The following is a 72,089-nucleotide window of genomic DNA, read 5'->3' as shown; positions in this document are numbered from 1 at the left end:
TGCTGTTTCATAGGATTTTAATCTTGAGATATTTTTCAACCATTTGTCTAGCAAACTGATTTTTATTGCATTTGTATCTTTTGTTAATCTGTCTATCAGCTAATCATATTAGAATTTCTTTTGGTGTCAACATTTCCTTGTGGTTGTACTCCTATGGGCCTCACTAAAAATGACAATACCTCTCGATTTTATTTATATTCAACAAAAACAGTGCATAAATTAGAATTAAGATTGTTCATGGGTGGGGGCTTCAGCAGAGTGACAAAGGGTGGTACAATGGTGAAAAAACATTTGCTGTAATACATTATATCCATAGAGATGCATGCTGACCTCCTTGCCCAGGGAATACAAAAATGAATATTCTAACATTCTTATTTTGTACCAGAATTAAACAAAAATCTTTCTTTTTTATAAAGTGGAACTTCAAACTATCACAACTTTGTTTCAGAGCTGAGGCCCTTTCTAGGGAAGACCACCTGTATATGCTACACAAGATCACTGGCTCAGGATCTGACAACCAGAAAGCATTTATTGCTCCATATTATAAATGCCATCTGAGTGGCTCATAATTCTACATATTCTAATTCAGTATACAAGACAACTTTTTCTGTCAGTTTTGAAATCACTTTTTTAATGCATTTATTATTCGCTTTGAGCGAACTTGCTGCAGATGTAATATCCAATATCCATGCCTAGGATTTATTTTTACTAAATTCCCCCACTGTAAATCCCAGAGTACATTGCTCACATTCTGCTCCTCCTCCTTAAGGCTGTAAGAAATTATCAGAATTTGAACTTCAGTGTGAGGTGACATCCATGAAAGATCCCAGTTGCAAAATGTTTTATACACATCCCTGTTCAGTCACAAGCTGCTTTAGGGCCTCCATTTTGTCATCTGATTCGGTTCCGTCTGAAGTAGTTCAGTCATCAGACTACTTAATAAGAATATGGCAGGGGAGGGGCTAGCTACAAGAAACCTTGGTGAAGGCATTAGGGAACCAGCAGCTTATATTAGAAAAATGTCTTCAGGGTCAAACAGCTCACAAGGACACATTGCACACAAGTAGCTGACAAAGTCAGATCTAAACAGCAGTAACACTTGCTTCAAATGCCAGTACTGACAAAAACGGTCATTTTCAACAATATATTTTAGCTATTGTGATTTAATATATTATATTTTAAAAGGGCAGCATTATTTATTAAAATTTGCCATTCATTTGTTTTCCTTATTTTAACTTTTTTAAATTAGTTTCTCTTAATCTCTTCTATCTCTGTAAGAATTGTTAAAATATTATAAATTCAAATAATGTACCTTTTCTCATAGTGAAAGAATATTATACACACATACCAATATTTACATGAGCACAAAGTTTTCCCTGGCCTGATAGCACAGTGGTCAAGGCACAAGATTACCAACTGGCAGACCTGCGGTTGAAACATAGTTGGGGAACAACTGGGCAGCAGTACCTGTGCAGAACAAAGGCCTGGCAATCTACTTCCATAATATGCAATGGAAATCCTATGGGGTCTTCCAATGGAGTCACCATGAGTCGATTCTGACTTGGCATTTGGGGGCAATTACTTGCTTTACAACAACAGTCATCTACAAATCAAACAACATAGTAGTGTAAAACCAACAGCACTGTAATGAGAAAGCAACATTCATAATTCTGAAGTCTTACGTAGAAAGCTAAAAGTCCTGACTTGGTTACATCCCTTACACCAAGTATTCTAAAATGATTCTAATGTGATTAGAATTAAATTCAAACATTCAGTCTTAAACATGAATATACAAAGTGAACTCTATGTATTTATTTTACCACATCCAATATATAGGGACACCACATTAATCTTCTGTCCATAGCAAGATAAATTCAGTATACATTTCTTTAACTGCATGAAATAGAATAAATTAAGCAGACATGACTCACTACTGTAGTATTTTTGGTGGCTTCGCTGCATGCAACATTTGATCTGAGTCACTTTGCAGTACAGAAAAAAATACTTTTTTCCTGATTGTAGCAACTGTAGAAAATGAATATAAATTCATGTTATGTTCCATTTTACATGGCATCAGTCTCCTTCAGAGGAAACTATATCAATAGACTGGCTTTAATTCTGAAAACCATTGCAGTTAGTCAGTGGAACTGCTTATCTCCGATCTTGTAGCCCAGGTAGGTATGATCCTAGCCCTGAGTAGCATCCTGCCTTTGCCCAGAATGATACCGCAGTACAAGGACAAAATGATTGACTTCAACAATTGGCTAAGCTTCTGGTGTCATTCTAAGGGGATCCAGTATCTATCTGCCTGGGACGACATGGTTGAGACACCACGATGCTTTGCCAGAGATGGCCTGCACCTGTCACCTCTGGGATTCTGGATACTGGCTAAGGGTCTTGCCACTCCTATAGTGCCTTTTTTAAGCAAGGTTCAAATGACAAATTCACCACCATAACAGGAACAGGCAAGCAAAAACTGAGGGTAATGCTACTTAATGCTAGATGTCTAAATTTCAAAATGCACTCACTCGAGGCACTTCTTAAAATGGAGAACATCGACATCTGTGCAGTGACTGAGACCTGGTTCAACGCTCTAGAGAGCACCCCTGCATTACCAGGCTATAACTCATACCACATTTTTTGGCCATCTAACCTTACAGAACACCAAAGGTGGAGGTGTGTTCATATTCATTAAGGATATCCATACATCCAGGCTAGTTGGGCAGCATAATGCATCCAAGGTTATCCAAGTGCAACTAACTCTGGGCAAAACTGCAATCCAAATTGTAGCTTGCTACAGATCCCCCACCATGCCCCAGGATTTCCACTCCTCCTTTTCTTTATATACTGGAAAATATTAGGGTTCAACCAAACACCCTAAGAATGGGCGAGTTCAACTACCCCACCATTAACTGGGAAAACTACTTATGTACCAACTCTTTTGCTCAACACTTACTAAAATTTATAAATTCCAATGCCCTGGATTACCTTATCCACACTGCCACCAGAGGCAACAATATCCTAGACCAAGTCATTACCAACATGAGTGACTGGTGTTCCACACCTGAAGTCAACTCCTCGTTGGTCAGATCTAACCATACGCTAATCACCCTAGATATCCACATCCCACCCCCACCCACCATAAAAAATTTCTCCAAAGCCAACTTCATGCTTCTTAAAACAGAAGTGGCAAACTTCATGAAATTCATGCAGATGGACAATACAGATATGACTGCTGAATCCTACACAAATGCCCTCTATAAGCACTTGCACAAGTGCATGGCTCGTGCTATCCCAAACAGAACCAATACGTTATCCTTCAAAAAAAGAAGCCAATCTGGTGGTCCCCTGCCATAAACAAACTCTACAACAGAAGGAATAAACTGTTGCAAAAGAGAGTAAAATATCCATTAGTGGAGAAGCTCCCTGGTTAGCCTCAGTAAGAAGCTGTGATCCCTTATAAGATCCTCCAAAGCTAGCTATGAAAACAAAATCAACACTGATTCTAAGGACAACCACAAAGCATTCTATAAGCTATGTCAAGAATCTCAACAGCAACACCCATATCTGCACTGAGTTACAGCACAACGGCACAAAAATTACAGAACCAACTGATATTGCCAACATCCTGGCAGATACTCACCCCCCTAAAGGGCCCATATCTATACAGGAAGAATGCGGAGTCCCTGTAATCACATCTATGCAGGTAAAAGCTGCACTCTCTAAAACCAAAAACACAGCATCCATGGGACCAGACAACATCCCAGGCTGCATTTTACACAAACTTCATAATGAACTGGCTCCCCCACCTAAGCACCATGTTCAATCATAGTCTCACGTCAGGCTTTGTGCCCACTGAATGGCGCACAGCAACAGTTATCCCACTCCACCAAGGGGGAGCTACCACTGATCCTGGGAACTATCACTCTATTAGCCTGATGAGCCTTGTCTGCAAGGCCATGGAACATATCATCATGGAAATCATAAACAAAGACATTGGTAACCTCCAAACTCTGGACCCCACCCTGTTCGGGTTTGTGAAAGGCAGATCATGCCTTCGGGACATGATCGACTTCTTTGAGGCAGTCACCAAAGCCGTAGACGAGGGTAAGGTGGTTCACACAGCCTATCTTGACCTCGCCAAGGCTTTTGACAACATCCCCCATTCTGGAATTATAGCTAAACTCATTAAACTATGTATAAATCCCTACATCACAAGATGGGTTGCCAACTGGCACTGTAAAAGTTCCAGACTCAAAATCTGACTTCAAACCAATGACAAGTGTAGTACCACAGGGTTCAGTTCTGGGATGTCTCCTGTTTGGTATCTACTTCTCTGAAGTACAGGCTAACACAGAAGGCCTCTGGCTAACAAAGTTTGCAGATGACTGCAAACTAGGAGCCATAGTTGAGTCCCCAAATGATGTGGACATCCTACAGAAGGGCCTCACTGAGACAGATGCCTGGTGTCAGAGGCATGGCCACAAGCTCAGTGCCAAAAAGTGCACTGTCACCCCCTTTGGTAAAAACTCTGTACCCATGAACTACCACATAAACGGCAGCCTACTTAATGCTGAATGTGTGATAAGAGACCTTGGGACCCAGGTGGACAGTAGTCTCTCCTTTGACAATCACATTGCCACAGTAGTCAGGAAATCCTTCTATGTGACACACCACATCAAAAAAGGGTTCTCATCCAGGAAAAAAAAGTGGTCATTGTTCCCCTCTACTCAGCACTCATTAGACCCATTATAGAGTACAATGCCCCTTTTGGAATGTACCTCACAAGACATCTGCAGCAGCTGGAAAGGCCATAGAAGTACCTCACAAAGAGGACTATTGGCCTAAAATAGATGCCCTACAAGGACCGTCTCAAAAAAACTCCAGCTTTACTCCGAGGTGATCTCTGCCTAACTTATGAAGCTACATTAAACCCAGAGCTGTTGGACATGCTACACCCAAAGAAATCCCAATCCCTTCGAGCTACATGCTCTAGAGACCTAAACCTTGTCACCACAATAAGCAGGACATGCTGTAGGGATAGATTCCTGTCCCTGAGACTTCCTATATTCTTGAACAAGCTACCCATCTATGTCAAGCAAAGTTCCTCATTAGCACTCTTCAAGAAAAATATTGATGAGTGGATGAGAAATAGGAAATACACCCCGGGGATCACTTCTGTGGCTCTGCTCGACAGGGGCACAGGAAATTAACTTTCTTGAATGGTGTAAGCCAGGGAACCTTGTTGGCTACGTAAAATGTCATCATTGAAGTTTCCATTAGAAAAGATCCAAGAAAGAGGATGTGAGCTTCAGTGAAGTCATTCCATTTATTACCAGGTATAAAGACAAGTTACTGATTCAACATACCATATTGTGAATGAGACAAATATAAGGACACATTACAATGGTCTTGGGAGCAACTGACTTAGACTGCCTCAGTTATTCTAGGTATAAATGCCTTCCTTAGATAATTTTCACATTTGTTTTTGTTAAAAAATACAGGCCACTACTGTTGTAATTGGCTTGCTTCATCAAACTGATGTGGCCATATTTTTATGGCCCATAACAGAAAATTCCTGACTCTCCACAGATAATTTATTTGATCTCTTAAATACACTCAGTTATGCAACTGCTAACCTGTCCTTGGCAAACATGGCCTCATCATTATAATGAATGGGACTACACGTCATTAACAATATCAATAAAACATTTAAAGCAACGTGCCTTAAAATGTTTTAAATATTGACCCCTACCCCCCGAAAAGAAAAAAAGAAACGGGCTTGAAGTTGCTAAACATCTCTACTGGCTTGCATAGAATGACAACAGAGGGAACATATTTTCCCCCAATACACTAGCGTGACTCACAGATCAAAGGCTAAAGCACTGTACCCCCCTACCCCCTTTACAATGTTGCATGGACACTTGGGTGAGGCTAAATAAAGGTATAAGCAAATGCACTGCATTGCCTGGTAACTTTCTTTAAACAGCAAAGTATGTTTTTTAACTCCAAACTGCAGCAGGACTGTTATTTTCCATGGTAACTTGCCTACAGTGTCACAGAGTAACGAAAGGCTGTTGTAGGATATACCACTCAAAGTAGTGAAGTTTCATGCTGACACTAAAATTTCTTAATGACTGACAAGCTTTCAGTTTCCTGAATACTCATATCAAAGCACTCTGTACATCTCTATTCCTTGGTCCACTTACATTATTGGAATTATAAATTCTTATCCACATTCCCTGCATGTACGCTTACAACCCTAAAGAATAGCTTGCATCTTAAACACAGTTGCCTTCAGCTACTTAAGTCCATCTACTGAGATTTTTTTTGTCTGACCATGTATTTAATTGTTGCTGTTTCATCACTATTTCTTCTAGCAATGTGTTTTCCTCACAACAGCTTGTGTTTTTCCTGTTTCTGTGGTTATACTAACTCAGATAAAAAAGCCAGGCAGATTTTCATTCATTATTTATGCATTTGATGCTCTCTCTCCAAACTGGAAAGACCTCGGAGTAAGAATAATAAAGTAAATGGGTTGTGAGAGTAAAAGGTAGGCTTGTCTCCTACGAAAACAAGTGTCTTACTGCATGTGTGGTCAGATTACTGAAAAAGGCCATTATCATGTGCCTACATATATTCAGATATGATGTGCACTCAATGGAATAGTTTCATGGATGTAGGGAGGAACATTTGTGTTTTGATGAGCTGCAGCTCAAACATCATTGGTGAAGCCTTAAGTACATGTTCACTACGTAACTGCTGACTTCTCAGGTACTTGTCACCATCCATGAAATGGCTTCCTGAAGTCTCTTTCACATTTCAGATTTCAGCTTTTAGATATTACAAATGAACATATTTTTTTTCTGTTGACAGAAAGCACCACCTTGCTTCATTTAGACAGCCCACTGCATAAATTATTGGCCTTAACCCAAGTCTACATCCTCATCTTCCTCACTAGAGCTGTTTTATGTCACTGCTATGCATGCTTGCAATATCTGAAATGTTTTAAGGATGTTATCTTCAAAGGGAAGAGATTCATATCATATTTTGCTCTTTCTTTAAGTGATTGTAAGTTCATTGTGCTATACTTCGCACATGGGAGGTTGGCATGATGGTTAAGGTGTTTACCTTACAAACCCAAGGTGCAGGGTTTGATTCTCACAGGAGGTAATTAGCTAGGCTTAAAATGGTCTGTAAGGACAGTTAGCCTAGTACTAATCTATGAACTTATGAACATTACTAACAATGCCATCTACTTCAAATTACAAACTATTTTTCTTATACAGCACGTCTTCTTCATCAGCTAACATTTCTGATTCTAAATTCCAAGTCTTAACTGACACCAAACTCTTTCCCAAATGTCTTTATTCTCTGCTGTCAAATTTGATAAGTGTTCTACCCTGGTAAGCAAAATTAAATAAATGAATTAACTAATTAAATAAAATGTGACTACCAATTTGTTAGTATTATTTCTGTGATCTGAACTGCAATTTTACAGGTTCATCTCTCATTCTTTGGGAGCCCACTTCCCAGCATGATGCAACTAAACATTTGTGCAAACCACTTGTACCAAATGCTCTGCACCTAGAGTTTCAACTTTTGATTTTGAAGAAGGCATTGTGAGTTAGGACTCAGCTACATGGGTGATGGAGAACACGACAGGATGGGGGCACCAAAAAGGATGTTGCTTTGCATCTGGCAGAAGGGAAACTGTCTTTTCTTAAGGGTGTAGGTCAAAAATTCTCAAATATTTGAAGAAAACAAATCAGGAAGGCAGAAATTATCCATTCTGTGGCTGAAATAATGTACAGGTTAAATCTCAGAAAAAGAAATCTGCCTAGTGTAAAAAGGAAAGGAAGGTTTTACAGTGATAGGGCATGGGTGATATAAGCGGATTATAATGGGGGGGTAAATGGTTTTACAGTGATAGGGCATGGGTGATATAAGCGGATTATAATGGGGGGGTAAATGGTTTTACACTGATAGGGCATGGGTAATATAAGCGGATTATAACGGGTGGGGGGTAAATGAGGAAAAGGAAAATGCTGCAAATAACAGAGCAAGCAGAAATGTCTTGAAGTGTATGCGTATGAATGACAGGCACGTAGCAGAAAAGAATGGTGTAGTAGATGGCCTTGTAAACAAGCCAGTAGTCTGGAATTCTTAGGCATACTTTTCTAATTTGTTTTTACTTCTCTACCCTCCTTTAGCATGGTACATGATAAGCTATGTCATAAGTGATCAAAATGCATGCTACGTGATCAAAATGCATGCTACAGGATCAGAATGCATGATGTAGGATCAGAATGCATGATGTAGGATCAGAATGCATGATGTAGTATCAGAATGCATGATGTAGTATCAGAATGCATGATGTAGGATCAGAATGCATGATGTAGGATCAGAATGCATGATCTAGGATCAGAATGCATGACGTGTGCATAGGCTTTCCTCTTCCATCTAGTACACAGGTTCAGTGAAGCTGTAGTGAGACCAGCACTAGTAGTAGCCAGGCAATAGCTATTGATGTGACTCGCCTCTTTTCATCATTCTCAGCAAACTTAAGTTTTTTTTTCAGCAAGTATTGCTTGATTTTTTTTCTAACTTCAGAGTATCCAGCTAAATACTTTATCCATAAATCATCAGGGTCTACTTATCAGTTTACCCTCAAGTGTTTGGCGGTGCCCTGTATAGTCACAGACAACTTGAGTGACATTTTTCCTGAAAAAGCACACTGAAATTGCACCAATACCTATTTGCACACAGGGCAACTAGTCTGCAGTAACAAGCATTGCCCCCAGAATCACAAACCAGATACGCCTGACACTGCTTTATATTATCACTCCAACTGTCTAATCAATAAAAAATGGTCTGTTGCCATGGATATGAACTTTGCCACTCTCTCCATTACCAGCTTGGTGGATATGGGCATCCGGAGGCTATGTAGAAATTGCTTTGTGTTTACCGACAACCAGTTAATTCTCCAACAAACTGATATGGTATGTGAGAGATGTATTTAGACTATGTCACTGGAGGCAAAGGTCTCACATAAAAGTACTCCTAATGTCAATAGGTTGTCAGTACTACACACGCTGCACAAATCACACACAGTTCAAAGCAGACATATAAACCAACACATGCCGATGTGCTTAAATGTAACCTTCCTAAACCCCAAAGACCTCCTAGATGAAGTACATATAACAAATACCATCAGCAGCCCCAAATACACTCTTTCAAAACAACACCCTCAACACAGAGTTGCATCTCATGGAGACTTTACGTCTGAGCCCATAAGGTAAGATGTCACACAGTCCAACATTCTAGGGGCTAGGATCTGCCACATTACACATACACTCATGGTCACTGGACCACAAGTACCAGTATGACTCAGTCATAGTTTATGTGGGTATAAACGACATGGGACAGACCTCCCTACACTACATTAAGAAAGGCATCATGGAGCTATTGGAATATGTATCCCAGGCTAGTATAAGCCTAGCACTGAACAGTATTTTACCTTTTCTATGGATGATGCTGCAATAGAAAAAAAATGATGGACTAATAACTGGCTTAGTTTCTGGTGTCATTCTAAGGGCTTGCAATAATTGTCATCATGATAGGAAATGGTCAACAGACCATGCTGCTTTGCTTTCAAATATTAGCTAAAACATTGTCTTCCCCCCTAGTTCGTTTTTTAGACAACAGCAAACAAAGTACTTCTGACATTGCAAATCAAGAAAATTTAAAGGTATTAATGATCAATGCTAGGAATCTAACACAAAAAAATCCACTCCCTAGAACGTCTGTTCACCATAGAGAATGCTGACATCTGTGTTATCACTGAGACATAGTATAAAGCCACTGAGAGTACACAGGCAGTGCAAGGTTATAATGCCGTCCACAGATTTAGACTAGTTGCTACACAGACAGGGACTAAAGGTGGAGGTGTCTCGATTTACATCAAAAATAAATATACCTTAAGACTGATCAAACAGGACAATGCACTTGAGCTTTGTCATGTTCAAATCACCATACACAAAATCCAATACCACTTCCTTGTAAGATAGAGGTCTATGACCCAGGAAACCCATATCATGTATTTAAACTTATTGGAAACTCACCATCCAACCCAATACCATATTCATGGGCAACCTTAATTACCCCAGTATTAACTGGGAATCCTATACGACACCAAACATATGGGCACAGAGATTCCTGAATATTGTAAACAAACTCCCTGGACCAGACTGTCACTACATCAACCAGGGGTGCAACCATACTGGATCTGGTCGTAACTAATATGGGAGATTGCTGCGCATCCCCTAGTTAATGTTTTCCCTGGTAAGGTCAGGCCACAAAATGGTCTCCATTGAAGTAAAATAAAACCTGGACCTCCAGGGTAACCCTAGAATATTCAGGAACTACTCTAAGGCTAACGTCTTGCTATTAAGTGGTAACCTGACAAAACCCCATGCCCCCATTAACCCTAAGAGCACTGTTGCCTAGGCAGAACAGTTCAAAGAAACCCTATACAAGCATCTTAACAGAACTAACAAAAAAAAGCCACCTTGGTGGAATCACAAAATGAATAGGCTGTATAACAGAAGAAGAAAATCATGGGGACATTAGAAGGTGCAGCACCCAGCATGATAAAAGCAGCCTTATGACACAGACAGTGGTTAATGGGAGGTGTTAGGCTTTGAAGATGAGGCAGCATTTTAGTGAAAATGGAGCAGGCAGAGTCTGAGGTTGGGGCCTGGTAGAAATCAGGCCATTTAATGGTACTGAGGTAATTTCTACAGACATATATTAATGTTCTGTTCCTACTAATATACTAAGTAGTTGTTTTTCTTTCTCAGGTAAAAATGATGGTACAGTGGTTGCCGAAATTGAGAAAGGATAGGACAATACAGAATTTTGGATGATTTTTTTTAGGATGAGTTTAAGGAAAGAGTTGTTGGCATGGTTGGACCTAGTGGCATCTTGGAATAACTGGGAAATACAAATGAGGTGTGTTTGAAACAAGAAACTATACTGAGAAATACCCACAGATTAATATTTTTCTAAGATGCATATATAATAATAAAAATGGGGAGGTCATAGGTAGAGGATAATAAACTAAGACTAATATTTTTGAGAGCCAGTTGAGCCACAAGTTGGTTATGACCTAGTTGAGAGAGAATTTCTATTTAAGGAAGAAGCAATTATTGAACTTGCAGGGCAGTTTAGTTGGAAAAGGAAGTCTCAACCTCTATGTCTGAGTGAAACTTTGCAAAAAGATAATTTAGTTTGGGAAGTGGAAAACTGGGAAATTTAAATTGGGTTTGAATGGGTTCCATAGCTAACACTAACATTTGAGATAGCTTTCACAGTCAGGCATGAATGTGGACTAGTTTATTGTTAATATCGCCTACATTTAGTGTCCCATGTTTGGTTTTATATAGTCGTGATGTGTAAGTGGTGTGTGATGACTAAAAGGCTGAGCTAAAGGGGGCAGAGTAGTGCCAATGCCCTCAGCTAGCAGAAGAGGGATCAGCAGAGTTTTTGGATTGGCTTCATGGTGAAGTATGAGGAGATGATGAGTTTGTCTTGGGTAGAGGTTTGTGGAATAACAAAGTGAGAGAGTTCAAAGGGGCTTGGTATGTGAGTGAGGAGAGAGCTATGAGACAGTGAGTTCAAAGGAGTTGGCATAGAACTGGGAGAAGAGGTGTGAAAGGTATAGTGAAGGGTCTGAAACATGAAGTGGATGCCAAGTAGAAGACTGATTGGTGAGTTTAACATGGAGTATACTGTTATACCTGATAAGGATAATGTTTTGTATGTAGAGAGATTTATTTTTGGGGGGCAGATGAGATAATAGAACAACAGAGGCAAGAAAAAATGTCATTCTAAAATGGGAATAAAAGTGAAGCGATGCTTTCTGTCTTCCTAAGGAGGAAGTCTTGAGCTGCCATTGCAATCCTTAAAGCAGCCAGTAGACTCATTAAAATGGGGAGATCTGTGTTCAAGTCCAAACTGTTACCATGGAACATGAGTAGAACCAATTTTTTTGGAATGCAGTATGCCTAATATATGTGCATGTTGTTACTGAGGAATTTAGTTAGTGTTTTCAATGTACAACTCCTTTGTAATTGAAATCATTTACAAATGCCACCACAGTAGTGCACAATAATAAAATGTGTCGTGCTTATTGTATGTGAAGAGTCGTGTCTGATTTGGACTGCTCAGTGGCTAAAGAAAAATGCCAATTTTTAGGTGCAGTAAGTCACGTGGGGTCTGCACTATGACGCAGGGTTGTTAGACTGTCACGGTCATTGTTGGTGCTCCTCCCTCACAATGCTCCTGGGTATATGGTAATATGAATACTACACTTGCTCCTGCTACATCCTTATTGTTTACATAATTTGTAATCATTCTGTACACCTGGAGGAAGGAAGCTCTTCCTGGTAGCTGAAGACCTAAGTTGTCCTCTCATCAATAAGAAGTTTATATTTTCCTGTTGAGAATGCAAGTAAAAAGGAACTTATTTGGCTCTTAAGACTTAATGCGTTGGAACCTCCAGGTCTGAATGTATCTTGTTCATTAGCATCAATTTTAAAATTAAAAAACCTAGAAGGCTGATTTATAGGTTATTAGTTTTTTTTATTATTATACATTTTTGATCAGTTTTATTAATATTGTGCATGGTTAGATGAAATGATTAATATTGTGCATGGTTAGGTGAAATTAATATTGTGCTATTTAGGTGAAGTTATTAATATTGTGCATGGTTAGGTGAAATTATTAAGTGTTTTAAATGGCAAGGTTTCATGCCTAATTAGTTTGAATATTTCATTGGTTGAATGAATCATGTGATGTGATACTGCTATGGTATTTAATTGTGGAAATTGATGTATAAAGCAGTTCTAAAGTCCTTTTTTGGAAGATGAAAGCAATTGACTGCTGATTTTACCAATAAAGTGGTCCTTGTTGGTGTTTTTGCCTGGTTCCCTTGGTTCTTGGTTTGTGTTTTTCACTTTGGTTGAGAATGTAAAGTTGTAAGGCTACTTTCCTACAGCGTGCTAAGAAACAATTGCAATAAGATGTATGAACACTAATTATCCTAATGTATTTATCCAAAAAGAAGTGTTGGATAAATACAGAAACATTTCAGTTTTCAAGTGGCTTAGATGTAATTATAGGGTAGCTGAAATTTATGATGGGGGCTATGTTCACTTGCGGGAACAAAGATTGAATACGGTTTTGGAAAATGACTGATTTTGGTTTTATTTGATGATGTGCATTAAAACCAATATCAATGCATAACCATGTTGCATGGTTTCTCTTTCCAGAATGTTTTGTCAAGTAAAGACACTTTAATCACAAATATAGCCTAATAATTATGTCTGGACTCACTTCCCCATACTTCCTAATAATAATGGCTGGACTCACTTTTCCATACTTGTTGACTTTAATCTTGATTTTAATTTCCACATGTACCTCACTGTACGCCTGCTAGGTTTGCAGTCTGTATTGCAGTGTCAGCTATTCAAAACTTAAATCTAGGTGGTGCATTAGGTTTCTGAGCTGTTTAAGTTGTCAGCATTAGAATCCAAGCTGATTTTGCACCCCCCCCCCATTTTTGTCCCTGCTACAGTTGGCACCCAGAAGTTTCTAAACAATTAAACTATGCATATTTTCATGTATTATCTTGTGGTATCCATCTCTTATTAAAGCTTTTACATCACTTAAGTGTTAAGACTTCATCCTGGGTAATGCCATATGCTCACCTAGCTTTGGATGTGGAGCTATAGCTCATTCTTATCACCCTTCTAATCTGGTTTAGGATATGGATGTAGAATTGTGCTAGCTTAAGATCACTTTTAAGAAGTGCCTGCCTTTGTGATTTAATGCCTTTTCCTACCACCTTTCTTATATCAGGCATACAGCATTGAACATCACCCAAAATATGGCAGCAGATAATAATTGAGGCTCATAATGTTTATGAATATCATAAAGGAATACCACAAACAGTTCAACTAATTGCAACTTCCTCAGTCCTCCTTTAATTTTATGCAGTATCTTTCCTAATGTCCTAGGAGATTAACCAGTTTCTCACTTTTACAGCTGTCCTGGAAAGCTTTTGTACTATGTCTCGAAACTTAACATTTGACTCATATTTCTCTTTTAACAGATTACTACAGCATCCTGCATCTATTCTGACATCTGACCGTTCTGGTGTCTGGCCACTTCTCTTGGGAATACTGTAGAATGTAGTGTACACTGTAACTTTTATGAAATGATGCCACTCCATTATGGATACATCATATGCTTCCTGACTACTAATAACTGTAGTACAACTTACTTCAGTGCATTTAACTTGAACCCTCTGGAGTTGTGCAGCCAAATGTTATCTTTCACATTCTTCAGAATAATGTGTGAAGGGACTGACTTGCTTGGCCTAGTCTGCCCATATCCTTAAATATGGATAAGCTGCATGTCCTACTTAACAACACATTGGCTTTATTCCCAAGCACATAGGAGTTGTATTATGTATATCGTTTGCAGTCTTTTCATTCGTATTAGCACAGGAAGGGTGCTATAATAATCTACCACTCTCTCTGTTTAATAAAACATTTCATTATGTCTCCATGACCCAGCCACTTTGTAACTTTGAATTGTGACCTCTTGTTTTGCAGTATCTGTTTTATAAAATGGTTCATTCCACTTATTTTTAATCTTTACAATATCAAGTTTATCTTGCCTGGTTGTGTAACAGCTTTTGATGCAGACTGTTGCACTGAACTTTCTCTACTTGATCTATGTCTCCTTGGATGATTCATCTAGCACTGCATATTGTACTCAAGTCCTAACTACTTGGTTGAGGGATAACAGTGTATGAAGGTATTTGTCTCCTTTAGTATGGACGATCAATAGAAAGGAGTAGCTTAACAGAGGAGGGGGGAGGTGAGATTCAACTTCATTATGGAAGACTTCTCCTGTATAGACAAAACACATTAGCATTGTCCACATTTAAACCTAGGGTACAGAACAGCTGTAGCTTTGCTAAACTTGCCACCCACTCAAGTTACTTGCATCTTTCCTTGCACCCAGGAATGGACTGCCAACAAAATATATTTTGAACTAGCCACATTTAGTTTGAAAATCCACTGGGGAGGCATGGTCACTCCAGGAAAATAACCTGTATAGTTTTGTCATCTGAGTTCTGTGGTAGCAACAGTTAACAAAAGGAAAAGGAGCAGACAAAATGTCAGTCACTCCTAATAACTTCCGGGTGTTATGATGGGCAATCATACTGAACATTCAGTGATACTTGGGCCTGCTGTCAACCTTTAGCACACCTTTTGGGTCTGACTCAAATGTTATGTCTAGCCAGAAGGTGTGGCTGTTTAGTTAAATGTTTTAAAGAAATGAGAGACTGAGCATTAATAACTTGCGACTCTGCACAAGATTGATATATACCAATTTTTGTTTATTTCAAGTGTTGTGATCTCAGATTTGTGGGTAATACAACCCAGAAATGAAGAAGCAATGGAGAACCAATGTTGTGGCTGTCAGATAGAATCTCTGGGATTTCAGCATTGCATGCAGTGCTTTATAAAGTATGTTTTTTTGAAAGTTGCCAATTTTGTGAAACAGATGTTGCTGTAGTAATATCCAGTGCACATAAACTTAAAACTCCAACTCTGCCTATATGCCTGGGTGATCTGGGAGTGGTACACTCATCATAATGGCAATGTGACGTCCTGCTCTTGGGGCAGTGGTACACACTAAACCATAGCTACTAAGCCACCTCATGGTTCAGCCAAACGTACTGAACTTAAAGTATACTTTGTGTTTGGTATGATGAAGGTTAAGGTGCATCCAGTATTGGAAATCGAGGCTTCATCATTTTAAGTGAGAGGATAGCATTCTGGGTAATACATGCTCAGAACTGAGCAAGCCCAGCTTCATCAAAGTAGTTGTATGAGGCATGTGTTTATAGCACAGAACAGTAGGTAGGCTTAGTTTCTTTAAATTAATTGCTGCAATTCTTTCCAATTCTTTACCCTGCAAAGCTACTCATTACTGTATGTGAATCCCTAATTAGTGTGCAAGACAAGTTAGGGTCAAGTGATCAAGTTTTCATAATTATTAACCTGAAAAAAATCCAGTTCTGGAACCACTAGTAAGAAAAAACATGAAAAATTGTTTCCAAGAAAAGGCAGTTATTCAAAACAGTATACAGCGAACCATCAGTGCCTGGTAGAGCTAGTCACTTTAATATCAAGTTTCAATAAACTGAACCAATATAATTGCAGGCAGATTCCAGATGATGATGAGCTAAGAGGCTATAAAACTAGGAAGAGTATGTCTTTTAAGTAAACATGTTTTTCAGTTGGGTGTGAATTTTAAAAAAGACCCACAGAGCCATTTATTGGCTGCATATTGTGCAATACTGACACCAGTCTGTAACAATTACTTTATACTGCCTTTTTTCCTGAAAAATTAATACTTTAATACCAACTCAGATAAACAGAACACCTGAGATTACTGATATATATTTTTTGTTCTTTTCACTCACCTTGCACTCTGCCATTATTGGGTCAGCCCGCTCCATTCACCCTTGCTATGCTTGGGCTCACTCTGCTCCCCTAGACTACTCCATTTCCCATATACACCCCCATTGTCATTTGATTTATACTCTATACCCTGTGACCACTCCCCTCTCCTCCAACTTCCTTTAACATCCTCCAATCATCAGTCACTTCCTTCATACTTCTAACAACTAATCCCACTCAAGACTATATCTCATAATCCCCCACCACTAGTCCTAATTACTTAACCTTAGATCCTACTCAAACCCAAAGCCTTCTGCAACACTGTTTACCTTAAAGGCATATTTCTCCAGCAGCTTACTTCTTATCTTCTCCACCTACAGCCTCTACTTTACCTACACTGCCACCTCTCATCAGTCCATCCTCCCACCCAAAACATTGTACACCTACTTCTACCTACCCCCCCATCCACTCTGCCACCCATACCTTCCCTATAACCTCATCCATATTTTCACATTCTAATACTATCTTGTACACGATTAAGGTATATTTCCTGCCTACAATCCCCCTAAAAATGAAATCAAAAAACTACCACCAGCAAAATTGCCTTATCTCTGACTACCCATCTTAAATCTATTACTGTCAGGTTACATTCATCCAAACCTAAGGCCTAATCCTAGCTCTTCTCTCCCCTTGCATCCGCAATTCTCTACCCCTCATTCTTAAACTCACACATGTTCACCCAGCAAAAGCCTATCTATTCTATGAACATTCAATGTATTATGAACAAAACTTCCTCTTTCCATACTTGGATCTCCTTACACACCCCTGATATCCTCTGCCTCTCTGAAACTTGGCTTAAACCTCATATACCTGATACTGAAATACCTCCACCAGTTTAGAATATCCTCCGCCATGATTGTATTAAGAAGAAAAGTGAAGGTGTTGTTATTCTCTACTCTATCCAGCTCATTCTTCAACCTCTTTCAGTCATTACCTCTGACTTTTATCCAGCCGAAATTCTCATTACCAATTGTCAATTAAACAAACACAAAAAATTAGCTGTTGCCTCCATTAACATACCCCCAGGTAACAATATCCCTACGCTTGAGCTGTTTCTCTCTTGGGATCTCACAGACCATCTCTTATGAAACCGTTATCTTAGCAATGTTAACACTGACTGGAATGCCCATGACACTGATTCCCCTAATACTTCCATTAATCTCTTTGGCTTCTCCTAACTAATCTCCACTCCTTCTCAAATAAATGCACCAACTGTGGATCCATTCTAGACTGCATCCTTAACTCTAATCATAATCTATATCACAACCCCTCCACACTACCTGATACCCTAAGTTATCATCATCCCACCTACATACTTAGACACTCTAACTATGAAAACTTCAGCAATACAAAGTATGCTGCAACCTCTCCAATTTTAATCATGAAACTTTTAACCACCAGCTCATTTCAATTAATTGGTCCTTCCTCCAAAATCTCCTCCTAAAGGAAGCTGTACTGACATTCAATAACATCTTTCTAGACAGACTGAACTCCCTAGCTCCCATCAGGAAACTAAGAATAAAACACACTTTGCCCCTGGCTAACACAAGCAACCAGAACCCTCATGAATAAGAGAGTGAGTGAGTGAGTGTGTGTGAGTGTGTGTGAGTGAGTGTGAGTGTGTGTGAGTGTGTGTGAGTGTGTGTGAGTGTGAGTGTGTGTGTGTGTGTGTGTGTGAGTGTGTGTGTGTGTGTGTGAGTGAGTGTGAGTGTGTGTGTGTGTGAGTGTGAGTGTGAGTGTGTGAGTGTGTGAGTGTGAGTGTGTTTGTGTGTGTGTTTGTGTGTGTGTTTGTGTGTGTGTTTGTGTGTGTGTAAAAAATGGAAAAAGTCCAAATCTCTCACTGATCTTCAAACATATAATGAGCTCCATAACCTATCCAAAAAAAGGTAACCCTTGACAAACAAAACTGTTTCCATAAACCACTCAACACCCACTCAAACCCCCCAAAATTCTGGCACTCTGTTAATAAGCAGCTACATCCTGGGAGCCCATCATCCCCTAACCCCTACCCTGCTAGCTCTGAAACTGACATTGCCACCTTCCTAAACACCTTCTTCATTGACACCATCCACAACCTTACCAAGAGTGACAATATCACTCAACCCACACCCTCTCTACACCTACTCCATCTCCCATCCTTTCTCTTAATGCTATCCCCACATCCTATATTATATCACTTCTGAGCAAACTTAAAACATGCTCTCCATCAGTTGATTCTGCCAACTCGAAAACCCTGTGCCTACCATATGGAAAAAGTTCTTTGTTATTCCCTTTCATAATGGCAGCAACTCAACCAACCCCCACTAACTTCAGGCCAATTGCCATCTTATCTCCTCTGTCTAAAATTATAGAAAAACGCATCCACAAACAGCTTCTAGACTACCTTCTACTAGAAAATCTTCTCACATCCACACAACATGGTTTTCAGCCAAAACATAGTACTGGTGCTGCTCTGACATCCTGCATAGATACTTTTGCAAATTCTCGTGACAACAATAAATTAAATTAGTCTCCTGCTTGTTTTTTGATCTCTCTAAAGTCTTCGATACCATATCCCATAGATTACTTCTGTCCAAACTAACTTCACTAAACCTCTCCAACTCCATGTTATACTGGTTCTAAAATTACCTGTCCAATAGATTCTAGGCAGTGAAATGGCAATCTAACTTCTCTCCTTTCCTACCAATTCAAACAGGTGTACCTGAAGGTTCCATCTTTGGACCCCCTGCTTTTTAACATCGTTATCAAGGACCTCCACTCTTCTTGCCCACTCTCTACCATTGTCCAATATACTGATGACTCTATAATCATCTCCTGCTCTGACATCACCCACCTCCATATTCTCACCCAAGAGTCCCTTCATGCAGTTGAAAAATGGCTTACTTCCAAACAACTACTACTTAACCCAAAGAAAACCAAACCAAACATTTATTCCTCCATATAACTCTCCAACATCACAAAGCCACCTTTACTCAGGGGCAACGCATGCTATTGGGCTGCAGGAGTGCAGCTCCCCCAGCTGTAACAAAGAAAATAAAAGTAAAAATAAAAATAAAAAAGAAAGAAAACAAACACGAGTCCCGGAACTTCACGCGTGCACACACGTGGCATTTCCCGATATCCGGACTGCTGGTGAACCAGTCCGGAGCATGCACACAGAATCTGGACTGCTGGTGAGAGAGTCCGGATTAGGAAGACGGCATTCAACAGATGAGATCCCAGAAGTCTATGCAGGTACTGCTGCACAGACTGGAAGGGGATCAGACTGCAATGTCTGCAGGAAGGAAATTGGGCTTTAAACTTGTACAACAGATTTTGCAGTAATGGAGCTGGGCTCAGGTAGGGTCTGCGTTTCTGTGTGTCTGTGTGTAAAATGCCCCACTTAAATATACCTGGTGGCTAGACTCAAATCCTGTACCTTGAGAGCAGGTAGCAAGAGCTTGAATTCCCTACCCACCACCACTTGTGAAATTTTTGCCTCCTATTTTTGTTCTTGTGAAATTTGTTGTTTTCTCGATTTTGAATTTACTAAATAATGACAGGCATTGAATTTCAGACTTTATATTTTTCAGGAAGTACATGGTAACACAAAACATTTTATTCTAGCAATTTTCTGTTTATAAGATCAATATTTGAAATCTGTCCCTATTTTTGGGGCTGTATTCCCTCATTACTGGCTTTATCCAGGTTTTTTGTGCAAAGAGGTTGAAAGTTGTAGTGAGAACTAAAATTAATATGTCTGGGAGCTGTATTCCCCCATTATTGGCTTTGTCTAGGTGTTTTGTGCTAAGAGGTTGAGAGCTATGGTGAGAACTGAATTCGGTAAATGATAGCCATTTAAGTTTCAGTCTACCTGTCTTTCAAGAAACAGCTGATTTGGTATAGTGGTATGCTGCTCTGACTGTAGTGCACAGAGTCCAGGGTTAAAGACCTGGCAGTGAAATGCATGGTGGTAACACAGCATTTTATTCTAGCAACCTTCCAAGATTATACAAACAATGTTTAAAATGTGTCCCTAGTTTTAGGGATTTTGTCCTCCACCCCCCAAATAAATTTTGGCTTTTTCCAGATTACTTGTGCTTCCAAATTGAGAGATACAGTTGAGTGGATTTTACAAGGAACTGAGAGCTTGAAGAGAAGTTTAATGCTGCTTATGCTGAGTCTGCTTTTATTGCTAGTAGCACAACAGGTAGTGTACTTGCTTTTGATGCAGAAGGCTGTGGGTTCAGATTGCCATCCATTCTCTATTGCAATATTACTAGTTTAACATTTTTTAATGTAACATAGGCAATGCAATCCTCAATGGCAACAGACACTTTATTTGTAGATGAAACAATGAAATATAAAGTTGTTTGCTAGCAGCAACCTCTTCATTAGTTACATATCTCTTTAATGTGGAATTATTTAGATGACTTTACTTCTGCAGAGATTGTGCATATTTACTGATACTGGTGGATTGTAGAAGTTTAAGTAGACTTTTATGATGGGAATGTTTTGAACTGGGCAGTTTTGTCATTACTGGTGCATGCATTTTGTTTCATTGTTTACTGGAAAAATGTTCAAAACAATAAATTTAAAATGTCCTCTAACAGCTGTACTGTATTATACAAGGAATATAATTTAATACAATCAGGAAGGTGTATCAAAGAACACATGTATGTTTCCTGTGCAAGGGGCCTATGATTTGAAAACAGCCCAAAGTTAATCTTTATCTGTCACTGGCCAGATGTATTTTCTTTGAATGTGTGTTTCAAGGGCATAAAAGTTTTAATGCTAAGTCTATTTTCATTGTGAGACTGCATTGTTTTGTTTAGCAGATGTCTATTAGTGTTTGTGCTGTAAAAATGTAAAATAAAACATTTAAATGAAATCCAAATCACTGTAGAAGTAAAGCAATATGCACATTACAGTGTTTACAGTAAATGGGGTAAAATAGCCAAGTAATGGGACATTGGAATAGCTGGAGAGGGGAGGAGGCCTCATTCGACCATAATTTTGTGAGGGGGGGAAGGGTGGCAAACTTGGACAGCCCCGGCTGAACTATACCTCTTAACTGTCAAGATTTTTGCAGAATGAATAGATTTTTGCTTCTTATTTTTGGTTTGTTCCTCATAAAATTTGTGGTTTTCTGGCAAATCATTTAGGAATGAAGTCACTAAATAATGACAGAGTTTCAGACTTCATACTCTTCAGAAAAATGCATGCTAAAGCAAGACCTGTTGTTCTGTAAACTGACTAAGTTTATACAAGAGCAATTTTTCGTACTGTTTGTATGTCCCTCCAATATATTTGGCCTTCTCCAGATTTCCTGCAATAAGAAGATGAGAGGTACATGCAAATAAATCACTTTATGGAATTAGATATATCCAAACCTGTCAATTGTCCCCGATTTTTGGCTCAAAATGTTGCTCTCCCCCTAATAATCCCTCTGAAAAATGGCAAATTTGTAAGAAAACATGGAGGGTTTACAAATAATAAATAACTGTAATGATCAGAGTTATAGATTACTTTTAATTTCAGAAATGCATGTAGATTCTCTTATTTTGTCAGCTGCTCAAGTTAACAGTAATAATATTAAAAAAGTGTCCCTTCTTTGACAGGTTCCCAGCTGTATTGTGTGACTATTTTATATTTTTGCATAACATTTTTGGTCCATTTTCATACAATTGCGATTTTCTGGCAAATTAGTGGCAAATCATTAAAGATCGAAGCTAGAAAATAATGACAGACATTTGTTTCAGATTTTATACCCTTCAGTAAATTCATACTAATTATTTTTCTAAGTTTATAAGTGCAATATTTAAAAATTGCCCTAATTTTTGGTCCTCTGTCCGAATTTCTTGTTCTGAGGCTAAGAGGTATGACAAATGTGTCAGGGCCATCACAGTCAGCCAGAGACATTTCAAATTGTGACATACTTGTTGCACCCCACTCCCCCACTTTGTGACTCTGGATGTGTCCAAGCAAGGCAAGGAGCAGTTATGCAGTGTACATGTGCAGAGGATCCCTCCATCCAAGGTAGACACAAGTATTACCCTGGCTTTTCGTCTGTCCTTGATTTTGCTGGATGTTCTGGTTTTCTGTCATTTTTATACTTTTGATTTGTGCTTCTTCTTATTCAGAAAATGCATGTTGTTGCACTGCCTGTTGCTCTGTGTTTAAGTAGCAATGCTTTAATGACCATCAGGTAAGCTTGTCTGAGACTGTAAGATACAAGTAAGCTTTAATAAGCATACTGTTAAAGAATTACCAACATTGAAAGCCTTTTTGTTATTGCCATGCAGAGAATATTTACATAACTAGACAGCGTACAAGCCTTAGGTATTGAAATTCATATGACAGTATTTGTAATAAAGGACAGGATTACAGTATTTTCAGAAGCTCATTACATTTGTTAGAGACTTGCAGTCCTCTTTGCAGACTTTACCCGTAAACTAAACAGAAAGCCAATCTATCATGTGTAGTCCATAACCTGTGCAGTAATCCTTTAAGCAATTTATCTTGAGCTTGTTTCTTGTTTGCTGTTCATTTTTTACTTTGATCATGTTTTTCCCATGAAACAAGTAGATAGTTGTCAGGCAGCAGGTCTTTTTTGGATAAGAAACATTTTGACAAGTGGGGGTATTGCTGCTTTCAGCATGTTATATGGTAATTTTATAAAGCTGAATATAAATTATAAATAGAACTGCAGTGCAAGGAGAAGTGGTTAGAGTTGAGTGCTGCTTGTTTTCTATACTTGATTTTGACTGGCATTCCAGTAATGTATTTAAAAAGTAATTTATTTTTTCATGCCTCACAACCTGTTTGTTTCCATCTAGATATTAAGTAAGCTGTCAAGTAGCCAATACATTGAAATATTTTTTTCTTCTACAATCCATTTTGTCTTGATTCAGCTCTCATAATGACAGTTTGGCAGTGGCACCCAGGAGGTGTAATTAATTGAAGTCCCAATTTTTAGCATATAGCCCCACCCATTCAGCTGTCTCCTGCAGCCTCCCTTTGATTTGAAGTCACCAGCCGCCACTGGTCTTATCAAACTAAACAAACAACTTGGAGGACAAATAAAGTCTACCAAAGCTAAATTTTAGATAAATTTGGCCTCCCAGGCCATGGTCAACCACAAGGCATTATTTAGCTATGTCCACAACCTCAAAGGCAATAAACAACTGTGTGCAGAGTTCACAGTAATTGAATCACCTAAAGTAACCTAGAAAATATAGCAAACCTATTGGCTGACATTCACCTCCAACTTTACCCCCCTCTCCCCCTCAAATGTCCCTCAGGAAATACCATCAAATACACCTCCCCTTTCTTTCTCTAAGGCCAAGAAAACTGCATCAGTGGGCCCAGACACTATCACTGGATGCCTTCTAAATAGCATGAAACATGACCTATCAGGCCATCTGGAATTGCTATTTAATTGTAACTTCCAAACAGGCTTCATACCTCATGAACGGAAAACAGCAACAGTCATCCCTCTGCATAAAGACAGGCCATCTACAGATCCTAGAAACTGCAGACCCACTAGTCTCATATGCAAAGCCATCCAAAGTATCATGGAAATGATCAGTAATGATTTAGTAAATCTCCAGCCATTGGACCCAACACATTTTTTTTTTTTCACAGGCAGGCCATGCCTACTCAACCAGGTAGACTTCTTTGAGAATGTCACCAAAACAATGGATGATGGCAAAATGGTTCACATTGCCTACCTTAACCTGGCCAAGGCACTTGACACAACCTGGCTCTGGCATTCTTGACAAACTCAAGAGGTTAGGTTAAACCCTTATGTCACCTGGTGGATAGCCAAATGGCTCAAAGACAAGTCTCAAGAATTTAGAATTGAGAAGTTCACTTCTACAAAGAGGCCTGCCACAAGTGGAGTTCCTCAGGGATTGGTCCTGGGACTCTGTTCTTTGGCATTTACTTCTCTGAAGTCAAGGCCAGTGTCAGTGGGCTCTGGCTGACTAAATTTGCAGATGATTGCAAATTACGAGCAGTCACTGAATCCCACACTGATGCAAATGTTGTCCAGGAAGGGCTGACACAGACATATTACTGGTGTCAGAGCCTGGGATGTTATGTCCCATGAATGCTGTATTCTGTGCCTTTGAGAGAGCGGTGATGATCTGATCCCTAGATATAAGGGGAAGGTGGAAGGTACTGTGGCTGTCCTGATTTACTGATGGGGGACACAGAGGGGTGAAGTTTTTGCTGAATCTGTCAGCCAGCAAGTTTGCTGCATCTATGGAATTTGTATAGGTGGTGTTCTTGACCACCAGTTCTGAACAGATCTGGGTGCTTTCTTTGAGATTGTGGACATAAGTGAAGAAGGTCTTATGATTGTATCGAGTGGATGTGGCCAATTTGGACTCAAAGTTTGCTTTGGAGGAATGAACCCCCAATCCTAAATTAGGACTTAAAGTTCATGAAGTGATTTTTGTTTCAATCTTTGATGTTTCCTTGGAGTGTTCTCAGCGCTCATTTTATCCACAGTTGCATCTTTTTTTGTAGTTGAAATGGTGTTATTTGTATCAGTAGCTGCTTTTTTTTAATTTCGACAGATGTTTAGTCTTTTGTATACATTGATGAGAATTGACACCATTCCTACATTGGGACATGAGTAATGGTCATAAAATCAGCTTTCCAGTAAATGATGTCTTGTAATGCTTTGTGCAATGCAACAATGCACATAATGTCGCCTGTAATGTACAATCTTACACAATTCTATATCTAGTGCAGTCCTGCACAGTGCGGTATCGAATACAGTATATGCACTATCGTGTAGTCTTGCCGATTAGAGACTTGCACACAATAGTGGACAAATGACCATCTTGCTTTATACCCTTTGCAATACACAATCTTGCACAATGTCTCTTTCTAGGTTACTTCACGTAGTACCTCAAACTGGATTATCTGAAATGGTTCAAAACCTGAGCTATCGAGTTGTAAGGCATTATACTGGGCTAAGTCTAGGAAAAAGATTCCTGTTTTTAGCTAAGGGTTAAGCCATGATTCTAGAATACCACCATAATGGGACTAAAGGGTAGCTAATTTTAATTTAGAATATAGATATGGCCCCTACTAGCACACCATTTCCTAAAGTGAACTGCTTTAAATTATTAGCATAATAATGAGCAGTGAGCTTGGTAAGTCATCTTGTTAAATAAGCTCATTTAATGTTACATACATGTACTGTCAGTAGTTTAAATTTTCCCAATAGCTAACCTCCAGGCTACCAAAATGGCAGACATCTTGTCTATGGCTAGAATCGAGGAATTTGCATGCTGCTGAATGGCAGAATCTAAACTATCCTAACAAAACTGAAATGCACTAACCAATCATGATCACGTCATTGCGCATTAGGTCAATAAAACAAAAATAAACCAAGAAAAAGGGTTTCTTCTGGTCGAAATCTTAAATGGAGGATTAAGTGAGAGTGGAAGTCATAAAATGGCTTCCTGTTACAATAAGGCTGTAAGCCTGCACTGCAGCTTCTTTAATTGCTCTCACAGTCACAGCCTAGAAGTAAGCAATTATTCTCTGAAGTAAACAGAGATGCATTTACTGTATCAAGTCTGGATGGCACATAGACAAACTTCAGCTATGCAATCAGTTCCCCAGACTCTGGCTTAATATTTTTAAGAAATCACATGGGACAGAAGCACTTAATAAAAGAGTGGTACTGAAGTCCCATCATTCTGTGTGTCCCATGACATGTTAGGTGTATATATAACTGAAATGGAAACCCCACACTCTTACAGTTAATGTAAAGAATTTGTTTATAGACAGACATCTGGTTATTGACAGACATTTCTTATTCAGCATGAAATGGTGCACTGACTGCTAACAAAAAGCAACCTTGATATAAGTGCTATAAAATAATATGCATGTTATTTTCATAGCTGCAACAACTAAATGGAACATTACAGAATATAACCCATATGTAATTAAATTGTTTTCTTAGAAAATGATGTTTTCAGAACAACAGACTATTTTTAGCATATAAAAATCACTAGTTCTTTTGGTCCCTTTTGTTACATTCTCACTGTCTTTCGTAAACTTTGGTGAACCTACCATCATTTACAGATTATTAAAGATGAGGAACATTACTGTACTATTTATATCCATAATGCATAGTTGTGGGGAATAAATAAGAATCTGTTATACAAAGACAAATCTTTATTCTGTATTTGCAGTGGGAAAGGGAGATGAATTTTAATCATGAGTATTATTAGTCTGTGAAAGCTTAGCAACTATACATCTTTCTCCATGAGCAATTAGCTCAGAAAGTAAATTATAGGCAGTTTTCTCTTACCTTTTCCAACATCACTACCATTAGGATTATTACTGCAGAGTAGAAATTGCACACTAATGCTTGTTTGGTAGTGACTGACCATAACCTGCTTGCTTGCCCATGTGTCTGCTGCAAAATTACATAGTAAGCACAAATCACTTTGCAGCTACGCTTCCCTGTTTCCAGCTGCACAGCACCCAAACCTTTATCATTGTTTTACAAAAGCTTCGGAGGAGCATGTCATGATTTAGCACTACAAGTGCTATTACCATGCTACACAGCACTGCAGCACTCTTGCTCCATGAAATGACTTATCTAGTATAGGATCATCATGTGAAGTCTCACATTTACTTGTGTAGCTGCACAAAATGCATATTGTTTGTTAGTTATATGCAGGATGATTTAAATGGCCCAGAGACCTCCATTGTGTTACCTGCATTATGCCAGTATGTTTGCAATTGCTGATGAGCTGGACCCACTGAATGTATCCATCCATCCGTCACCACCTTTCCCCATTTTTTCAAATGGTGTCAGGGTTTCACTTTAACAGTGATTAGCATATAGAGTCAATGTTCAAACACCATGGTGGCTAGTCCTGCCATGGTATATTAAAACCCATTTTCAGGCTCATCTATTTCTACATGTCTGATCAATAAATCTGAAGGTATACAATTATATTCTATGCACACATGACACTAAATGAGGCAGTTGGTGTTAAATATTCCGTCAGTTTAACCCACAACAAAACAGGAACAAATGCCAGCAGACTGATTTCAAGATAAGTACACTTTGCTACATCTTTCAAAATGCAAGGAGATTCCTTCATTGCAGGGTAGGATATCTAAATACAATCAGGCAAGTCCCTTGAAGGCAAAGCAGCAGCAAATGTCCACTATATAAGTGACATTTGTCAGTACTGATGAGTAAAGATGTAAGATGAGGGTGAAGCCAAATGCATTGTTTAGACTTGCATAGTACCTTGTGTTGCACACTATTTTGCATAATTTTGTATTCTGTCTACAGCCCTGTTTGACGCCCTACATTGTCCTCCATGAGATGTAGTCTATGTAGGACTGGATTGTCACTGGATTCTGAACACACACCCTGGAAGGATGCAGTCTTCGTACATGATACGACTTTCTGCAGCTCTTACTTTTGACAGTTAGACTATCAAATCCTACCCAACTTGATGTTGGTAAAGTCCAACAACAGAGCAAACAGTTAAACACACCACTGCTATTGCTGCTTCTAAACTGAGACAATTTGCAGTTTTATAAGCTACTGGGTCAGCACAAATAGGGCTACTCAGAACCAGAAACATGAGACAAATGAAAAGAAAAGAACTGATAAGGTTTTCCAACAATATGAATCTTAAAAGAAGTCTGTATTGCTGTGTACATTGAGCTTATTTATTTTTCATTCTGTCACATGGAAGTATTCCTAGACTATGTATAGTTTAGTGTAAGATGACTTAAATAGTAGAGGCTGCATCTACCATTTTGAAAAAGACACTGTTACAAGCTTTCATTGGGTAATTTAACCAGGCAATATTCCCATCTTGTAGGGAACATTTGTGTACGAGTTTACATGGTTAAAAAAAAAAAAAAAATGTTTTGGAATACCACTGATAACTTATCGGATCCTGGCCATATAGCCATTCCTTACCTACTTCCTCAACACAACCATAATCTGCTTTGGCCTAACTTGCCTATAATGACTGGTGATACACAACTATTTCACCATCTCGATGATATTCTTCACTCAGTTGTCAGACTATTATACCCTACAGTTTCATCTAACAAATATAAACCAGCTCAGTTGTGGCACCTTATTCCTGAAATGTTGTACCCCACTATTGTGACCTTCAAAAAATAGCTAAAAACTCTTCTATTCACCATTGCTTTTAACTTAATGTGGATTTATCGTAAATTCATTAATTCAAAATAATTTTAGGATTTTGAATTAATTTGTGCTGTATTTATCTGTTTGCTTAGCTGTACTGACATTCTGAACGGTGACTTAACAAAATTTGATTCTTGATGAGTTGTTCCTTGTTTTCAAACATTAAACAAATTCTGTTGCACCATTTAGAGTACACTGCAGTTTAGAAATTTAGCTTTTAATTTCGAAAAAAATCAGATACACCAGCATATCAATCACTGTAGGTCAGGATACATTTACTTTTGGATATATTGGTATACCTGATATATCAGATACACCAATATATCCAAAAATAAATGTACCTTGATTTATACAAAGTGATTGGTATGGAAAAAGGACCAGAACTATGAAATTGCCACACAATGTAGCAGAGCCAAAGACAACTTTGGAAATAAAATCACATTGTAAATATGAATAGTGGTAGTCAGCTTTCACCTACCACTACCAACAATATAAAACTCTATAACTATATAAAAATAAACTATAACTATATAAAATATAAAACTCAGTTTAATTATTTCTTCATAAACTCAATACATTCTCATCACTAATAACCACAATATACCACTTAAAGGTTTCTACTATTAATAATCTCACAAATTCCTTTTCTTTACAACCTGTTCCACTCACTTCATATACAAATCTCTTAAAAAAATTCAAATCTACCAGCCTTGCTGCAGATAGTCTACCATGAGAATTTCTCAGACTTGCTGCAGAGGTCATTGCATACCCCATATCCATCCTTATTAATTGCTGTATCACTGAAAACTATGTTCAACCTCTCTGGAAATCAACATCACTCCCCTGCATAAAGGAGGAAACTCCACTGAACTCAAACTATAGGCCTACTGTCATCTTTACTCCCCTCTCAAAAATACTTGAAAGATGCATTCATACCCAACTCCTAAATTGCCTTTTATCTAACCTCCTCTCTCACACTCAACATGGCTTTTGCCCCCACCATAGTAGCACTACCGCCCTCCTCAGCTTTACCACCACTATAAATCACCACAGAAACCATAACAAGATTGTCTCTGCAATCTTTGTAGACCTCTCTAAGGCCTTTGACACAGTTTCACACCAGAAACTACTATCAGAGCTAGCCACCTTAAACATCAGTCCCTCTACCCTACTTTGGTTCCACAGTTACCTATCCAATCAGCAACAATCTGTTAGGAGAAAACTAGAGCAATCATCTCTACTCTCTGTTAATATTGATGTCTCACAAGGTTCAATACTAGGACCCCTGTTATTCAATATTTTCATTAACCAGTTGCATACACTCACTCCATTAGCTTCAGTTATTCAATATGCAAATTACTCCACTCTAATATGTAAAGCATCCTCCCTCTCACCATAACCTCTCAACCTCTTGGAGCCAAACATCTGGACAAAGCCTAAAATGAGGGAGGGGGGGGGGCAAATAGGAACAGATTTTGCATATTGCCCTTACAAACTTAGAAAGGTGATAGAATAATAGGTTTTGCCATTAGCATGAATTTTCTGAAGGATGTGGAGTCTTAAACTCAAATGTTTGTCTTTATTTAATGACTTCAATTCTCAGCTATTTGACAGAAAAGTACAGATTTTAGGAGGAACACACCAAAAATAGGAGGCAAAAATCTGGACATTCTATGAAAATCTGTATAGTCGAGAGGTATGCCTCTCACTGCTACAAGAAATTGCACAATAATCCTTTCTTCAAGTAGAATCTTGGCTTTCCAAAGTTAACCTTGTACTGAACCCAAACAAGACCAAGTTAATGCTTTTCCCTGCACCTTGTCGTACTGGCGTGTCTTGTTTTTCTCTGCTTTTTCACCTCACTAAATAATCTATACCAACAGCCTCTTTCCAAATACTTGCCTCTAATAATACAATCATAGCCATCACTCCACAAACTAAGTTACTAGGTGTTCTCATTAATAAACTGAAATTCGATATTCATCTATCTCAATCTATCAAAAAAAAAAACATATCAGCCTTGGATATCTCTACCGCATTAAACCATTTCTTACAAATCAATCCAGATTAAACATTTCTAGGAATCATCGCTTATCTACTCTATGCCTCTCAATCTTTACTACACTTAGCAAAACTGAACTTTCCAAACTTGAATCCTGTTATAATAAAATAGCCAAGTTCACCACTGATTCCCCTTACAGGTCACACCACTGCTCCTCCCTACAACAATTAAACTGGTTAAAACTCTCCCATTACCTAATCTATAATCAACTAATTTTACCCATCACTTAGTAAATCAGCCTGACAAAATCCCAGCATTACAACACTTACTCAAACCATATTAATAATACTTGTTACCTCCAGTCTACAGATAAAACTCGCCTGCAAGTCTTCAAAAGTAACAGCAGGGCTGGGGATTCCCTTTATTCCCACTATCTCTAAAATTTGGAACTCTATTCCCCAACATATATTGAATGTCCCTGACATAACTCAATTCAAGAAACAACTAAAATACTACTTATATAACCTCTGTGTCTGCTCCTGTATCATCCCAGGCTAATCTCTTCCCTGTATGCCTGTTCCCTATCTTGAATCCCCTACTTAAATATCTGATATATCTTCTTCCAATCCCCTTCTCTTTCGCTTCATTTTCTCAAACAACCTGACTCATAACCTCATTTTACTCTCAATTTACCCTCTATGAAATATCTCTTTTTCCTAACATTTTGAGGCTTCTCTTGTATCAATGTATAATAATTTTATCAACTGATTTGTTGTTACACTTAATGACACCAATGTATAGTTATACTTGCTTCAAAATATTTACTGCACGTGTTCCTTTTTATTATTGCATATATAAGTATTATTTTATGGAGCTTTTCTCCTCAGGCCTCTGCTGAAAATGGGCTCACACTCAGACGGGCTATCCCGGTTAACAAATGTAAAATAAATAAAAGATAAAAATAATAATTTGCAGCCTAATATACAATAAAAAGACATATGTACAAAATTATTCACATTGCCAAACAACTCTTACAAAATACATACACTATACAATTAAAACCAAGATGCTGATAAAAATATCATCATATAACTTAGAAAGGCTAACATATATATAAAAGCTAAGAATTCAATCTAACTCTTTATAATGTAGTTAGTGATGTACAACATTGAAGGGGCTTGCATATCATCAAACCTAAAAGCAAGCAGTTTTTTGCATTTCTGCTGAGTAATAACATTTTCTCTACATGATAAATATGGTTACAAAGTAGAGTTCATTCAAACCTAGATATCAGCTTGTCACAGCCTTACAATTCAGTGTAACTGAACATATCTGGAAAGTCTTCTGGTATTCCTTACCAAAATGATCCCAAATCTAGGTATACTTTTTGACTATTTTAAAGATTAAAGGCCATATTCTTCTAATCTACCTTGTACAGGCTTCTACAGGAAGATTATTGCTTAGCTTTATATGCTATGATCAGTCCCTCACTTTGCGAGGTTATTCACCTGAACAGAAAGAGCGATAATGCAACACACGCTTTACAGTTCCTAAATCTACATTGGTAGATTACAAGGCAATGTAACAGATGCTTACCCCAAAGCATCATACAAGCTCCTTACATAGGTTCATAGGCAAGTACTAGGCTAATTTCTCATATAAATCATTTTAAGCTCAGCCAATTTCCCTTTCAAAGGTGAGAATCAAACCCTGTACTTTGTGTCTGGGAAGTAAACACCTTAACCATTATACAAACACCCCAACCCTAGCAAGCAGGATATTTTCTTAATAACCTTTAAAGCTGGTCCTGCTGACTGGATTGATGATATTGAATTGTCTCCTTGGATATGTGGGAGCAAGCTACTTAATCTGTGAAACTTTCAACCTTCCATTACTTGGCGACATATCTAAGCCTGTCTTGGTCACCTAGGGTGCAAATTTAGTACATATCTGCAATCAGCACTGAAATAACGGAGAAAATATTAGTATTTTTTAAATGAAAATTTACTACTTTGATTAAATTAGGAAAAAAAGTAACTGTTTTTTTTTTTCAAAATTCAAAGAGAAAAACTGCAATTTTCAGTGAAATATAATATGTCAAAGAAAATATGTGCAATGCCGTATAATTATATTTGCCACTCTGGAAATATATTTTAAAGGTGAAAGTAAATCTTGATTCAAGGCCTTGCAGATGTGTATATTTTTACAATATCTAATGCTTCTTGAAAGTTAGGTCACATGATGCTGCCTTACTTATATACTCATATTTAATTCTTACCCTCCCTACACCTGAAAATGTAATTCTGGAAACAGGAAAAACATCTTCTATAATTCAAAGTATAACCACCAGAAATTCTGCTTGGGACTTATACAAGCATAAACAGTCTACTTATTAAGCCAGTTAAAGTTTTTCCTTTGATGGCTGTTTGGAGGCAAAGATTAAACTATTATGGCTGTATGGACTCCGAAATTCAATTTTTAATTTAAAACCCAGAAAAAGGTTTTGATGCAGTATATTTTACATCCCTTAGATCATCCAAAAGCTTACAAATTCAAACTATTAAATCTAACAATTCGGGAGGTGAAGCATTCTATGCTAATTCCATTGGAAAATCCTCGAATGCCCTCCCAAACAACCTAAGACACAAGACCTCACTCCACCAATTCAAAAAACAACTCAAAGATCTCCTAAAGTCCAAATGGCTATGCCCATGTTCTAATCCTGATTAATAGCAAACATCCCAGGACTACCTAATTTCCACCCAATCCAAATTGCAAGGGTCTTCATTGTAGCTATGGTACTCCAACGACCTAAGACTGTTTACCTCTTTAAATTATTTGTATAACCCTATTACTTGTTCATTTGACTTTGAATGTAATACTTAGGACCTGATCTTCTGATGTTTTTTTGTCAAATCTATGGAGCTTTTCTCCCCGGGCCTCTACTGAAAATGGACATGTATCCAGCTAGACTAGCCCGGTCAACAAATGTAAAATAAAATAAAATAAATAAAAATAAATAAATAAATATTTTGAGTCAGAAGCAGATACTTCTAATGTTAAATATTATGCACTTCTCTGCCTTCACCTTTTTATTTTAATGTTTCATTTCCAATTTCTTGTGCAAGTCCTTTACTGTCTATATATTTGTCTGGAAAAAAATGTTTAAACATACTTATGTGTAAAGCATTTTATTATTCAACTTTGAATGTTTGAGACCGGTGTTTTACTTATTAGCTTAAGAGCTTATACATTTTATCTATTTACCAAGCTCAGCAAAACTGATGCTGTAAAACCCACCACGATGAAGGAATTCAATCAGGAAACAAAACTGTAGTCCATAAGGTAATTTTATTCACGATAAAAATAGGATGATAAGCGCTTTCGCGTACTGCTATCGTACGCTTCTTCAGATCAACTCTATAACAAAACCATACCCTTTATATACGAATACTGATGCACCAATTATTCAGTTGTTAAATTAATTAGTAAAACAATTCTCAAAGTGCATCTAAAGGCAACACCCCTCCCTCCACCTACTTTGTGTAGGTTACTTAAAACCAGACAAAGTAGAATGCAATACAATAACTGAGGCAAAGGACTCATATCCAACTTTTCAAAACAGAAAACAGAAAACTCTCATCTTTATGTATATAAATATCACAAATAAAACAATTATAAAACATGGGTATAGTATAGAAATGTTAAAAATACTAAAAGTTGAGGCTACATAACAATATAATGAACTTCTGTAACATGTGAAAAAATGTAATATAAGACAGTAGAAAACAGTATAGAAAGTTAAAATAAAATAAACACCTAACTTCCTAAGAAACCATGCTAAAACAAGAATGCTAAATATGCACAGATACATAATGTGCTTATGCTAAAGGCAAAGCTTAAGAAAAAACTTCATCTAGCTGGCTATATGGAGCATAAAGCATATTAAACAACAGACTTGTTAAGAGGCAAACTTTTGTTCATGCTCTATATAACAGCTTATTAATAATAAACATTCATTTATGAAACTAAATATTAACTTAATAAAAGGACTAAAAGTAGAAAACACATAAATACTTCATATGAATAACCTAAGTAACATTATATTCTTCTATCTGCTACTTTACTGTTTACTATATAAGAATTGGATACTGGCAAGTAAAGATCCAGATCCTATTCTAACAGGCTACAGGGAACCTTATGTAAGGAATATAAAAGTATAAACATACATGTTGAATGCATAAAATAAAATGTATAAGTATATATTTCCTTGAATAGCTACTAAAAACAATTAAAAACACTGTTGATCCCTATTTTTCAATATAGGCTTAAGGGAAACATAGGCATTCAATCTTGGGGGCACATGTGCTCTAAGTTTAAAAATCCATTCAAGTTCAACCATCTCTAGGTTATTCACTTGATCCCCCCCTCTAATACTTTTCTTTACTACCTGTAAGACCCTAAAACAAAATGTATGGTCCGGGTAGGCCATAATATGCTTGGCTAAAGCATTCTGCTCCTTTTTCTGACGAATATCGTAAATGTGGTTATATAGCCTTTTCTTGAAGGATCTCTTAGTCAGCCCCATATAAAAAGCTGTGCAATATTCACAAGTTGCAAGATATATTAAATTCTGCGTTTCACAATTAGCATAAAATCTAGGCTTAAAAGTCAGACTCAGCGTAGGATGAATAAACACTTGTTCTTTGCTTATATACCTGCAAGTGTTACAATTCATGCAGGGATAAGTCCCTCTCTTACTAATATTGACAATTGCTGGTACTTCACATGATTTAAAGTTGTCACAAAGTAATCTCTTTAAGTTCTTGTGGTTGCGGTAGGCTATGCTAGGTACATTCCCTACCAAACTTAAAGTGTCTTGGTCAACTATCAGGACCTTCCAATTGTTACTTATAATTCTCTTTATAGCTGCATAGTCATTAGTGTAAGTGACTGTAAGCCTAACTCTATCTTGGTCCAGGGTTCTATGGTGAGTACCCCTTGTTCTCTGCCTATTTGAGCACGAAATCTCTCTCATAGAACCCAATATTTCTTCTTTAATATCTTTTAGCATTCTACTATCATATCCCCTAGCCTTAAACAGTTCCTCCACGAGGCCAATTTGCTCTAACCTAGTCGCTTCATCTCTACACATTCTGCTTACTCTAATGAACTGGCTCCTGACTATACCAGGAAAGACATGCCGGGGATGCATGCTGTCGTAGCTCAGGAGCGTGTTCTTCCAGCAGGGTTTTCTGTATAGTGAGGGGACTAGCACCCCTGCTTGGATGCTCAAACTCACATCCAAAAGATTGATGGTTGTGCTGGACATGTCCATGGTGAAACTCAGAAAATTACTAGAATTCTCAAGATAGTCCAGAAAGCTGTTAAAGTCCACTCTGGACCCTTTCCATACAATTAGTATATCGTCTACAAATCTTGCAGATGTGTATATTTTTACAATATCTAATGCTTCTTGAAAGTTAGGTCACATGATGCTGCCTTACTTATATACTCATATTTAATTCTTACCCTCCCTACACCTGAAACTATAATTCTGGAAACAGGAAAAACATCTTCTATAATTCAAAGTATAACCACCAAAAATTCTGCTTGGGACTTATACAAGCATAAACAGTCTACTTATTAAGCCAGTTAAAGTTTTTCCTTTGATGGCTGTTTGGAGGCAAAGATTAAACTATTATGGCTGTATGGACTCCGAAATTCAATTTTTAATTTAAAACCCAGAAAAAGGTTTTGATGCAGTATATTTTGAGTCAGAAGCAGATACTTCTAATGTTAAATATTATGCAGTTCTCTGCCTTCACCTTTTTATTTTAATGTTTCATTTCCAATTTCTTATGCAAGTCCTTTACTGTCTATATATTTGTCTGGAAAAAAATGTTTAAACATACTTATGTGTAAAGCATTTTATTATTCAACTTTGAATGTTTGAGACCGGTGTTTTACTTATTAGCTTAAGAGCTTATACATTTTATCTATTTACCAAGCTGTGTGTTGCCCTTTCTTGGTAGGGTGACGTCTCAGAGCTAATGGCTGGCATATGATATGACTAAACATTAAGATGTGATTTTGTTTTGTAAGTTTTAATTAACTGCTGTCAGTGTACCTTACTGAAAAGGAGGGAGTTGGTACTAGAGAGTCATCACATAGTAAAGAAACAGTGTACGTGTGTGTGTGTGTATATGTATGTGTGTGTTTGAGTGCATGCGTGCGCATGTGTGCACACAAAATAAGTGTGGTCACTTTCAAGTAATGGTAAGGTTGGATTGTAAACCACTGGGCTTTGAGTGAGGTGAGTGACATTTTGGGAGACAGTGATTATACGACTGTTCTGTGGCCATGTATTGTGGAATTGTTCTGGGTATAGCAGGTGCTGCCTGCTGTTGGCTATTATCCAGAGTATATTTACAGTATACCATTAAAGCTGGAAACATTGGTGAGATTCACACACTATATCACTGGTTCTGCTATACAATGAAATACTGACAGCAGCAGTGGAAGAATTTCAACACATTTTGGGACTCAGTGCTGTGTCCTGACATTTTAAATTGCTGCCAACTAAGGTCAATGGTTGAGGGCTTTAACTCCTATGCTAATGGATTACCAGTGTGGCTATGTGCAAAATGTTAGCTGTAGAGTGTTTGAATTATAATAAAGTTAAGCACTACTGATTTGAATGTTTCATACTAACTTCCGAAGTGCACAGGGAAAAACTCAGAGCATCAAAGATAGGAAGATGACAATTTAAGTGATCATATTTCAGAAATAAGTACTTAATTTTTTATACCAGTAAGTAGATGTCAAATCATTACATGTGAACTTTTTGGAGACCATATGGTAGCAAGCATTCATTAGTTAGCCCAAAGACATCAGAATCAGATTAGTACTTCAGAAGTATTAACAGTGTTAAGGCATTGGTGGAAAACAGTTCCCTCTATACAGTTAGTAAGGGAAAACTGCTTAAGCACAAGCCATGCACCAATCATCACACATGGGTATAAACTAATCTCCGAGGGATAGTCAAAACCTTCACAGCAAAAGGGGAAAACAGCATCTCAAGTACACAACAAGGTTTGTTTGTGTCTTTCGGCTTTTCCCGGTTAGGGGTCGCCACAGCGGCAACTCCAGTCCGCTAATGATTGGCAGTAGAGTTTTACATGCTGGCTTGCCTGGCCTAATGCACAACCTTCAACGAAGGAATGCCCATTCCCACATGTCGCCACACAGAAGATGCTCTGATAATCGAATGGGCAACGTCCAACTGTGAGGCGACAACGCTACCGCAGGACCACCACTGTAGTTAAGTACACAACAAGGTATTAGAACAAAATGGTTATGGTGTAACCAGATAAGCATGTATAATCTAAGTGTCCACAGTGACATATTGTGGAAGAAACAAAACATGTAAATGAGCTAATAAAAGTAACACATAACCAGTCTAGAATATGGTATAAAAATTATATTTAAACAAAATTTTAATAAAATAGGTAGACAAAGTAAATGAAGCAATATACTGAAATATATGACTTGGTACACAGGTTTTCTTTTTGTGGGGTCATGAGAGAATTGGATACATAAGAAATTTGGTTGAAACAGAATTAACAAGCAGATAAAGGATCTGTACAGTTTACTTTCTTACTGCAATCCTCTCTCTATGCTGCCCCAATCTTCAGTAAACTTCAAAACTTGCAACTGTCAAAATTTGAGCAGTGTTGTAATAAAATATGTAAATCTACAGTAAATATAATAGAACACACCACTTCCCAAGCCTCAGAGAATTAAAACAGGTTAGAAATATCACACCACCTTGCTTTCTCAGCTAACTGCAATACACAGATTTCTCAATAAGCCAGAGGATTGCCCAGCCCTTAACAACTTTATACAACACTATCCCTCCAATAGAATTTTACTCTCTAGAGAAAATCAATAATCACTATAACCAAATTATCCAACATTGCAGGCAATTCTTTATATTCAAATATAATAGTTAGTTGAATAATTTATATTCAAATAGTGTAGTTAAATTATGGAAAAACATACCACTGAAATCCATTCAAATTGCAAACTCATTTAAAACAGAACTGAAACTTTATCTATGAAATCAATGGATCTGTTCCTCAACATCTCCAGGCTGAATGGCACCATCTCCAGCAAGCCGTATCGTCAATCCATTTCTCTTCATTCAGAATCCTTTACCCTACAAACAGGCTTCACATGAATAGTTTTACTAGCACCTCCTAGCTCTATGCATTTTTATTTTGTTGTTGCTTTTTTAAAATTTTTTATTCTGTTTTTATCAACACAATGCAACAAAACAAATATATTAAAACATAAAAATAGAAACTATTTACAATTGTCCATAGCAAGGTTTTTGTTAATACAAATATCATTATTATTTTTCAAGTAAATAACTCAATTTTTTTCCATATGATGTGTGATATTAGGTGTCTCATCTTAATGGTTAACGATTCCTTCTTGCATACAATTTTTGCTAAATTTATAAACTCAGATATTAATATGGTATTTTTACATTTCTAATTTAAAGAAATAACTAATTGCAATCACTAAAAATAACCATAAAAGAGACACTTGTGTTTTTGGAATCATTTCTGGAATTGCAGCATTAAATATTAATGAGTTTATTATACATTTATCTGACCACAAAGCTTGCGAAAAAATTTTAAACTCTTTTCAAAGTGGAGATACTGTATGTAGCCAGTCTGCTTCTATATTATTCTCATATCTCCAGCAATTAACACTTTGATCTAAAAAAGGCCAAAGGAGCTCACCTCCTTTTATTTTATGTGCTTTTAAGCATCTACGTGTTTCAAATAAATATATTTAGCTGTGGCATCACTTCTCGTTCATACGTCTGAGCATTTTGTTTATTATTGCAACCTTATGGGGAGTTATAAAAGATATGGGCAGATATTTCCAGGTAAATAACTTCCAGTACAGTGAAGATGTTTTGTTTATTGATTTAAGTAATAATGTTTTATTCGCCTCAGAAAACTCAGCATTAACTATTATAGAGTAATCCCAAAATTGTACTTCTACAAAGAAACAATCCATTCTTAATATACTATATATTTTTGACAGATATGACCTATCTTTGCCTGTATAGGTATGGATGTTAAATAAAAATTCTAAAATTTTTGGGACATTTTTTTACAAGTGAGTCTAAGGACATTTTTAATTTATCATTTACGAAATCCTTAGAACTTTGCAGACTCAACCAATTCTATTGATAATTATATCTGGCTAATAATTATTCAGCCGAATGTGTTTTATTACAATTTATAAACTGGTGCCAAAATATTAAACTACTGTCTTTTAAAATCAAGCATTCTTCTTGGATATTTTGTGCCACTGTTCACCCTCCACCCTTTTACTTTTAATATAAACCATATAGTAGCCATATATATATATATATATATATATATATATATATATATATATATATATATATATATATATAAACACACAATTGAACCTGCTTTACACTTCACCTCTTAGCTACAATACTCCCATGTTCTGCCTTTTCTATTCTCTTCCTTCATTTCCATGTCTGAATTTTGAAGCACTAAACACATGGTAAGATTTATAAGTCTGTTCTTGACAACTGTATCAAACTGGAAGAGACATTTCCCTATAAAATTAAATCTCTAGCAATGAACAGTCAGTACCTTTTTGTAGCATTGACCCAACCTACAGCAACAAGGTGGATTGGTAAGAAACAAAGCATAACTCAATCTTAGTGTAAATAGTTATTCCATTCTCAGCACTTATAAACTTAAGAAAAACAGTAATTATCATTAAAAATATTACTTCTAATTTACAATAGCACCATTTGAAAGTCTAATGCAAAAATGTGCTGCTGCAATACCAAACAACCTTTGAAAACCAAAGCAATTTTTGAGGTGATCACATTGAGATTATGTGAGGATGGCAAACAATCATTTCCAGGGAAAAGCATGTGACATGTATTTTACATGAGCGTACATCAGTCCCCCATTTATGACTATCTATGTTGCTTCATTTTATGTTGACTGTAACAGGAAACTCAAAGCATATTTAGAGCAATCGTCAAGTAACAGTCTGGCATTGTGAAGCTTTAACTGGAGAGGTGTATGAATCAGAGTTTACACTTTACAGCTTTGTAATTATAACATTTCAGATCCTCTTATCAGGTCCTATTTGGATTTTTCAGACATGCGGGCAGAACCTCCTTGGATTCGCAGTTGGTTTGAGAGAACCTGAAAATGTGGTATCGTTTAGAAAAGAAGCACAAAGCACTAAATATGCTTCATGCGATATACTCTCCAGGAAAGCATGGGGCACTCAAGCTCCTGTCTGTGGTTGCACAAGGCTGAGGATGGTGTGTGCGCTAATGAATTTGAGTTGCTGCATGGACAAGAAACTAGTGAAGTTAGAAGATGCAACACAGGAGCTTGCAATAAGTGGAGCTCGTCATCCAGAGACCATTGGAAAAGTCCATGATCATGACATGCTTTTATATGTCTTGCCTTCAGTGATGGTGCTTTACTGCCCTTTCTTTCATTAGTAAAGAGTTTAGGAAGATGGGCAAACTACCTCTTCCATGATCTGTGAAAGCCTCTGCCTTATAACACCTACTAGTCAGATGCAAAGTTTTGGAATCCTATTTTGAGTGGAGGATGGATGATCTCTCACATTAAAAGGGTACGGGTAGAAACAAGGGATAATCCCATGATTTAGGACATGGAGTTATGCCAGAAATTCATTGCAGAAGACAGCAGGTAATATGCAAAATGTTCCTTCCTTAGGAAGTTTACTAATTGCCAGTATTATGATAGTGTTTTTCAGTTATGACATGCTCACTCATGAGAGTCATAAAGGAAAAATAAAAAATAAAGGTATTGGTATTATAAAATATCTGTTTTTCAAACAATAGGTTTGTAGACAGTATGTTTCATAGCCAATATGCCATGTCAATTTGTAAAGTAAAACAGCGGTATCTATGCAAATGTCAGAGCTGCCAGCTTGACCATACACAACAGTTTTCTAAAATCTTCTGACCACTGATGAATATTTGCTACTTATACCAGAAAGCACAGCCAGTGTCTTCAACATCTGTAAATACCATCATTGTAGCCTTTGACAAATATGTTCATTATTTGTCATGCATGATGTTTTAAAGGCTAATAACAGACACCTGTTCAATGATTTCAGAATGTCACATCATAACCCTTCTCACCAACAGTAACATTTTTGTTGCAAAATGGCTACGAATGGCTGCTGCTGACTATATTACTTATCGCACACAGGGTCACACAGCTGGTTGTTGAAACTTGACAAGGGATCATACTTAGAAGATACACAGGCATTGGGAGCATGTTAAGTCCTGTGCCAGTATCACTAGGCAATTTAAACCTAATATTCCCATACAACATGGAGAAAGGAGGTTTGTTGAAGTTTTGTTCTTTTATGGAAGGAAAACTTCGCAAAGTGGTCTCCCTATCCATGTGCAAGTAAGCACAAGCAAATGTCAAATGCAAACCATCACCACAGTGGCAAAAATCAGCTCTGCCATATATGCTGCACAGAAACAAGTTGTACTCTTTCTTAGACCTAGTTAGGTATGATAATTTTACCCAGTGTGTGAATGTGTTTGGATTATACTGCACAATGTAGGTTGATGGCATCCATGCCTGCCTTTGCCAGTGTACTCCTATGGTTTGCCAGGCCATCAGTGATGTGCTCATATATGTTATGTTCTTCAGACAGTTTATTAAAGACTAGCTTTAGGATCAAATTTCCTTCATAGTGTGGTGAAGACAAATGTTATTGACATTATAAGAAGACATGGTACTAAGAATAAAGTGAAGACAGGGTACAATAAAGACAGATGGTAGATATTCCTCTTTGCATAATTTCAGAGTAGGGGATTATGCAGAGCAAAGATCTCTGGGTTGCACAAAACACATTCATTACAGCTCCACAAGGATCTTACTGTAGAAATATCATCGAAGTCTCAGTGCAGTTGATAAAAATAGGCACAAAATGACCAGCCACTGCTCACTATTTAAATGTTTCAAGAAGACAGAGAGAGAGAGAGACTCTAACATTTTGAATTCTCACAACGTTCTGAGAGGACAACCACTGAATTCTACAAGATGAGGTGCATCCAACACAAGTAAAAGACCTTTGTTTTTAAGGGACTAGATGTGACGACCCCTTTCTGGGCCAGTAATCAAGGAGCCTGAATCCTCACCACTTACACGGAGAAAGACATGCACTTGGAATACGTATGGATACACTCAGTATTTCCAGCTGCAGACCTCTCTGCATCAAGCGCAATTTCCCTTAAGAGCACACAGGGAAGACAATCAGCCTGGGGGGTCTTTATTTCTCTATATCTGTCTCCCTCCAAGCCCCCAATAAGACTCCCTGTTGCTTGTCCGGTCAGGATAAAACAGATGAACAGTTATGGATTCTGTTCTAGCAGCTTTATTACATATATAAACACATCAGGATTGAGGCTTACTAACACTCTTAAGTAAAATTATAAACAGAAGGGTTAAAGCACTCATACATGTTAACTCTCTGGCTGTTCACTCAAAATGGCACTGCAGCCTGCACATGCTCTCTATTTATACGCATGTGCCATCACTTTGAAATGCTTCCTAAAGTCACAACATGGGCTCTCTTTTACATCCCTCTCTTTCAGAAATATGTCATCCACAGTAATAATGACAAACCAGTGAAATTAGGAAAACAGAAGTAGTCAAAAAAGTTGCCAGGTAAATCCAAAAAAGCACCAAGGGAATACGAGGATATCCTAGGATACTACTATTTCTCTTCGTATTCCCTTGGTGCTTTTATGCACAGTAATAATGACAACAATCACTGGCATGCAACTGTACAGAAATAATCCTTCGACATGCAATTATATAGAATTAATTACAAGTGCAACAGTCATGTCCAGGTTGCTGTGTATTTTACACTAGATCTGGAAATACGACCTGATCATGTGACATAAAAATTACAACTGCTATAGCAACAGGGACCATCTTTAATGAATGTTCAACTTCAGGGATATCTGACATCATCATGAATGGGAATAAGTACTTCAACAGGAACATCGACTGGATTGCTTTGAGATCTCGAATCTGTACCACAGGTACAATGCTGCGATATCTATTCAGACACCAGAAGAAGATGCCTGTGATTTATTTTCTAATCTATACCCATAAGATCTCGGCTTGGCACATACACCTCTCATTTGACCAATTCGATCAAAGCCTTTCACCGTTTGCAACCTCTCCATCTACCCTTCTTTCAATGGATGAAGAAATGTGTTCCTTTTATATGTTCATAGGTGTGTACTAGGTTAGTGGCCCTGGAGCCTTTACAAGCCTAGCCCATTGGATTAACCTGGCATCATGCCACCCGAACCTTAGTTCCCAGTGCCTCTGTCAAATACAGTCACTGGAGTGATCCCCGGGGTGAATTTTTTATTTCACATCCATTTATCAAGATTTCTCTTGAGGAGATCCAGTGAAGTGCTCTGTTTAACATGTATGGGAAGTCTATTCCATAGCATGGGCAGTCTCTGGGTTATGAACCTGTCCCTCCAGCATGTTCTGTGGATTGTGGTAATGAGGCTGAGGTCTCTGGAGCATGTGGTGCAGAGGGATTGGGATTTCTTTAGACATAGCATTTCTAACAGAGCTGGATCAGACATGGCTTTGTAAGTCAAGCAGATATCTCCTCTAAGTATGAGACAGAGAATAGTTGGAGGTTTTTTGAGTCTGTCCATATAAGTGTTTAAGGCCTAGGATCCTCTTTATGAGGTATTTTTGCGGCCTCTCCATTTGTTACAGATGTCTTGCGAGTTACATGCCAAATGGGACATTGTACTCTATGATTGACCTAATGAGGTAAGAGTAGAGAGAGACAATAACCTCTTTCTTTCTGGATGCAAAACCCTTAGTAATGAAATGTGCCACATAGAAGGAATGTCTGACCACAGTGGCAATGTGGTGGTGAAAAGAGAGGTTGCTATCAACCTGTGTTCCCAGATCTCTTATAATGCCTTCTACGTTCAGTGTACTACCATTGATGTGGTAATTCATGGGAACCTGTTTTTTTCCCAAAGGAGATGATGACATTGTTTTGGCATTGAGCTTAAGGCCATGGTTGTGACACCAGTCATTGGTCTCAATGAGGCCTTTCTGTAGGATATCAACATCACTTGGGGAGTTAATAATAGCTCCCAACTTGCAATGGTTTGTGAACTTTGTCAGCCAGAGTCCCTTCGTGTTGGCATGGACATCAGAGAAGTAGATACCAAACAGGACCGAACCCTGTGGGACTCCACTAGTGACTGGTCAGCAGTCTGATTTGGAGTCAGCTACTTTCACACTGTGGGTTCTATCTGTGAGCCAGTTTGAAACCCACCTATTGATATAGAGGTTGATGCCTAGAATAGTGAGTTTTTCTATGATTCCTGAGTGGAGAATGGTATCAAACACCTTGGCCAGATCAAGGTAGGCTGTATGAACCACCTTGCCTTCATCCACAGCTGTGGTGACTGCCTGAAAGAAGTTGACCAGGTTGAGCAGGCATTATCTACCCTTCAATAAACCAAACTGTGTGGGATCCAGAATTTAGAGATTCCCTATATCCTTGTTTATTAGGTCCATGAGGATGCGTTCCATAGCTTTGCATATCAGACTAGTCAGGCTAACGGGTCAACAGTTTCCAGGGTCTGGAGTCACTCCTCCTTTGTGGAGAGGGATGACTGTAGCAGTGCACCATTTGGTAGGGATAAAGCCTGAGGTGAGGCTGTGATTGAACAGGGCACACAAGTGAGGTGCCAGTTCACTCTGTAGTTCATGTAGAACACAGCCAGGGATATTGTCAGGTCTTATAGAAGCTGTATTCTTGGCCTTGGACAGTGCTGTTTTAACCTGTGCAACAGTAATACTGTGCGCCTGGCAATCTGCTGGTATTGTGATTAGTCCTTTCGGGGGTGAGAGGGGTAAAGTTGGCACTGAATCTGTCGGCCAGTATATCGGTAATATCTGTTGGCTCAGTATAGGAAGTGCCATTATGCAGTAGCAGAGCAAATCTGGGTATTGCCATAAAGATTCTTTAGATAAATATAGAAGGCCTTGTGGTTGTCTTTACTATCTGCTGCAATTCTGTTTTCATAGCTAGCTTTAGAGGATTTGATGAGGGATCTCAACTTTTTGTTGAGGCTGATAAGGGAGTTTTTCCAGTCTTGGGACTTTACCTTATTCCGCATCAGTTTCTTCCTTCTGTTGCAGAGTTTGTTTATGGCATGGGACCATCAGATTGGCTTCTTTTTTTTGAAGGAGAGCAACTTAGTTCTATAGGGTTTGGCGAGATCCATGCTTTTGTGTACGTGTTTGTACAGTGCATCGGTGCATGATTTGGCAGTCATGCAACTGTTCTCCATTTGCATGGGTGCGGTGAAGTTAGCCACCTCTGTTTTTGGGAGCCCAAAGTTAGCTTTGGAGAAGTTTTTCATGGTTGTTACCTTTGTGGGGGGGGGGGGGGGGTAGATTTCCAAGGTGATAACTTTGTGGTCGGATCTAACCAGGGAGGTGTTGACTATTGGCGTAAAGCAACGGTCACCCATGTTAGAAATCACCAGGTCAAGGATGTTGCTACCTCTGGTGAGGGTAAGAACGAGCTCACCCAGGGCATTGTAATTAATGAATTCCAGGAAACGTTGGACAAGTGCATTAGTACACGAGTAGTTTTCCCAGTTAATGGAGGGGTATTTGAAGTCACCCAGTATGAGTGTGTTAGGTTGGACTCTAATATTCTCCAGAGTGCTTAGCAACATGGAGTGTGAGTCTTGAGACATGGTTGAGGACCTATAGCAGGCTATGACCTGAATTGCTGTCTTACCCAATTTTAACAACACCTGAAGAATCTCTGATGCATTATGTCGGGCTACCAGTCTGGAGGTGTGCTCATCCTTTATGAATATGGAAACACCACTGCCTTTGGAGTGTCGGTCTAAGTTATGGGGCCAAAAGGTGTGGAATGAGTTATAGCCTGGTAGTGCAGGGGTGCTTTCTGCTACCTTGAACCAGGTCTCTGTTACAGCACAAATGTCGATGTTCCCCATTTTAAGGAGTGCTTCGAGTGAGTGCATTTTGAGATTTAGACTTCTAGCATCGAGCAGCATGATTGCATTTGTTTGTAGCTTTTACAGTGGTAATTTGGTCTTTGGAACTCCACCTAAAAAAGGCATTATAAGGGTGGCAAAAATATCCGGATGCCCAGGGGTGACAGATGCAAGCCATCTCTGGCAAAGCATCAAGGTCTGTCAATCATGTCATCCCAGGCAAACGGATACTGGATCCCCTTAGAATGCCACCAGAAATGTAGGCAATTGTTGAAATCAATCATTTTCTACTTGTACTGTGATATCATTCTGGGTGATGGTAGTATGCTGCTCAGGGCTAGGGTCATGTCTGCATAATCTGAGATCTCCTCCATGTCTCTTTTCATATAGTCCAGGGAGGTACATCTCAGGTCATTCACACCCACATGTACAATGACAGAGTCATATTTGTTCCTGTTGAGGAACCTAAGTGCGTGCGCTGTGTCTCGGATCCTGGCACCCAGCAGGAAGCTGACTGTTACTTTCTCCGTATTCAACCTAGTGAGAGGGACATCAGTGTGCCTCGCTATCGAGTCACCTATGACTAGTGTGATGGGCATGCTGTTTTGCTTAGGGGTTTTGGTTGAGTGCCACACTGCTTAGGAGAGTTGTATGTCTCATAATTAGTGTTGTGTTGTGGTGGTCAAGTGCGTTTCTGCCTTGGAGGTCTCTGCTGTTTGGGTAGATTTTTACTGAGAGCTTCCGCGAAGCTGAGTGTGTGGTTTGTGTTTTTATGTGAAGGCAGTGCTGGTGTGTGTTCTGGAGGGCTATGTTTTCCATGTGGTGTGGTGCAAGTGTTGACCTTCTCTCCTCTTGACCAACTATTCCAGTCTTGGCTGGAGAGTGCGTGGCTTCCAATTTGGATATATAAGTGCATCTCTCACAAGTCTGAGTGTTGAGAGGTAAGAGGAGAGGGTTGTCAGTGTACATGAGGCAGTTGCTGCATTGCCTCAGGATGGCCAAGTTCACCGGGTTAATAGGAGAAAGCACAGGGAACTGACCTTTAGACATGCTTGGAGGGGTGGACATTAATAAGTACTGGAACGGTTTCCTTGTAGAATGTTTAGTACTGGTAGCACGTTTGTGTGCTTCAATAATTGCTACAAAAAGTCTGGTAAAGTGCTAGACTAATAAGCTAGGCAAAAGTGCAGGAGAGAAAAGAACTAGCAGATCGAAGGGAAAAAATTTAAGCCAGATTTTGGCACCACTCAGAAGCTTACAAACAGTCCTGGATACAGCAAATCTGTATCTGGACTAGACTAGTTACAGGAAAGGCAAGAAACAAGGGCAAATGTGGGCTTTTAAACCAGAAAGATGAAAGAGATGGAGAAACTGCCCAAATGGCCAATAAGCTACAATTTCTGAGCCAGAAACCACTCCTCTTGTGGTGGATAGGCTACCTAGTGCTTACCACTCCCACTGATAAACTAGAAGGCTTCCCTCCAGCAGAGAAAGGCTTGGGGGGCTCAGAAGCTTACATATAGTCCTGGATACAGCAAATCTGTACCTGAACTAGACTAGCTACAGGAAAAGTGGGAAAAGTGCAAACCCGGGCTTTTAAACCAGAAAGTTGAAAGAGATGGAAAAAACTGCCCAAACGGCCAATAAACTACAATTTCTAAATTCATAGTAGGACTTCTGATATAAACGCTTTTTTGAATAGTTGGGCTTTGACTGCTCTGGTGTTTTTAGCATTAGGCACCAACAAACTGGAATCGATAGGCAAGGTTGTTCTGGTTCATGACAGAAGTCTCTGAGCAAGTGAGCCAAGTAAATTGTCATGGGGTATAGTTCTTAGATTAAGCAAATTCAAGAAAACATTATGCTTTCACCTCTCTAGTAACTGGTTTGCACTTTGTACTGCATGTTCAGCTAGGCCATTTTACTGCGGGTACTCAGGACTACTGGTAACATGGATAAAGTCCCACTCTTTTGCAAATTTCTGAAATAACTGATCATTAAACGGAGCACTGTTGTCAGAAATAACTTTGTGTAGACTACCATGGACTGAAAAATGATGCTTCAATTTAGTAATGACAGTACTGGATGTTAGATTGGGCAGCAGATCAATCTCTAACCAATTCGAATAAGAGTCTACCAACACTAAGCAATGTTGACTGTTCCACTCGAATACGTCAGTGGATACTGTTGACCAAGGTAGCTCAGGAATCTTGCTTAGCTGAAGTGGCTCTTTTTGCAAATGCGGTTTAGTACTATTGCATACTGAACAAGATGAACGTATTGTATGATATCTTTTGACAGAGAAGGCCAAAAATGCTAGTCATCTCGCCCTTCTTTTGATAGCTTCAGAACCTGGATAGCCATGATGTAAAATCTGGATGTACTCATGTTGAAAGGAAGTAGGAATGACAAGTTTAGGACTTTTAAAAATGCTACCATCTTCCATGAACATCTCTTCTCTAAGAAAAATAAGTCTGCGCTTCTGTTGGTACACAAGATTGCTTTGATGGCCATCTGACATTGAAGTGGTTGAGCTTCTGCAAAATTGGATCAGTCTTTGTATGATCTCTTAACTCAAGTCTTGTGGTAGAAAAATTATGCACTTCCATGACATCGAATTCAAAATTCTCTGCATGAAGCTTTTCTGTGTTTTTTCTGGGCAGTCTGGAAAAGTTATCAGCCAGATAAAGAAGTTTGCTTTTGTATAGACCATTTTGAAGTTGTACTTTTGTAATTTGAGCATCATTCTTTGTAGTCTTGCCAGAGCTGCATGCATAGGCTTCTTTAAAATACTGGCTAGAAATTGATGATGAGTCCCAATCTGGATAGCCCAGCCATAATTATAATCATGAAACTTCGACTATGTGAACATAATTGCGAAAAGTTCCTTTTCTGTCTGAGCATAATGCATCTCAGTTTGGGTAACAGTTCTAGATGCATAAGCTACTGGTCTGCTCTCTTGAAGAATAACTGTACCAAGAACAAACACTGAAGCATCACAGAAAAGAATTACTGGTTTCTGGACATCATATTATCTTAACATTGGTAGACTAGCAATTTTCTGTTTCAGGTCATCAAATGCTCTCTGGTGTTGTTCAAACCATGACCAGGTAACACTTTTGCATGTCAGCTCTCGTCAGGGCACTGATAATTCACTGATGTCTGGTATAAACTTGTTCAAATAGTTAACCATACCAAGAAAACGCTGTAAGGCTTGGACATTGTCTGGAGGGGGCATCTCAAGAATGGCTGTTTGTTTGGAAGGATCTGGTCGTAAGCCTGAAGTGGTAAATAAATGACCAACATAAGTAACTTCTGGTAGCCTGAATTTACATTTAGAGGACTGAGCTTTAGATTCACTTCACATGCATTTCCAGAACTTTCCTGAGGTTTCTGTCATGCTCTGCTTCACTATTGCCTCCAATTAGTAAATCATCTACTATTATAGCACACAGATAGCCTGAAAAAAAAATGATCCTATGCATAATGAAAGACTTCACTGGCAGAATTTATTCCAAAAGGCATTCTGAGAAATCGGCATCTACCAAACGGTGTGCTGAATGTAATCAGTAGAGAAGATTTGCAATCAATCATTACTTGCCAAAATGACCTCTTTGCATCTAAGACAGAAAAAAAAAACAGTGGCATTTGGCATAAGGGTCGCATCTTCCTCATCTAAGACAGAAAAGACAGTGGCATTTGGCATAAGGGTTGCATCTTCCTCAACTGTACACATAGGATGGTGGGGGCTTTTTAATGCTTTAAGTCTCTTGGGTCAATACATATTCTGATTTCATCTGAGCTTTTCTTATGAGCAGCTACCATGGAAGACACCCATTCTAGTTGGTTCTTTAACTGGACACGTCACACCTTGTTGGACCATTTTATCTAACTGGGCTTTGATTCTGTCCTGCATAGCTATCAAAACTCTTCTCACTAGTGTGTCCACTGGACTGACTTCTGGCTCTAATTTCATGGAGTACACAACTGGAAACTTACCTAGTTTATCTTGGAAAATATCAGCATACTCTGTGAAAATACCATTGGTAAAACTGGAAATAGTACATGTGCTTTCATGATGGGAGCTCTTTGGTAAAATAAAGCAGTTTCATTTTTAAACTGTTTCTGAGACCTAATAATGACTGTACAGGTATGTTGACTACATAAAATTGCAATTTGCAACTGTTTCCAACTGAATAGCATGGAAGCACTACTGAGCCTTTGGTTTGAATCTCTTCACTGCCATAAGCAATAAGCTTCACATAATTGGTTGTTCTTCAGCTCTTACTCTGGCAAATGTTTATGCTGACATTGCACTGCACTTTGAACCAGTGTTCACTTTGAGCTCTGTGGGTTTACCATTAATCATGTCAGTACAAAACATTTTTTGCCAACAAATCTACTGCATTAACCTTTTCCCTAACCACTGATCACACCATCTACATAGAGAGTAGAGGTGCAGCTTTTTATATTATCAACTTGCTTTTCTTAGCAACCTTTCTTAATAAATGAATGAGGCTTGCTTGATTTACAAAGCTTTTGAAAGTGGTTCTATTTTTCACACTTGTAGCATTGCTGACCAAATGCTAAGCATGTTTCTCTTTTGGACTCGTGATTGGCACCACAATTATGACAGTTAACAATGACGCTTAACTTGGGTTTTGCGGACTCATTCTTGTGCTACACTGAGCATGTCCGTTTTACCGAGCTAGTCTTAGAACTTGCTGGAAAGGAACAGGCTATACCTGGAAATCCCACAGGGGCTGCAGCTGATATGTGCTTAGGCCTGTTTCTGTTAGCCACATGCAGCATGCTGTCTACATCTGCTCTAGAGGTTACTGAAACCATGCTGTTTCTCTTGCAAGTATATTTCATAGGTTCATAGGTAGGTACTAGGCTATTGGCCCTAGGGTCTATATAAGCCTAGCCAAAAAATGTACCCTGGCTTTCACCACCCAAGAAAATTATTTTCCTGTGCCCCTGTCGAGCAGAGCCACAGAAGTGATCTCTGGGATGAATTTCCTATTTCCCATCCAATCATCAAGATTTTTCTTGAAGAGTGCTAATGAGGAGCTCTGTTTGACATAGGTAGTCTGTTCCAGAGTATGGGAAGTCTCTGGGACAGGAATCTAACCCTCCAGCATGTTCTGTTTATTGTGGTGACAAGGTTTAGGTCCCTAGTGCGTGTAGCTCAGAGGGATTGGGATTTCTTTAAATGGAGCATGTGCAACAGCTCTGGGTTTGACATAGCTTTGTATGTTAGGCAGAGATCGCCCCTGAGGAGGTGATATGCGATGGAGTAAAGCTGTAGTATTTTGAGACTGTCTGCGTAGGGCATCTGTTTGAGGCCAGTAATCCTCTTTGTGAGGTATTTCTGTGGTCTTTCCAGTTGCTGTAGAGGTCTTGTGAGGTACATACCAAAAGGGGCGTTGTACTCTATAATGGGTCTAATGAGTGATGAGTAGAGGGGAACAATGACCTCTTTTTTTCTGGATGAGAATCCTTTTGTGATGAGATGAGCCACATAGAAGGATTTCCTGACCACTGTGGCAATGTGATTATCAAAGGAGAGACTACTGTCCACCTGTGTCCCAAGGTCTCATCACATTTTCGGCATTAAGTAGACTACCAGCTATGTAGTAGTTCATGGGTACAGAGTTTTTAGCAAAGGGGATGGCAAGACACTTTTTGGCATTGAGCTTCAGGCCACGGCTTTGACACCAGGTATCTGTCTCAGTGAGGCCCTTTTGTAGTATGTCCACATCGTTAAGAGTTTTGATTATGGCTCCTAGTTTGCAGTCATCTGCAAACTTTGTTAGTCAAAGACCTTCTGTGTTAGCCTGCACTTCAGAGAAGTAGATACCAAACAGGAGAGGACCCAGGACTGAACCCTGTGGTATTCCACTTGTCACTGGTCTGAAGTCGGATTTGGAATCCGCTACTTTCACAGTGTGGGTTCTGTCCGTGAGCCAGTTGGCAAACCATCTTGTGACATAGGGATTTATACCTAGTTTAGTGAGCTTATCTATAATTCCAGAGTGAGGGATGGTGTCGAAAGCCTTGGCGAGATCTAGATAAGCTGTGTGAACCACTTTACCCTCATCTATGGCTTTGGTGACTGCTTCAAAGAAGTCAGTCAGGTTTAGGAGACATGATCTGCCTTTTACAAATCAGAACTGGGTAGGGTCCAGAGTTTGGAGATTACCAATGTCTTTGTTTATGAGTTCCACGATGATACGTTCCATGGCCTTGCAGACCAGGCTCGTCAGGCTAATGGAGCGGTAGTTCCCGGGGTCTGTCGTGGCTCCCCCTTTGTGGAGTGGGATAACTGTCACGGTGCGCCATTCAGTGGGTACAAAGCCTGAGGTGAGGCTATGATTCAACATGGTACTTAGGCAGGGTGTCAGTTCATTCTGTAGCTCATGTAGAACGCAGCCTGGGATATTGTCAGGTCCCATGGATGCTGTGTTCTTGGCTTTGGAGAGTGTTTTTTTTTTTTACCTCTGCAGCCGTGATTATAGGAACTTTGCATTCTTCTGGTATACAGGTGGACCCTCTAGGGGGTGAGAGGAGGGTAAAGTTAGCACTGAACCTATCTGCCAGGATGTTGGTAATATCAGTTGGTTCTGTATATTTAGTGCCATTGTGCTGTAACTCAGAGCAGATCTGAGTGTTCCCATTGAGATTCTTGACATAGCTATAGAATGCTTTATGGTTGTCTAGAGTCAGTGGCAATTTTGTTTTCATAACTAGCTTTAGAGGATTTTATGAGGGATCTCAGCTTTTTACTGAGGTTGACCAGGGAGATCCTCCAGTCATGGGATTTTACTGTTTTTTGCAACAGTTTCTTTCTTCTGTTGTAAAGTTTGTTTATGGCAGAGGACCACCAGATTGGCTTCCTTTTTTGGAGGATAACATCTTGGTTCTATTAGGGATAGCATGATCCATGCACTTGTATAAGTGCTTATAAAGTGCATTTGGGTAGGATTCAGCAGTCATACCTCTATTGTCCATCTGCATGGGTGTCATGAAGTTTGCCACTTCTGGCTTAAGAAGTGTGAAGCTGGTGCACTTTTCTGTAAGTTCGTGTATTTGACAAATCTATATGGCTTTGCTCAACATTAAATCACTGTCTTGAAGCAAAATCTTTCTCACTGCAGCATAATTAACACCACACACAAGCCTGTCCTTTATCAACTCATCTTTCAAATCACCAAATCTGCATGTTTTAGCTTTGTTTCTTAAGTCAGTAATGTAAGCAGCAAAAGTTTCTCCTGGCTTTTGGTCTCTTGTATAAAATAAGTGCCTCTCCAAATGTAACATTTGTCTGGGGGTTATACATTTCTCTAAATTTACATTTCAAACACTCAGCCCCCCCCCCTTGATTTAGTTTGTACAATATGATGTTTTTCCCCTTCTCCTACATATACTGCTGGTGCATACACAAATGAATGCTCTCTTTCAGTGGCTTCTGACTCCACTAGATTAAGCAGAATAAATGTCCATGTACATGCATCTTTATCAGAAAAAGCTGTTTGCATGAAAATATATTCTTGCTCAAATACTCTCCAATTCTCTGCAATATTATGATCAAATACAAGTGGACTGGGTCTGCAAAATGCTTCTGCCATGCCAACACACAGGAATAAAAACCCTTGGAATTATGTATGAACATACACACACACATACATCAGAAATTTATGCCAGAAACTTGTAATTACACTTAAAACCACAATAGACTCTTCAAAATAACTGAACTTTGAGAAATACATCTTTGTAGCACAAGAACTCTTTGAAATCACTGTGCATTGTGAAACGCTTCAAAATGACTGCACTTTGCAAATGAACTGTACACAGCACAAGAAACTTCTCAAAATGACTGTACTTTCTGAAATAACTTTAACCAGTGTAAAAAACAGTTTGAAACGACTGCACTTTGCAAAATAATTGTACTTTTCACACAGTAAACTCTTCAAAATAATTGTACTGTAATAAAGCACACACTGTAAGCACTTTACACACTAACAACTCTAGTTATACTTTGAATAGTAAACCAAAAAAATAATAAATACTGCACTGGCACAGCTGAGTACTAAAATGTTCATTCAAAATAAAATAAAACGTTAAAAGTAAGCACTTTCATGATTACAACATCGCTTCATACTTTTAATGTTGTATTGTATTTTGAATAAACATTTTTCAGTACTCAGCCATGTCAATGTGGTATTTATTTTTTTGGTTTATGTTCCTGTTATTGTGTTTTTATCCAATCTATACTTTGAATAGCTTTAGTCAATGTGAAATAATAGCTTATATCAAAAAATGTGGTCATTTACTAAAACAAATGCAGTCACTTTGCTTTCCCATGCTCATTTTGCCTTTTTATTGTACTCGTTATACTCATTTGACTTTTATCATGCTCATTATATTTTTCTTATGCTCATTTTACTTTTAACTGCTCATTATACAAATCAGAAGTAATTCTGAACACTCAACTATTTTGAATAATTTTATCAAATATCGTGGTTTCGAACATTTAGTTTAATCAGTAATGCATTTTGCAATTTTCGTTTGAATAATAATGCATTTTGTGTTTTGCAAATGCTTCAAATCATTTTTTTATGAAATAAATCATTCATGCAATTTTTAATTACCTGAAATTAATTTCTGACCTTTTCAATCATTTGAGCAGGTTGGGACAAGTCATTCCTTTATATACCTCCATTTCTAACTGCTCAGCTTCTGGCTTCTTATTGCTCAGACATCCTGGTTCCAACACTATATCATTCAGGCATGCTACTCCTAACAGCATGTCATTTAGATATCCCACTTCTGACACCATGTCGATCGTCTGGTCAGGATAAAACAGATGAACAATTGTGGTTTTGGTTCAAGCAGCTTTATTACATACAAACACATCATGATTGAGGCTTAGTAACTTAAATTTAAGTAAACTTATAAACAAACTAACTACCTTACTCATCCATGTTAACACTCTGGCTGATCACTCAAAATGGCAATGCTGCCTGCATGTGCTCTCTATTTATACACATTTGCCCTCACTCTGAAATGCTTCTTAAAGTCACAACACATACTGTTCTACATTCCCCACTGGTAGAGCTGTAGGGTTAGGTTCTCGGTAGTGTGTCCAAGCCAAGCCCTCCAGCACCCCTCTGTAAACCTAGTGCTTTGTGTCCCTGCCCAGGTAGCTGACACACACACACATTTGATTTTTCACACACACGTGAGAAAGGCTGGCACAGATTTACCTGCTGTGCACCTTCTGCCCAGTGTATAAGGTACTTGTCACTGCCACGAGACACTTCACAGTTACTCTAAGGCCCTTAACAAAAGGTGTCCAATTATAATACTAATACAATGGTAATAGTTGACCAAGACAAGTAAGCCTTCAGGAGTGGCCCACACAGTGCCACCAAATAAATATAAGCATTCTCAAAGGTTAACTACTTTCTAGAAGGACCAGCCACAATACACGTTTTAAATATATTTAATAATAAATGGTAAAAGAGCATGAAAGTACTGAATATATATTCACAGTAAACCACAGAGTTCAAATCACATATTTAACAGAACACAAAACTGTAAAGAACATTGATGGACAGACTCAGACAAAGAAGAATATCTAAACTAAGCTTCACTATATTCCTGAATGAATCTAGGAGAATTACTATTCCCTATTAACATACTTGCAAGGCATAATGAAATATGTGAGCAGTCTTTCTAATCAGGTTCCCCAAAACAGAATATCCCTCCTCAGAGATTACTCCCTGTAAAACAGAATATCCAAGATGGCTTGCAAAATGACCTCATCTGGTCTCTTGACTCTAGGTTGTCACAATAACCCCCTTTGAAGCTGAAACAGTGATTTAGCATAGACTGCTACAATACACAACTTAAATGTTTATGGCAGTGCATGCCCCCCCCCTCTTTTTATTGAGCTAATGAACAAAGGCTTCTTCCAGACCTACTGTTTCTGGGTCCTATTCACCACTGTGGGGTGCCGTTTTAATGATTTAACAACTCATTTACATTTCCCTTATTTTTCTTAAAGTAAGTTTGCTGATTAAACTTTTCTCCCCCAGTATTCCCCATTAAACATTAAAAAACATCAATTCAGTTACAGTAATACATGCACATTTCCCTTCACTCCAGCAGGGTGCACTGCTGATACATTTTAACACAAGCAAACTTCACAAATACATTTTCAGCACAAGCATCTATACAAATCAGTTTGATATACAAATGACATATAATTATTTACAACATTCCAGCTAGCTGTGCTAGCAAAAGTCATACATTCACTGCCCTACTTCTGGCATGGCTGGTAGTACCTCCTATTGTCATACTAGATGTTCTATTAAATGCAACAAAATGTTTAGCTATCATTTGTGATTTAAAATGTTTAATTCTCATAAAATATCCAGAATGAAATGCAAGAGCTGTGACCTTCAAATAATTTGCACAGAAATACATCTGATAGCTTTCAACCAAAATGCCTACGTATTTTGGCAAGAAATGGCAAAAGGGCATCTCAGTGGCATAGATGAATGAGGTCCTGATTGTGAACCAGGTGACTCAGGTTTGATTAGTGGACCTGATATCTGATAAATCAATTGGTTGGATTACAGCAAAATGGCTTTATAGCTAAGGACTAGAAGTTTGTGGTGGAGAACAGGGACATTAGTCCAGAGATGTGTGCATATGTAATGCGCATTTACAGAATGGTGGGACAGTGAGTAGGGCAAACTAAGAAAAACCCTATTCATTTGTCAATATGAAGCCATTCTGGGGCATCCCGGACATATTTATGCACACTTCTCCTAGTCACTCACACTAAAGGATTGTTTCCACTTGTGGGGGTGCTCAGCCTGATGGAGTAAGTTGGACAGATGTCTGGAAAAGTGGAGTAGAGTGGAATATCAAGAAAAGATTCCCGGATATATCTGAAGGCAAATAGCTGCAGTAGGAATAAAAAATAATTAAAAACAAAATAAAATGCCATTGAATCACAATAACCAGTGTGTGTGTAGTTTAATTGTAATTGGAAGACAAATGTGTTTGCATGAATTTTAAAGTTGGAACATTCACATAAAAAAGACAACAGTGTTGAGTTTAATAGTTTACAGTGAAAATATGGGAATATTTACACGTATGCAGATTATGTATGAGTATAGGACAAATAGTCAAATATCAATTTCATTGAAGAATAGCTCACTAAATACAAATGTCTGAAAGCCTTTTTAACTTGTACACCATTCAATTAAATCCCATCTAACTGAGACATCATACAGTCAAAAAGAGCCAAGGGAAATGTTTTTCAGGAAAGCAAGCCCTTTTCATTTACTTAAATATACTAACTCTGTGATAACAAGAAGAAAATTGAAAATACTTCTCACAGGAATAACTGCTAATGCACAAACAGAAACCACACCAGAACTGATTGCATATAAGTAATCCCAATGAATAGGAAAAGCTTTTTTCTGCATTATTTCAGTGTATCAGAATATCAAAAAGTGCAGAAACCAGCAGCTATTTGTACGGGATTGCTAGTAGTTTTACTGTTTGGTTGTTGAAGTTGCTGCACTTTGGGCTCATCTCTAGGGATGTTTCAGTTAAAAACGTTAAGGCTTCATGCTGGTGGCAACAGGGAGTAGACTGGCCTCTTCTGAATTTTGCAATTGCTGAGAAAAGCTCTGGGTATATTTTTTTTTGTGTGTGATTATCTGATGGGCTATTTGGTTGTTTACTCATTTTCTGTGCCTGTACAAAGTCATCATGCAGCGGTAGTTATCAATGCCCTGCACAGATGCAGGCAGTAGTGAAGCTAGGGTAGGGCAAGAGGGGCAACTGCCCCAGGTGCAAAGTGTTGGGGCCACAATCTTCTGATCATGATCTTTCTTTCTCTAAAGCAATAATTGTTTAGTAAACAGTTTGCTACACTATAAAAGTTAGAATTTGTTTTTTTAACTAAAACCTGAGCGCTGTAGTGCTTCATTCAGGCAATGTATAAACTGTAGCAATTGCTTGCTACATTTGTGTCAAGAAGCTGTCTGGTACCATTTATAAGAAGACATTCTTATTTATTTAAATGAAAGGGGGAAGTGTTGGGGGCAGGGCACAGAAACAGGACCTGAATGGGTGGGCAGGAGGGTTGGGGCATGTTGTACATGTGGTTGGCAATAATGTATATAATTTTTTACTCTTCAGGCTTATGTTATAGTTTTGCTTAAATAAGACCCAAGTAAACCTATTCTAGAGCCCCCTGGTAAACTCCCCTTAAAATCCACAAAGTAAACTTCTGCAACCATGGATTAGCACTTTCTTTCTTAGTAAAAATGGACATCCTGAGAGAATGTAAATGCAAAGAACCACTGCTAAAAGCCAAGAACAGCAAGTAAAAGGCAACTGCACCACTATACGAGAGTAAAAGCCAAACTTTGTTTTATTTTAAGTGTACTTAATAAATAATCGGTTAAGCGCTTTCATTTGAATATCAGACTTCTTCAGAATAAAGCATTCAATGTGATCCATGGTTTTTATAATTCCATTATAGCAATCAGAGGACCCCTACATTTAATGTAAAATCAGTTGTCTTAAATGGACTGTACACACTTCAAAATATATATTATACACTTAATCAAATCAACAGACAGTTAACTTGCTGACTCATAAATAACCTATGATAAATCTAACACTTAAAATTAATACTTTAAAAGACAATTGCTTTAAAGTCACATACTTGTAAAAATGCTGTCCACTTTAAAAAAAATTTATATTTATTATTTATTTATATATTAATATGTAAAGGGGCATGTAAACAACTAGCCCAACAAAAATGTTTCCTTATAATATGGCAGTCCTAATTTTCAAAACACTAGTGGTACTGATGTTATCATTTAACACAGGGTTTTTTCCGGCATCCATCCTCAGTTGCCAAAGCAACTCTCTATATTCCAATCTAGCTTCCCATTGTCCACCCCACTGGCCATGGGGTACCTGTTCCAAAATAAAGAAATTTCATTTACTAATCAGACATACATTAGAGTGTTTATAAAGTGCATTAGTCTCCTTGCAATGAACCACATGTGTTCATAAATGTTGTGTCTTTCGGCTTTTCCTGGTTAGGGGTCACCACAGCGCAACTCTGGTCCGCTAATGATTGGCAGTAGATTTTTTTATGTGCAGAGTTGCTGGCCCTGACGCACAACCTTCAACGAAGGTACACCCATTCACGCATGTCTCCACACAGAAGACGCTCTAGCTGAGAATTGAACAGGACACCGTCTTACTGTAAGACGACAACGCTACTGCAGCACCACCACCGCTTCCTTATAACTCTTTCAGTCTTACCCATATAGAAGCCGGTACATGAAACACATTTGACTAAACAAACCACTCCCCAGCTGCCACAGTTAAAATGCCCTGTACACTTAATAAAAATATCCCTGGCTTCTAAGTACACTTCACTGGAATTCATCAAGTACTAACACTGGTTACAAAACTCACACTTTATGAACCTTTTTTACAAGCAATACCAGTACTGTTTAACCTGGTACTCGTGTCCAGATTTAATGACCATCAGGATGGTTGGACCTACCCCCTTGTTGTTGTGTCTTTCAGCTTTTCCCGGTTAGGGGTTGCCACAGTGGAAATCCGGTCCGCTAATGATTGGCAGTAGATTTTTACGTGCCGAGTTGCCAGCCCTGATGCACAGCCTTCATCGAAGGTACGCTCATTCACACACGTCTCCACACAGAAGATGCTCTAGCTGTGAATCGAACACAATAACATCTTACTCTGAGGCAACAACGCTACCACACCACCACCGCAGTTATCCCCTTGTGTCAGACCTTATTTTATATGACAGCACTAAGTATACTACAGATATTAAAGCTGTGACAATGTCTTGAACACTGTTCTGTTGTGCCTGTTGTTAATGTTGTAGTCCAAGACTAGAGCTTAACAGCACATGAAAGTGTTAAACCTCAAAGGCGATGCATGGCATAACACAGTCTACAATTTTACAGAATGCCCAATTTTTTGCCTTATATTTTTAGACTTTTCCTCCTAGAATTTGTGGTTTTCTGGCAAATCATTGAGGACTGAAGTAAGTAAATAATAGCATTACAGTTTCAGACTTAATATCCTTCAGAAATACATGCTAATGCAAAACTTATTTAACTTTATACAAGCAATGTGTGGTCCTGATTTTAGGCTTTTGCCCTACATTACTTTTGTTTTTTTTTTCTAGAATTCTTGCACTAAGAGGTTGCAAGGCATGATGCAGAGTGACTTGATAAAATGCACTATAACTCTGAAAAGGACAAGTCTCAAACTTTTAACGCTAGCTGGTCCAATGCACAAGCTCATGAGACTGACACTGTTCTCAATGAGAAGTCTTAGTAACATCTAACTTTGCCACTTGAGGATCTGAAAGAATAGTTATGAATAAAGCCAAGTAAATCTGGGTGATTGCATACTTCCTGGGACTACAAATAGTTTAACAAGCCATTACAGTATTTTTCAAATATGTGCCTGTGCAAACCTGAGTGATTGTATACTGCAGGTAGTTTTATAAGCCACAGTAGTGCTTCAAATATCTGCCTGTGTGTTTGAGAGTCTGATAATTCTACTGCAGGCATTCAAATACTGTATATGCCGAAGCTTATATTTGTCAGGGAGTTTTTAATACTTTAATGTAATAATTTCTGAACTAGGACAGCAGTGATTCAAATATTCACATAATTATAACACATGAGGCTATAGCTCTCAATAACCTGCAGCCTTTAAATCATTCTGGTTTACATTGCTTTTGTCTTAACACTCGTCAACATCCAGTTGCAATATGCAGCTACACAGGATATCTTTTAGAAAGTATTTTAGAAATGTAGGATGTGTATATCTGGCTACCAAAGACAAACACTTTCCCAGTGGAAATCTATGAAGGTCTTGTATAATAACTGCAACGACTAGCTGAATTGATTAAATTATACCAGCAACAGCCATCAGCAAAATTTCTTGTACCTATCAGCAGAAGGTCGTCTGTGTTACAGTATGACCACTGCTGATATAAACAGAGCCTAATCTATCCTTGTAATCATATTACTTGCCTAGCTCCTACCATACATTAAGCGATTACGTGAAGAACTAATTCAAAGTGGATGCTAATGTCTATGATTCATACTGTATATACTAGTTTTGTGCTACTGACTGACTATCTTTGATGTTTGCCTTCAAGATGCAAGACGACAGATATTAGGAAACAATGAAAGTAAATACTACATTGACATGTATAGTATATCCAACAGCAAGTAGCTACTGAATACTGTTACATCAAGGTTTCATATTTTAGGAAATGTTAATATTAGAGTAATAGTTAGCTAAGTTCATGTTGTCATATAAGCGTCTCATCTTCCATTTTCATGGCTAGTCATATAACATTCGTCCCACATCTCTCTACTCTTATTCAGGTATAGCTTATAATGTACAATCTGTAAACACCAAATCACCCTGATCTCTTGCAGTTGATATATCCCAGTCTCAAAAGAAATTTCAAGTGCTTCGTCTTCCCATTTTTGGAAACTGAAGAAAATCCTAGTGATAAGAAATACTTGCATACTAATAAAGCCGCAGATGGAATACATACTGTGAAGTATGACTGAACTAGCATTTTATAACTTAACCAAATAACTCAAATTGTTACTAAGATACCCATGTAGAAGTGTACACTACTTGCACCCCACTATACCCCCAATGCCATTCTATCTAGATCCTGTGTTACTGAGGAATATACCACTGACCAGGAGATTTATTAAAAAAAAACACAAATATCTTTCTAAGCCATAACATCTGATACAAGTTGTAACAACTGCTCTAAAATTAAACTAGCAATAGTTTAATGCAGATAGTGATATTCATTAAACTCTTGTTGTATCCCTGCTCAAAATTCAAAAGTGAACATCTTCATCTAATCTGACTAAGCATAACTACTAGACATTAGCAAAATAAACCTTTACAAGTAAGACAACAGTCTTCTTTACTATCACTTACCTTATCAGAGGCTGTATCTCACAGTTTTTTTAAGCAAAACCTCTGATAGGTAAGTGTGACCTGCTCTATTCATCAACCCTACCCCCATTTCAAACCCACCCCGCTACGTTTATACTAACCTAAGCTAAACCCTGCCACATCTAGCTAACAAATCATCATCCTTAAGAAATGAGAACTATTTCCCTAATTCTACTATCAAGACTAAATGGACATCCCACACTAGAAGCCTAAGTCCATCATTAAATATATCTGTAATCCGTTCAAACAGCTAACATGCTAAGAACACCAAATTAATATCTCTGCCTAATATTGTACACAATACACTACCAACACCACTAACTGATAATGCTTTTATCTAGTCTTACTTTAGGTACTCTTCTTAGCCTCACCTTCCCTATTGCCAAAATCTCACAATTACAAACATGTCACGAACTAAGTTCTTAGACTTAAACCCAAAAACTCCTATAAACTCCCCAAGAATAGTAGCTAGTGTCTTACAGGACATTCCTTACTCTATTACAAAACAAAACTATTCAGTACACCCTCAAAATAACCTAAAATCATATCTCACAGGAAATCAACCACAAGCAGGTATATACACTTGCTACACAATATCAAATCAATCCTTATAGATGGAGTTATTCATCGTAACTCTGGACCTGATGACCACCACTCAAATATAACAGAAAAAAAAATCATATCACCAAAACCACGCAATCCCTCCTGCTCACTAACCAGTTAACTTATTTACCATAAATGCCAGAAACATAAGGAACTAAATAACCGAGTTACATGCTTGGATTGCCTTTCACAAACCTAATATTCTGGCCATAATGAAAACATGGCTAAAGCCTAACATCAGTGATACTGAAATCCTGACATTTGGTTATAATATAATATGAAAATACCTCAGTAAAAGAAAAGGTAGTAGGATTACAATAATATCCCCAAACCACTACAACCCAACAGCATATAATGCTCCTATACCACAATTCAACAAAGCTGAAATTTTTATTACACTCCTAAAACTAATCAAAAGCAAATGTATATGATCACACTATATATTCTCCTCGTGACGATATCAGTTTATTACAAGAAATCCTGTAGTGGACATCAAGTAATATCCCTTATTGGGCAGCTTTTCCATCCCTTTCATCTTTTTAGTTTAAAAGCCTGTGTTTGCGTGGGTTTGCTCTTGTTTAAGCTCTGCTCAGCAGCGCCAAGCTGAGGTAAACTATCACTGGCGCCAGAAATTCTGCTCTTCAGTTTTTCCCTTAGATCTTGCTAGTTCTTTTCTCTTGCACTTCAAATAGCCTAATCACTTTGCACTTCAACAGGTTTTTGTAGCAATTATTATAGCACACCTAAGTGCCATCAGCATAGTCGTTCTTCATGGAAATAGCTCCAGTACATAGTAGTTATGGCCACCCCTCCTGGCATGATTAAAAGGCAGCTCCCTGTGCTTTCTCCTATTAACATGGTACACTTGGGCATTTTGAGGCAGTGTAGCAACTGCCTCATGTACACAGACAACCTTCTCCTCTTACGTCCCAACACTCAGAGTTGTGAGAGATGCAATTACATCACCAAACTGGAAGTTATGCACTCTCCAGCTAAGACTGGACTAGCTGGCAAGAGGAGAATGTCAACTCCTGCACCACACCACATAGAACATAGCCCTCCATGACACCCACTATCACAGATCTCACATAAAAACACAAATTACACCCCCAACCTCATGGAGGCTCTCAATAGAAATTTAGCCAAACAGCAGAGACCTCCAAGACAAACACAATTGACCACCACAACACAGCACAAACCACAGAACACATAGCTCACCTCCACAGTGTGCCCTTCAACCTAAGCCCCCAAGGCTAAACACCTTGCCCAATGCACTAATCTTAGGTGACTCAATAGTGAGGCACACAGATGTCCCACCCACTAGGTTGAATAAGGAGAAGGTAGCAGTCAGCTGTCTATCAGTTGACAGAATCCGACACATAACACACACACTCCAGAACAAGTACAAGTATGACTCTGTCATTGTCCATGTGGTTGTGAATGACCTGAGATGCACCGCCCTGGACTACATGAAGAGAGACATGGTGGAGCTCTCAGATTATGTGGCCCAGGCAGGTATGACACAAGCCCTGAGCAGTATCCTACCATCACCCAGAATGATACAGAGTACAAACAAAAAATGATTGACTTCAATAATTGGCTAAGTTTCTGGTGTCATTCTATGGGAGATCCAGTATCTGCTTGGGATGACATGATTGACAGACCTCAATGCTTTGCCAGAGATGGCCTGCATCGGTCACCCCTGGGTTTCCGGGTACTGGCTAAGGCTCTTGCCAACCCTATAGTGCTTTTTTAAGTTGTGTTCCAAAGACCAAATATCACCATAACAACTATAAATAAATGCAATCTGAGGGTCATGCTGCTCAAATCTTGAAGTCTAAATCTCAAGATGCACTCATTCGAAGCACTCCTCAAAATGAAGAACATCAACATTTGTGCTGTAATGGAGACTTGGATTAAAGTGGCAGATAGCATCCCTGTGCTACCAGGCTATAACTCATTCCACACCTTTCGACCCTGAAACATGAACCAAAGCTCCAAAGGCGGTGGTGTCTCCATATTCATAAAAGATAAGCACACCTCTAGACTAGTAGCCCAGCATAACGCATCTGAGATACTACAGGTGCAACTAACATAGGGTAAGACGGCGTCAGGTCATAGCCTGCTATATGTCCCCAACCATGTCCCTTGACTCTCACTCCATATTCCTAAACACCCTGGAATCTATCAAGGTCCAACCCAACACTTTCATACTAGGAGACTTCAACTACCCCTCCATCAATTGGAAAAACTACTCAAGCACCAATAGACTGGCCCAACGCTTCCTGGAATTCATCAATTCCAATGCCTGGACCAGCTAATTTTGACTCCCATTAGAGGAAACATCATTGACCTGGTTATTATTAACATGGGCGACTGTTGCTCTACACCAATAGTCAGTCTTCTCCCTCATCAAATCAGACCATAAACTAATCACCATGGAAATCTATATCTCACCCACACTCCTCGCAAAGGTAACCACTTTGGAAAACTTCTCCAAAGCCAACTTTGGATTCCTAAAAACAGAGGTGGCTAACTTCAAAGCACCCATGCCAATGGAAAGCAGCGGCATGACTACTGAATCATGCACCAGTGCACTGTACAAACATGTACATAAATGCACGGAATTAGCCATACCCAATAGAACCAAGATGCTCTCCTCCAAAAAAAGGAAGCCAATATGGTGGTCCCTAGCCATTAATAAACTCTACAACAGAAGGAAGAAACTGTTGCAGAAAAAGGTGAAGTCCCAAGACTGGAAAAATTCCCTTATTAGCCTCAACAAAAAGTTGAGAGCCCTCATCAAATCCTCTAAAGCCAGCTATGAAGGCAGAATCGCATCAGACACTAAAAACAATCACAAAGCCTTCTATAGTTATATCAAGAACCTCCACAGCAATACCCAGATTTGCTCTGAGTTACTGCAGAATGGTATCTCCTATACTGAGCCAACAGATATTGCCAACATACTGGCAGAGAGATTCAGTGCCAACTTTGCCCCTCTCTCCCCCTAAAGGACTAATCACAATACCGGAAGAATGCCAGGCAACCAGCATTACTGCAGCACAGGTTAAAGCTGCATTGTCCAAGGCCAAGAATATAGCTACCATGGGACCCAATAATATCCCCGGCTGTGTTCTACATGAACTACAAAGTGAACTTGCATCACATCTGTGTGCCCTGTTCAGTCACAGCCTCATGTCAGGCTTTGTCCCTACTGAATATCACACTGCTACTGTCATCCCTCTCCATAAAGGGGAGCGACCACAGACCCTGGGAATTATTGCCCCATTAGCCTGACGAGTCTGATATGTAAAGCTATGGAGTGCATCATCATGGACCTAATTAACAAAGATATAGGAAATCTTCAAACGATGGACCCCACGCAGTTGCAGTTTGGCTCTGTGAAAGGTAGGTCATGCCTGCTCAACCTGGTTGACCTCTTTCAGTCAGTCACCAGGGCTGTGGATAAAGGTAAGTCAGTGCATATAGCCTACCTCGGATCTGGCCAAGGCCTTTGATACCATTCCTCACTTGGGAATTATTGATAAACACACAAAACTAGGCATCAACTCCTATATCACTAGGTCGGTTGCAAATTAGCTCACAGATAGAAAACATAGTGTGAAAGTAGCAAACCCCAAGTCAGACTCCCGACCAGTGATGAGTGGAGTCCCACAGGGATTGGTCCTGGGTCCTTTTTGGCATCTACTTCTCAGAAGTCCAGGTCAACACAAAGGGACTCTGGCTGACCAAGTTTGCAGATGACTGCAAGCTGGGAGCCATTATTAGCTCTCTAAGTGATGCAGACATCCTACAGAAAGGCCTCACTGAGACCAATGACTGGTGTCAAAAGCATGGCCTTAAGCTTAATGCCAAAAAAATGTGTCATCATCCCCTTTGGTAAAAACTCAGTTCTCACTAATTACCACATCGATGGGACCCTACTGAACAGTGAAGGTGTTATAAGAGATCTGGGGATGCAGGTTGACAGCAACCTCTCCTTCAACCACCACATTGCCACTGTGATCAGAAAGTCCTGTGTGGCACATCTCATTACCAAGGGTTTTGCATCCAGGAAGAAAGAGGTCATTGTCTCCCTCTACTCTTCCCTCATTAGACCAATCAAGTATATTGCCCCATTTGGCATGTACCTCACTTGACACCTGCAACAGCTGGAGAGGCCACAGAATTACCTCACAAAGAGGATCCTAGGCATTAAACACATGTCCTACATGGACAGACTCAAAAGACTCTAACTAGTCTCCATCTCATATCATCTACTTAAAGGCAATCTCTGCTTGACTTGCAAAGTCATGTCTGACCCAGCTCTGTTTGAAATGCTACATCTAAAGAAATCCCAATCTTTCAGTACTACATGCTCCAGAGACCTCAACCTCATTACTACATTCAAAAGAACATGCTTGAGAGACAGGTTCCTCACACAGAGACTGCCCATGCTCTGGAATAGACATACCATACATGTCAAGCAGAGCACCTCGCTGTCCCTCTTCAAGAGAAAACTTGATGAGTGGATAGGTAATAGAAAGTTCACCCCGGGGATAACTCCAGTGGCTCTACTTGACAGAGGCACTGGGAACTAACGTTGGGTGGCACAATGCCAGGGCACTTCTATGGGCTAGGCTTGTAAAGGCTCCAGGGCAATTAGCCTAGTAAGCACCTATGAAACAATAATAGTAAGACATGTAAATAGAAACTGGCTTACACTACATCTACTACCCCAAAATCTAGTATCAACTTAATTTTACTTTAAACTCATACAGGAACCGACTTATTTCACTAAAAACTCAAATTCTTTACTGGACTGAATTCTTGCATCTGATCCCAATACATTTCATGAATCGGGTACCTTACTTAACTTGCTTAGTGACCACTCCCTATACTAAATCATTTACAAAAAATATCCATAAACAACAAGTAGTACAAACCATACATAACCCAAGTAAATTTAACTTGCATTTAATGCAATGCTCTGATCATTCACCTGGAACACACTAAAATCCTTCCTTTTAGATGAAGCTTTAGTGTCAATTAATACAATATTCCTCAACATCCTTAATAAAATAGCATCATCAATAAACAAGAGAATGGAAGAACATGATGCCACCTGGTAAACTAAGACTACTAGAAAATGAGTGCAGAAGAGATACAAAGTTTGATAAAACTAGCTAAACAAACCATCTCAAAACCTCCAACAATATAAAATACCAGACAGCCATGGAAAGTAACAAATAACCTTAGACAAAAAATGTAGTAAAATCATTTCCAGAACAGATATAAAGCAGATCCCAAAAATTATAGTCAACAAACAAAATATTACAGCCTGGACTGAAACATAATCCCAACCAATCTCCATGTAGTTATGCAATGAATCTTGCAACACAACTTAATTATAATATAGATAGTATAGTATGACTGGTATAGGGAGAAAGCTAGCTGATATGATGGAGAGAAACAATGTTAATATATTGTGTGTGCAAGAGACAAGATGGAAGGGAAGTAAGGCCAGGTGTATAGGAGGCGGGTTCAAATTGTTCTATCATGGTGTGGATGGCAGGAGAAATGGGGTAGGGGGTTATCCTAAAGGAACAGTATGCCAAGAGTGTTTTGGAGGTGAAGAGTGCGTCTGATAGAGTGATGTTTATGAAGCTTGAAATTGATGGTGTAAAGATGAATGTTGTTAATGCATATGCTCCACAAGTTGGGTGTGCAATGGATGGGAAAGAAAAATTTTGGAGCAAGTTGGATGAAGTGGTGGTGAATGTACCCAAAAGTGAGAGACTAGTGATTGGAGCAGACTTCAATGGGCATGTTGGTGAAGTGAACAGAGGGGATGAGGAAGTGATGGGTAGGTATGGTGTTAAGGAGGGGAATGCAGAAGGTCAGATGATTGTGGATTTTGCAAAAAGGATGGACATGTCTGTGGTGAATATGTATTTTAAGAAGAGGGAGGAGCATAAGATGACATACAAGAGTGGAGGAAGATGCACACAAGTGGATTAGATCCTATGTAGGAGGGCCAGTCTGAAGGAGATTGGAAACTGTAAAGTGGTGACAGGGGAAAGTGCAATTAAGCAGCATAGAATGGTGGTCTGTAGGATGACGTTGGTGATCAAGAAGAGGAGGAGGAGTGTGAAAGCAGTGCCAAGGATTAAATGGTGGAAGTTAAAAAAGGGTGATTGTGAGGTGGAGTTAAGGGAAGAGTTAAGACAGGCACTGGGAGGCAGTGAAGAGTTACCAAATAGCTGGGTAGCTACAGCAGAGCTAGTAAGGGAAACTGCTAGAATGGTGCTTGGTGTGACATCTGGACAGAGGAAGGAGAACAAGGAGACCTGGTGGTGGAATGAGGAAGTACAAGAGAGTATACAGAGGAAGAGGCTGGTGAAGAAGTGGGATTGTCAGAGAGATGAAGAAAGTAGACACGAGTATAAGGAGATGAGGCGCATGGCAAAGAGAGACGTGGCGAAGGCTAAGGAAAAGGCATATGGAGAGTTGTATGAGAGACTGGACACTAAAGAAGGAGAACAGGACCTGTACCAAATGGCTAGACAGAGGGACAGAGCTGGGAAAGATGTACAGCAGGTAAGGGTGATAAAGGATAGTGAGGGAAACGTACTCACAAGCAAGGAGAGTGTGTTGAGTAGATGGAAAGAGTACTTTGAAGGGCTGATGAATGAAGAGAATGAGAGAGAAAAGGTTGGATGATGTGGGGATAGTGAATCAGGAAGTGAAACAGATTAGCAAGGATGAAGTAAGGACAGCTATGAAGAGGATGAAGAATAGAAAGGCTGTTGGCCCAGATGACATACCAGTGGAAGCATGGAGGTGCTTAGGAGAAATGGTAGTGGAATTTTTAACCAGATTGTTTAATGAAATTTTGTAAAGTTAGAGGATGCCTGAGAAGTCGATAAAAAGTGTTTTGGTAACTATCTTTAAGAATAAGGGTGATGTGCAGAGCTGCAGTAACTACAGAGGGATATAATTGATCAAGTCACAGCTTGAAGTTATGGGAAAGAGTAGTGGAAGCTAGGTTAAGAAGGGAGGTGATGATTAGTGATCAGCAGTATGGTTTCATGCCAGGAAAGAGCACTACAGATGCATTGTTTGCTCTGAGAGTGTTGTTGGAGAAATACAGAGAAGGTCAGGAGGAGTTGCATTGTGCCTTTGTGGACTTAGAGAAAGCATATGACAGGGTGCCTAGAGAGGAGTTGTGGTATTATATGAGGAAGTCGGGAGTGGCAGAGAAGTATCTAGGAGTGGTACAGGATATGTACATTGGTAGTGTGACATTGGTGAGGACTGCGGTGGGAGTGGCAGATACATTTAAGGTGGAAGTGGGATTACATCAAGGATCAGCTCTGAGCCCTTTCTTATTTGCAGTGGTGATGGACAGGTTGACAGATGAGATCAAACAGGATGCCCCATGGACATTGATGTTTGCAGATGACATTGTGATATGTAGTGAGAGTAGTGACCAGGTTGAGGAGACCCTGGAGAGGTGGAGATATGCTTTAGAGAGGAGAGGAATGAAGGTCAGCAGGGCTAAAACAGAATATATGTGTGTAAATGAGAGGGAGGGTAGAGGAATGGTGAGGATGCAGGGAGTAGAGTTGGTAAAGATGAATGAGTTTAAGTACTTGGGATCAACATTTTGGAGTAATGGTGAGTGTGGAAGAGAGGTGAAGAAGAGAGTACAGGCAGGGTGGAATGGGTGGAGAAAAGCATCAGGAGTGATTTGTGACAGACAGGTACCAGTAAGAGTGAAAGGGAAGGTCTACAAGAGGGTAGTGAGACCAGCTATGTTATATGGGTTGGAGACAGTGGCATTGACAAAAAGGCAGGAGTCAGAGCTGGATGTGGCAGAGTTAAAGATGTTAAGATTTGCACTGGGTGTGACTAGGATGGACAGGATTAGGAATCAGTATATTAGAGGGTCAGCTCAGGTTGGACAGTTTGGAGACAAAGCAAAAGAGGCGAGATTGCATTGGTTTGGACATGTGTTGAGGAGGGATGCTGGGTATATTGGGAAAAGGATGCTAAGGATGGAGCTGCCAGGTAAAAGGAAAAGAGGATGGCCTAAGACAAGGTTTATGGATGTGGTGAGAGAGGACATGCAGGCGGTTGGTGTGAAAGAGCATGATGCATAGGACAGGAAGAAATGGAAACAGATGATCCGCTCTGGAGACCCCTAATGGGAACAGCCGAAAGAAGATGATGAGTATCTATTGCAAAGGGTTTTAACTCAACCCAGCTTTTCTCAACTGATTAATCCCAAGCTACTTCTAAATTCAACTTTCAGACAGTGCATATAATCACTATCAAATATCTGCTAAACAAACAAAGTTTGCTGCAACTCTGCAGACAATTTACCTAGACAGTTTGTAAAAATAGCAGCTAGTC

Source organism: Protopterus annectens, chromosome 13.part0, assembly GCF_019279795.1.
Source record: "Protopterus annectens isolate FY-2018-M chromosome 13.part0, PAN1.0, whole genome shotgun sequence".
NCBI classification, from domain to species: domain Eukaryota; kingdom Metazoa; phylum Chordata; order Ceratodontiformes; family Protopteridae; genus Protopterus; species Protopterus annectens.
The sequence above is the reverse complement of the archived record's forward strand: the minus strand, read 5'-3'. Positions refer to the sequence as shown.